At 44.9% G+C, this 70623-nt stretch overlaps 4 protein-coding genes across 11 annotated transcripts; 2 read left to right on the top strand and 2 right to left on the bottom strand.

Annotated features, from left to right (window-relative positions):
• The first annotated feature begins 28470 nt into the window (after window positions 1-28470).
• Window positions 28471-58070, top strand: LOC105700729 (ets DNA-binding protein pokkuri). Of its 2 annotated transcripts, XM_023432006.1 has the most exons (5): window positions 28471-28874; window positions 52570-52831; window positions 54068-54733; window positions 55748-55997; window positions 56423-56687. In XM_023432006.1, the coding sequence occupies exons 2-5, from the start codon at window positions 52612-52614 to the stop codon at window positions 56685-56687; spliced, it is 1401 nt and encodes a 466-aa protein (XP_023287774.1). In that variant the 5' UTR covers window positions 28471-28874; window positions 52570-52611. The 2 variants fall into 2 exon arrangements, with proteins under 2 accessions (XP_023287774.1, XP_023287775.1); XM_023432007.1 differs by lacking the exon at window positions 28471-28874 and having other exon boundaries at window positions 52612-52831; window positions 56423-58070.
• A 1521-nt stretch (window positions 58071-59591) lies between these two features.
• LOC105700730 (single-stranded DNA-binding protein, mitochondrial) lies at window positions 59592-61557 on the bottom strand. 3 transcript variants are annotated; one of them, XM_012426872.2, is made up of 5 exons: window positions 61434-61557; window positions 61231-61363; window positions 60999-61118; window positions 60606-60853; window positions 59592-60521 (listed from the first exon to the last, which is right to left on the bottom strand). In XM_012426872.2, exons 1-4 carry the CDS (start codon window positions 61446-61448, stop codon window positions 60648-60650), a joined length of 474 nt encoding a protein of 157 aa, XP_012282295.1. In that variant the 5' UTR covers window positions 61449-61557; the 3' UTR covers window positions 59592-60521; window positions 60606-60647. The 3 variants fall into 3 exon arrangements, with proteins under 3 accessions (XP_012282295.1, XP_012282297.1, XP_012282296.1); XM_012426874.2 differs by having other exon boundaries at window positions 61231-61342; XM_012426873.1 differs by lacking the exon at window positions 59592-60521 and having other exon boundaries at window positions 60570-60853.
• Window positions 61558-61818: 261 nt separating this feature from the next.
• LOC105700734 (probable protein phosphatase 2C T23F11.1) lies at window positions 61819-64878 on the top strand. 3 transcript variants are annotated; one of them, XM_012426879.2, is made up of 5 exons: window positions 61819-62373; window positions 62453-62715; window positions 62784-62989; window positions 63329-63554; window positions 63623-64878. In XM_012426879.2, exons 2-5 carry the CDS (start codon window positions 62529-62531, stop codon window positions 63970-63972), a joined length of 969 nt encoding a protein of 322 aa, XP_012282302.1. In that variant the 5' UTR covers window positions 61819-62373; window positions 62453-62528; the 3' UTR covers window positions 63973-64878. The 3 variants fall into 3 exon arrangements, with proteins under 3 accessions (XP_012282302.1, XP_023287771.1, XP_012282301.1); XM_023432003.1 differs by having other exon boundaries at window positions 62450-62712; XM_012426878.2 differs by having other exon boundaries at window positions 62450-62715.
• A 519-nt stretch (window positions 64879-65397) lies between these two features.
• LOC105700731 (ADP-ribosylation factor GTPase-activating protein 2) lies at window positions 65398-70523 on the bottom strand. Of its 3 annotated transcripts, none has more exons than XM_012426875.2 (8): window positions 70042-70523; window positions 69576-69767; window positions 69310-69441; window positions 69207-69239; window positions 68558-68869; window positions 68165-68445; window positions 66643-67054; window positions 65398-65744 (listed from the first exon to the last, which is right to left on the bottom strand). In XM_012426875.2, the coding sequence occupies exons 1-8, from the start codon at window positions 70114-70116 to the stop codon at window positions 65502-65504; spliced, it is 1680 nt and encodes a 559-aa protein (XP_012282298.1). In that variant the 5' UTR covers window positions 70117-70523; the 3' UTR covers window positions 65398-65501. The 3 variants fall into 3 exon arrangements, with proteins under 3 accessions (XP_012282298.1, XP_012282299.1, XP_012282300.1); XM_012426876.2 differs by having other exon boundaries at window positions 66655-67054; window positions 70042-70522; XM_012426877.2 differs by lacking the exon at window positions 69207-69239 and having other exon boundaries at window positions 70042-70521.
• Window positions 70524-70623: the final 100 nt, after the last annotated feature.

The following is a 70623-nucleotide window of genomic DNA, read 5'->3' as shown; positions in this document are numbered from 1 at the left end:
AAAAGTTTTATAGGACTTTTCGAGTCCGTTTTCAATGAGGATAACGATGTATAATCCGTGGCCACGAATTACACCCTTACACCCTGTATAGTCAGTATAGAGATCGACGATCGACTTACGGCGCGCTGACCCGATTCATGCTTTGCAAACTCCACGCGCCTTGCTGGGTATTTTTGAATAATTTATTACAGGCAAACTATGCGTCATAGAGAAAAGTTTAATAGGACTTTTCGAGTCCGTTTTCAACGAGAATAATGATGTATAATCCGTGGCCACGAATTACACCCCTACATCCTGCATACTCAGTATGAAGATCGACGATCGACTTACGGCGCGCTGTCTGATTCACGCTTTCCAAACTCGACGCGACTGCTTGTCCATTTTTCAACAATTAATTACAGACAAACTATGCGTTGTAGAGAAAAGTTTTATAGGACTTTTCTGCTCCATTTTCAACGAGGATAACGATGTATAATCCGTGGCCACGAATTACACCCTTACACGCTATATACTCAGCATGGAGATCGACGATCGACTTACGGCGCGCTGTCCGCTTCACGCTTTTCAAACTCGACGCGCCTGGTTGTCCATTTTTCAATAATTTATTACTGGCAAACTACGCATCATAGAGAAAAGTCCTACAGGACTTTTCTGCTCCATTTTCAACGAGGATAACGATGTATAATCCGTGGCCACGAATTACACCCTTATACCCTGTTTAGTCAGCATAGAGATCGACGATCGACTTACGGCGCGCTGTCCGATTCACGCTTTCCAAACTCGAGGCGCCTGCTTGTCCATTTTTCAACAATTAATTACAGGCAAACTATGCGTCGTAGAGAAAAGTTTTATAGGACTTTTCTGCTCCATTTTCAACGAGGATAACGATGTATAATCCGTGGCCACGAATTACACCCTTATACCCTGTTTAGTCAGCATAGAGATCGACGATTGACTTACGGCGCGCTGTCCGCTTCACGCTTTCCAAACTCGAGGCGCCTGCTTGTCCATTTTTCAACAATTAATTACAGGCAAACTATGCGTCGTAGAGAAAAGTTTTATAGGACTTTTCTGCTCCATTTTCAACGAGGATAACGATGTATAATCCGTGGCCACGAATTACGCCGTTACACCTTGTACAGTCAACATGAAGATCGACGATCGAGGCTCGGCCTCGGCGAGCGACAGGAGACGCGCCTACTTCCGACAGGCCGGGCTCCCACCTGCTCGCGATCGAAGGAGGCGCGCGTGGGAGCCCGTTGGAACCCGCGAGAGCCTCTTACGCTCTTTCGTCACCGGCATCGATTAATCTCGCGGCCTTCTTGTTCTCGCGTGAGACTTCTCCCATCCCGGAAACGAGCGGGGCCGCGGCGTGTCACGAGGCAGCCGGCTAGCGTGACGAGAGTATCACGCTCGCTCGAGCATGCTTCGTCTTTCTTCCTCCCTCTTTCTTCCCTCTTCCCTCTTCCCGTTCGCCCGAGAGATGTTTGCTTTTCGCCGGCGACGCCGACGCCCGGCGTCCCGCGCACAGACCTCGGGTATACGGATCCCGCAAGCCCTCGATATTCTTGACAAGGTGTCGGAAAAGAGGAGAGCGAATAGGGGGGCGATGTTTTCCCTCTCTGTTGAGGAGACTATCGATATGTCGCAGCTGTTATTGGAGAATAAGAGGGGAGAGAGGATGAGACCCTGGGCCCTATCCGAATTTCAAATCGGAGGAATTTCAAAAATATTGACAATTTTCGTTTGCCAATTCTGTCGTGGGTGCTACAAAATTTCTGCCCTTGTCGAAAGTGGAACTGAAACATTCTTGGCATTTTTTTGCTGGGGTGCATGGCTTGAATATGATAATTAATTGAAAAACAGCCAACAGTTGCGCGGATTAGCTCATTATTTATGTTCGATTAATTGTTATGGTGCTACAAAATTTCTGCCCTTGTCGAAAATGGAGCTGAAGTGTTCTTGGATTTTTTTTGCTGGGGTGCATGGCTTGAATGTTTTATTATTACGAATATTTTATTATTAAATTAATTGAAAAATAGCTAACAGTAGCGCGGATTAGCTCATAATTTATGTTCGATTAATTGTTATGGTGCTACAAAATTTCTGCCCTTGTCGAAAATGGAGCTGAAATGTTCTTGGATTTTTTTACTGCGGTGCATGGCTTGAATGTGACAAATAATTAAAAAATGGCCAACAGTATCGCAGATTAGCTCATAATTTATGTTCGATCAATCGTTATGGTGCTATAAAATTTCTGCCCTTGTCGAAAAAGGAGCTGAAACATTCTTGGAAATTTTTCTGAAATGAAACATTCTTGGAACGACCGAAAAAGAGATATTATTTTTTTTCGAAAAATGAAAATTCACGGGCAGCGCGTTCTTCCTTGTCGCCTCCATAATCACGTGTTAAAGCTTTAGATAATTTGGTGCACCCAGTTTGGAGAAAAGTTTTATATATTATATAATTTGACTTTTTGGTACGTATATATATATCACACTTTCATATCACCTTAATGTCAAAAGAAAGAGAATGGACAGCCTCTGTACGCTTTCTTCCGTTTTCGCTGTCTTCGTAGGAATATCAAGAGAGAAAGGAGAGCCTTCTGTCCTTTTTATCGTTCTCTGTCCTTTTTACTGCATTCACACGGATATCAAGGATTTGCAGGTCCATATATCCTACGTCCATGGTGCCGATCGATCAAAGCCGCGTCTAATTGGCCGGCGAGAAGGCCAATCGCGAGCCGCTGTTGGCGGATACATAACCTGCCGGATTTTCAGCCACCTTTTACGGCCGACTCCGTTGCGTAAGACAATCTCCGGCGTACACGTAGAGTTTCTTTCTGGGAGGACGGAATCCCCTTCCCGAGAAACGCATCCCCGGATCACCCGAAGCGAGGGATTCATTTAAGAAATCATGGATTTTAACGTTTGTAACCATGTGGAAAACAGCTGGAAATTGTTGGAAAACGTTAAAAATCGTTGGAAATTGTTGGAATACGTTAAAAATCGTTGGAAATCATCTAACATTGTCACAATTTTAAGGCCGAACGTCACTTTTTACCGAATCGCATTGTTGTTTTTCATATGATCCAAAGCGAGGGGGCTATTCATTTACGAAATCATAGATTATAACGTTTGAAACCACGTGGAAATCAGCTGGAAATTGTTGGAAAACGTTAAAAATCGTTGGAAATCATCTAACATTATCACAATTTTAAGGCCGAACGTCACTTTTTACCGAATCGCATTGTTGTTTATCATTTGATCCAAAGCGAGGGATTCATTTAGGAAATCATAGATTTTAACGTTTTAAACCACGTGGAAATCAGCTGGAAATTGTTGGAAAACGTTAAAAATTGTTGGAAATCGTCTATCATTGTCACAATTTTAAGGCCGAACGTCACTTTTTACCGAATCGCATTGTTGTTTATCATATGACCTGGAGCGAGGGGGTATTCACTTAGGAAATCATGAATTTTAACGTTTAAAATCACGTGGAAATCGTTAAAAATCGTTGGAAATCATTGAACACTGTTATAATTTTAAGGCCTAATGTCACTTTTTACCGAATCACATTGTTGTTTATCATATGATCTGAAGCGAGGGGGTATTCACTTAGTAAATTATCATTTTTAACGTTTGAAATCATGTGGAAATCGTTGAAAATCGTCGAAAATCGTTAAAAATCGTTGGAAATCATCTAACATTGTCACAATTTTAAGGCCTAACGCCACTTTTTACCGACTCGCATTGTTGTTTATCATACGACCCAAACCGAGGGGGTATTCACTTAGTAAATTTATCTAATCTTTCATCTCAGTTTGAGATAGAAGTTCAAGATTTCATGGACCTTTCATACCTATACCATAGTATAATTGTCGAAACTTGAAAAACATTGTTGCTAGAAGATGTAACGAAATCGTAATTACTTCAAGAATAATGTCTCCGTATTGGCATAGAAGGATATTATCTGCAGGAGATATGAAAGCGAGGCCAAGTGGCGAAATTTTCTCTCGTCGGGTTTGTTTCTTTACTTTCTGGGATTATTTTTTATTCTTGGAGTACTTCCTGGTGGAGGCTTCTTCGGGGTCCGGGAACCGAGAGGTCTCTCGACGGCGGCGCGCGTGGGCGCGATCGGCCGAGGAGAAAGTGTCCCTCCTTAAAAGAGCGTCTCGCGCCGACATACGCGCGTGCGGTTTATGTAATCGATTACGGTAATGCCGCTCCCCGGAGGCCCGCGATAGCAGGTAACCCAATTCCCACTCGCGGATGGGCCGCGGGATAGAGATCGATAAGCTCCGATAAGGATCGATACGACTTCCTCATCCCTCGTCCTAAATCAATTGCGCTTCTCTTTTAGAAGCTTCAACCCCTAATCGGTGATTTATCTCAAATGCTATCCCTAGTAGCATAGAATAATTTCTAAATAATTCTTTTGTAATCTTTGCTAAATATCTCAAGCGACAGATTTTTTAAGATTTCTTGTAGATTTCATTCGAAGANGTAATTTTCATTCAATTTTGAAATTAACAAATCCTATGATCCATTCAATAGGTTCGAACAGCAAAATTCAAAAATTGTTCTCCTAAGCGACTTAATCAGCGCGTCACGCGTTTTCAATGTTTTCTTTCGATGTCGAAACTCGCAGATCGCGTAATGTTGTAATTTTCATTCAATTTTGAAATTAACAAATCCTATGATCCATTCAATAGGTTCGAACAGCAAAATTCAAAAATTGTTCTCCTAAGCGACTTAATCAGCGCGTCACGCGTCTTAAATGTTTTCTTTCGATGTCGAAACTCGCGGATCGCATAATCGGATCGGAATTTTCTTCCGATTTTCGAAACCCGCGAATCAGCTGGACCGCTCGACAGGTCTGAATGGGAAAAAGCGAGAATTTCATTGACCGCAGGTTTCGCGGTTCCCGGTGGTCGTTCCTCGATCGATGTCGACAGATCGGAGTCGCGCGCTCGATCGGCCGCCGATAAGAGCCGCCGAGTGAAACGTAGGAAGTAGCCGCAACCGTGGCGCAATATCGCCGCTTAATAAATCAGGAATAACTCCTTCCCTGGATCTGGTGGCCCCTTCGATGCGAGGGGACGACCCGGAGATCGCGATCGAGTCCGACAGGTGCCCCGGAGATCGAGATCCCTCCTAATCTCCGCGAGATGTGCATCTAATCTGGACCCGGGGAACGTCGAGGTCTAAAGTTCGGGATCGACTCGATCTTCGTCCTTGGCCGACTGATCGGCTCGATCTGTTCCTGCTCTTTAATCCGCCCCTGATAACGTAATCGGCCTCTCAATCTGATATTCATATCGGGACATCCGATTTCCCAAAAAATCATTTTAATACTTCATTCTTGAAATTGAGAGTTATTGCAGATATTTCATGTTTAGGTCTTAAGGTGATATGAAAGGGGTACTATATATATAGTGAACTTCGAGGTCTAAAGTTCGGAATTGACAATCTTCATTCTTGGCCGACTGATCGGCTCGATCGATTCCTGCTCTTTAAGGGGATGTGGAAGTGGCACCCAAAAGCTCAATCGTTCATAAAAATTTTCTCCGATCTGGGTGTCTCAAATCGTTTCATACTTTAAAACGTGAATATGGAGACTCTAAGGTAGGCCCTGAAACTCGCGAAATTTCATTTTTCATAAACTATTTTTACAATACCTATAAATAAAATTTGAAAAGAATTGAAATTTCATGAGCTTCAGGACCTTCCTTATAGTCTCCCTGTTCACGGTGTAAAGTTTCAAATTATTCGGTAAATCTAGTTGGGAGAAAAGTTTTATAAACAAAACCTCTTCGACGCCACTTTCACATCACCTTAATCCGCTCGGGATAACATAATCGGCCTTTCAATCTGATATTCATTTCGGGACATCCGATTTCCCAAAAAATCATTTTAATACTTAATTTTTTAAATTGAGGCTTATTGCAGATATTTCATGTTTAGGTCTTAAGGTGATATGAAAGGGTCACTATATACACAGTGAACTTCGAGGTTTAAAGTTCGGGATCGACTCGATCTTCATCCTTGGCCGACTGATCGGCTCGATCGGTTCCTGCTCTTTAATCCACCTGTGACAACGTAATCGGCCTTTCAATCTGATATTAATTTCGGGACATCCGATTTCCGATTTACATTGTAAAGTGTGAAATGATTCGGCACACCCAGTTCGGAGAAAAGTTTCACGAACGAATGACTTTTTAGATGCCACTTTCACATCCCCTTAAGGAGGTATGACCCCACTTTCATATGACCTTAACTAGTTGTGAGGGGTGACGCCTTTGTCATGTTTTATAAATACTCCCTAAAATAATGCAGTTGGCTAAGAATTAGATATGGCAACGAGTTCCGAAAAATCGGGAGTCATAGAAGCCCGTCATCGCGGTCGTTACGTCAAATTCGTCATCCGGAATTATCGGAATGTCCGGCAAGGGCCGTTCCTTCGATATTTGCATAACTGCGTGTCCTCCGAGTGCAGCTTCGCAGAAATTTCGACGAATTGAAATTCCTGGCCGGGAAAATAGCTCCTTTATACGTCTTCGTGCATCGACTTTTACCTATTTTATATAAAACAACTAAGCGTTTTACAGAATTCCGGATTTTACAATGAGACTATGACACATGCAATCCATAATCAGTACATATGTTGGGTTGGTGCGTAAGTTGGTTTTTTTGTAACTAGTTTTCCTAGTTCAAAAAAATCCTTTATGCGTCTTTGCGCAGCGGCTTTTACCTATTTGATATATACATCTCCTTTATACGTCTTCGTGCATCGACTTTTACCTCTTTTATGTGAAACGACTAAGCGTTTTACAGAATTCCGGATTTTAGTATGAGACTATTACACGTGCAATTCACAATCAGTACATGTATTGGATTGGTGCATAAGTTCGTGGATTTTTTTGTAACTAGTTTTCCTAGTTCCAAAAAATCCTTTATGCGTCTTCGCGCATCGGCTTTTACCTACTTGATATAAAACGACTAAGCGTTTTACAGAATTTCGGATTTTGCAATGAATCTACGACACATGCAATCCACAATCAGTACATATATTGGGTTCGTAAGTAAGTTGGTTTTTTTGTAACTAGCTTTCCTAGTTCCAAAAAAAATCCTTTATGCGCCTTCGCATCGGCTTTTACCTATTTTATGTAAAACGACCAAGCGTTTTACACCAGTGAGACTACGACACATGCAATCCACAATCAGTACATATATTGAGTTGGTGCGTAAGTAGGTTTTTTTGTAACTAGCTTTCCTAGTTCGAAAAAATCCTTTATACCTCTTCGCGCATCGGCCTTCGCATCGGCTTTTACCTATTTTATGTAAAACGACCAAGCGTTTTACACCAGTGAGACTACGACACATGCAATCCACAATCAGTACATATATTGAGTTGGTGCGTAAGTAGGTTTTTTTGTAACTAGCTTTCCTAGTTCGAAAAAATCCTTTATACCTCTTCGCGCATCGGCTTTTACCTATTTGATATAAAACGACTAAGCGTTTTTCAGAATGTCGGATTTTGCAATAAGATTACGACACGTGCAATCCACAATCAGTACAAATATTGAGTTGGTGCGTAAGTTGTTTTTTTTTTTTGTAACTAATCCTAGTTAAAAAGAAACCCACGAACTTATGCACCAACCCAATGGAAGAGTTCACGCGGTACACAATCGGCACGAGCAGCGCCATTCGAGAAGTTCCCAGTGATAAGAGGTGGCGGGGTCGTCGCGTCGATTAGGGATTATTCCTGGAGAGGTCGACGTCGAGGAGGAGAGAAAGAGAGGAGGCAAGAAACGCGCGATAACGTCGCCGTTAGTCATTCCCGTCGAGAACCGACCAGGAAGGAAACGCAACCGCACAGTGCGGACTTCGCCCGGCGATGACGACGTCCCGACGCCGACGCTAATCGCGGATACTGCCGGATACGCCGAGACCGCGGAATCTGTTCCCGGGAGTCCCCGTTCCGCGATTCCGCGGCGGAAAGTCGGAGCGGAGGTTCCGGGTCTCCAGCGGGAGCGCCGCGCGTCGGGACGACGCAATGGGTGTCGTCGGGCCGGAACGACATGGATACTTGGAGATAAGTGGCCGGGACAAACGATGATTCATAAGCGCAGATTACTCCAACGAGGGGGGAGAGAGAAACGATATAACGAAAACGAGAACGAGATGCATCGAGAGCTGAATAACGTGCTGGAGAGGGATCGACTTGGGATTCAATGGAGTAAAATAGGTTGTAGAGGTGATTGAAATTAATTCCCCAAAATGGCGAGGAATAATTCTTGGATTAGTCGACATGTTTTATTTTATTTATTTTTTTTTTTATAGAAAATTAAGATTTTAGAGCGAGAGCTAAATAACGTGCTGCAGAGGGATCGACTTGGGATTCAATCGAGTAAAATAGGTTGTAGAGGTGATTGAAATTAATTCCCCAAAATGGCGAGAAATATTTCTTAGGTTAGTCGACGTGTTTTATTTTATTTATAGAAAATTAAGATTTTAGAGCGAGAGCTAAATAACGAGCTGGAGAGGGATCGACTTGGTTTTCAATCGAGTAAAATTGGTTGTAGAGGTGATTCAAATTAATTCCCCAAAATGGCGAGGAATATTTCTTAGGTTAGTCGACGTGTTTTATTTTTTTTTTTATAGAAAATTACGATTGTAGAGCGAGAGCTAAATAACGTGCTGGAGAGGGATCGACTTGGTTTTCAACCGAGTGAAATAGGTGATTCAAATTAATTCCCCAAAATGGCGAGGAATATTTCTTAGGTTAGTCTTATTTTTTTTTTTATAGAAAATTACGATTGTAGAGCGAGAGCTAAATAACGTGCTGGAGAGGGATCGACTTGGTTTTCAACCGAGTGAAATAGGTTGTCGAGGTGATTGAAATTAATTCCCCAAAATGGCGAGAAATAATTCTTGGGTTAGTCGACGTGTATTATTTTTTTTTATTTTTTTTTTATAGAAAATTAAGATTTTCAAGGGGCAAGGCTAAGGTTCTGAAAAGGGTATCATGTAAAATTCAGCCTGGAATAACATTCGGAATATCTGTCTTATTCTAAATGCAGGTATTGAAGGTTTCATATCACTCTAATACGGATTTTACACGGTACTCAATTTCTTTCAGCTTAGCTTCATCTGGTTTCTTTTATCCATGTTTATTAGGTTCTCCGTATATAAAGAATATAAAGGATGAAATGTTCAAAAGAATTAATAATTTTCTTCGGCTAAATAAGGATTCGATAGATTTGCGACGTGTATGATATTTTCCCATGAATCCAGATTAATTCCCATGAATTAAACCATGAATCCAAAGTATTTCTGGAGTTCTACTTCGATTTCTTTATAATTATTGTACGAAAACGACAGGTGGAGTATGCCATTTAGCACAATACCCAATATAATTCAATACTGCTGTCAATATAAAAACCAACGTTAACAACGTAGGTATTTAGAAAAATCTTCTTTACCGACGTCGATCAAGTTCCTCGACGCGTTTCACTTCACCTTAATAGAAACAATTTCCCGGAGGAACGAGGAAAGTTTGCGGAGGTCGGGTCGCTCGTTATCTGCGGATCGCGATAACGGAGGACGAATGGAACCGGTACCTGCCGAAGAGAGCTTCCTCGGTTCCTCAAATTTACAAACACGCGGTTTTTAACGTGTGCCGAATGGCAGGTGAACTCAGAAACCACGTCACCCGAAACGCGCGCTATCTACTCGAGTCTCGTTTCCGAGTTTCTCGTGTGTACTCAATTGGCTCGACGAGTTCGTCAACAAATTACCAATCGGCCGCGAACATCATCACGCCACGGGATCTCTTTCTCGCGATTCGCCGCTTTTGCCGATTCTCGGCCGGAATAAAGGGCGGAATATTCCAGTTACGCGGATAAACGCGGATATTAATTATCGCGCGCACTCGCGAACAAGGAGAGCACCAGGGTTAGGGGAGTATAATACGTCATGTAATATACGTGCTTCTCTATGTGTATATTACAACGTATAATCCCTAGTAGCATAGAATAATTTCTAAATATTTCTTTTTGTAATCTTTGCTAAATATCTCAAGCAACAGATTTTCTAAGATTTCATTCGAAGACATCCGAAATATTTGTTGAAAATTTCAATGACATATTTAGATTCAATAATTTATAAACATATATAGAAGTTTTATTTTTTAATTTATGAACACGTAATAAAAATACATTTTTCACTTCACGACTGTTATCGGACACTTCATCTGGTATCAAAAAACACGAGAGATTTTTTTATTGTTTTTTATTTATTTATTTCGGTCTATATAGACATTCGTATACTTTAGACGACGACTATCTCGACGGTGCTACTCCACGATAGTTCTGTAAGGTTTAATTTGTTTTTTAGAGTATTTATGTACACCTCTCGGGACCACTCGTGAGATATGTATACTTCTATATTTTTGTACATCTCATTGCGAGAAATATGCATAACACGTTTCAATATTTGGAATTATTTATTGGCTTATTTGTTTGGTATTTCATGTGACTTTTACTTTTTATCTATCTCTCTAGACGGTTAGGACGACGAACATCCGTAAAGGATTTTTCATTTTTTATTTTACTGGTTGGTTTATTTGTCGGGTTAATTGATTATTAACGTATGTACTGACTTATCGAGACTTCATAATTACCATAGCAGTAATTTTATTAACCTGCTTGTTTGGTACGATATTTAAGAATTTAATTAAGTGCCTTAAAATATGTGATCGGTATTGTGAATAAGTACATGAATACGTAAATTAATACGACATTAACCCGGCAAACGATTTGCATTAATTAAGTGCGAGCGCGATTACACTGTCTTCAGTGAATCCCATATCGCTCATTTTCATATTTCCAAAAAATCGGGAAAATTTTAAATTATTTAGTGGGTTATTTGTTTAGAATTTCATGTGACTTTTACTTTTTATCTATCTCTCTAGATGATTAAGACGACAAACTTCCATAAAGGATTTTTAATTTTTTAATTTACTGGTTGGTTTATTTGTCGGGTTAACTGATTATTAACGTATGTACTGATTTATCGAGACTTCATAATTACCGTAGCAGTAACTTTATTAACCCTTATTTTATGATATTTTTATGTGATCCCTATGGTAAGTACATGAATACGTAAATTAATACGAAATTAACCCGACGACCGGTCTGCATTAAGTGTGAGCGAGATTACACCGACTCCAATGACTTCATTTCACTCATTTTCATAATTCAGGAAAATCGGGAAAATTTTGAATTATTTAGTGTTTAGAATTTCATGTAACTTTTACTTTTTATCTATCTCTCTAGACGGTTAAGACGACGAACATCCATAAAGGATTTTTAATTTTTGAATTTACTGGTTGGTTTATTTGTCGTGTTATTTGATTATTAGCGTATGTACTGATTTATCGAGATTTCATAATTACCGTAGCAGTAACTTTATTAACCCTTATTTTATGATATTTTTATGTAATCCCTATGGTGAGTAAGTACATGAATACGTAAATTAATACGAAATTAACCCGACGAACGGTCTGCATTAAGTGTGAGCGAGATTACGCCGTCTTCAATGAGTCCCATTTCGCTCATTTTCGTAATTCGGAAAAATCGGGCGGAAAAGTTTTGCCCGAAGAGCGTAATTAGAGGGCCCTAAGAAACGCTTACCGCAGGAGTAATGGCGATCGTAACGACGTCACTTTTCGAGGCGACGCACTGCTTCGAGGTACTTCCTGTCGAAAGCATAATTCCTTCGGTGTGACAACAATGGATCGGAATAATGGCTGAAGGCTTTGACCGGCCGACGCGGAGACGGCAGGTAACGCTTACGCCGTCAACCTGCACGTCCATAAAAATCGGGGAAGGTCAGACGTAAGAAGGAAGTCGTCCGAGGGGAAATTAACCGTTTCCGAGAAGCCACTTAAAGAAATCGATTTTCGAATCTAGGCCCCGGGCGCCCGAAATGGGCCCACCATTAATTGAGTCCGCTTCCGAAATTCCACATTCGAATGTGCACTGTTAATGAAGTCTGTAATTAATTCATGAAAGGTATAGCGGAAGTTTCACTTAGATACGGGGTACTATATTTATGACGCAGTCGTTGATGGATATGTTTAAAGAAACTAATTTTTTTCAATTTGGGCTCGCCATTAATTGAGTCTACTTCCGAAATTCCACATTCGAATGTGCACTGTTAATGAAGTCTGTAATTAATTCATGAAAGGTATAGCGGAAGTTTCACTTAGATACGGGGTACTATATTTATGACGCAGTCCTTGGTAGATATGTTTAAAGAAACTAATTTTTTTAAATTTGGGCCCGTGATGCCCGAAATGGGCCCGCCATTAATTGAATCCCCTTCCGAAATTCCACATTCGATTGTACAGTGTTAATGAATTCTGTAATTAATTCATGAAAGAAGGAGCGAAAGCTTTATATAAATGCAGTGTACTACATTCAGTACTTAATATACATGGTTTTAATTTTACAAGCAATTTAAAAAGCTTCGTAATTCGTTCATGAATTTATGAATGTTGCATACTAATTTGTACCCTTGTACCAAATTTTTATTTTTAGCGTAACTATATATATTCAAGTTGTATGATTTTTATAAACAGTTTTAACACATCGACGAGTGTATCGTTAATTTAGGAGCCAGGATCTGAATGAAATTATAATGCGTGTTTCATGAATTTATTACATTTTATTGAAATGGCGTATATTCGTTCCATCACTTTTGTATTTTTCCGAGTGTTTAATAAATCGTAGATTAGTCCGGTAGGGTTAACAATAGTAGGAAAAAAAGCTAGCATAAACAATAGTCGTCGTTTTTCGTCTGAGGAGACATCATCGCAGGCGCCATGCGTCCACTTTGTAACGATTTGCATACGACAATAATTCGTAGACGACTCGCGACGAACGTTTTTACCTATTTATACAGATTGCGGTGATCATCGCTGCGTCAACAATCTGCTTAACAACCGTCCACCAGTTACAATCGAAACCGGTAGAGGTTTGCAAATAAAAGAGGAAATATATCGCCATTTTGAGGAACGTTTCGCGTGGGTCTGATTTTCTTATAATTTGCATGCCGAACGGCGCCATTTCTTAACGACTGATTGGGTATTGACTATTTATACAGATTGGCGTGATCATCGCCTGGTCACGTTATTAAAAGACACCGTAATAAATCCATGAAATATCTATCGGAAGTTTTATTCAGACTTTGAAAATGAACAAGCTTGTGATGATTTTCATGGAGTTTGTTCCCTTGAAGCGTCGCGAAGCGTTTCGACTCATTTTTAAAGTGGAAAATTTGGGCCCGATTTTGAAAGAGACCGGAATAAATCCATGAAATATCTATCGGAAGTTTTATTCAGACTTTGAAAATGAACAAGCTGTGATGATTTTCATGGAGTTTGTCCCCTTGAGGCGTCATGAAGCTTTTCGACACATTTCCAGAGTGAAAAATTCGGGGCCCGAGTTTGAAAGAGACCGGAATAAATCTATGAAATATCTATCGGAAGTTTTATTCAGACAATGAAAATTAACAAGCTTGTGATGATTTTCATAGAGTTTGTCCCCTTGAAGCGTTGTGAAGCGTTTCGACTCATTTCCAGAGTGAAAAATTCAGGGCCCGATTTTGAAAGAGACCGTAATAAATCCATGAAATATCTATCAGAAGTTTGATTCAGACATTGAAAATGAACAAGCTTGTAAATCATTTCGCCTCATTTCCAGAGTGAAAAATTCGGGGCTCGATTTTGAAAGAGACCGTAATAAATCCATGAAATATCTATCGGAAGTTTCATTCAGACATTGAAAATGAACAAGCTTGTAAAGCGTTTCGACTCATTTCCAGAGTGAAAAATTCGGGGCCCGATTTTGAAAGAGACCGTAATAAATCCATGAAATATCTATCAGAAGTTTCATTTAGACATTGAAAATGAACAAGCTTGTAAATCATTTCGACTCATTTGCAGAGTGAAAAATTCGGGGCCCGATTTTGAAATAGACCGTAATAAATCCATGAAATATCTATCGGAAGTTTGATTCAGACATTGAAAATGAACAAGCTTGTAAATCATTTCGACTCATTTCCAGAGTGAAAAATTCGGGGCCCGATTTTGAAAGGGACCGTAACAAATCCATGAAATATCTATCGGAAGTTTCATTCAGACATTGAAAATGAACAAGCTTGTAAATCATTTCGACTCATTTCCAGGGCGAAAAATTTGGGGCCCGATTAACGGGAATCCGTTCAGTGGCCGAAACGGACTTTCCCGGGATCGGTTTTCCCCCGATCGGCATATTCGAGGGGATCCCGATTGGATCGAATCGATCGGATGGCCGAGTGAGCACGCTTTCTACGCGGGATTTTTCTGTGCCGAACCATTGTCCGCCGGGGACGATTTTAAATAAAAGACATCCGCTTTTCTTCCGCCAGTCGGCCGTTAATTGACCGGAGGTTCCTAAGCCGTTCCGTCTTGAGCCCCGAGGGACCGGAAACGGAAGTCCCGAGCCCTTTGTGAGTCGAAATTGCTTATTAATATCACTCGGCGCCGGAATTACAGGGAAAGGGATACCAAGGGCCGACGACGAGCGCTCCGATACCTTTATGATCGAAAAATGGGTCTGTCGTTTGCCGACCCGAATTAACGAGCTAATTACGAGTGGATAGGTGCCTCGTAAATGAAAACGACCGCAAGGCGATCGGTTCGCTTAATAATCCTTATATATTTGTCTCTTTGTGGGTGGTAATCACTTCCGACAGGCCATTCTTGTCTTGTAGCAAATAACAGGGTATATGTCAGTAATTGGCGCGAACCTCTGCCGAACTTCCTGATGTATTTACGTGGAGCCATATCCGGTTTCAGGGCCTTAACGAGGAACTTAATCCTATAGTGTAAGGAAAATATTTTCAATTAACAATTCTTGTCCATTGATGCGATACGTTAATTACTACTAGATGCGAAACTGAACCAAATTTCCCGGTACGATTATGTCTTTTCACGTCCGGGTATTAGAGCCTTTATACAGGGCTTAACCCTAGGTTGAATGGAAAATGTGAAAATCTCTTGATGTTTATAGGCGTAATGTATTCTATATATTAGTACTTGGCACGAAACTCTGTCGAGTTTCCCGACATTGTCTTTCCACATCCACGTTCCAGGGCTTTATCGCGATACAACCCACGTAGCATGGAAATACTTAACTTACGATCATGTCGTGTCGTGCCACATGTGTAATGCAAACATTAGTACTTGGCGAGAACTTCTACCAAGTTTCCCGATACACTCACGCCTTTCCACATCCATGTTTCAGAGCCTTAACACGAAACAATCTCATGTAGCATGGAAAATACTTAACTTCCGATCATGCCGTGCCATGCCACATGTGTAATGCATACATTAGTACTTGGAGAAAACCTCTACCAAGTTTCCCTACACACCTACATCTTTCCACATCCACGTTTCAGAGCCTTAACACGAGACAATCCCACGTAGCATGGAAAACACTTGATTTTCTATCATGTCGTGTCATGCCCCATGTGCCACATGTGCGATGCATACATGAGTACTTGGCGAGAACCTCTACCAAGTTTCCCGACACAACTGCGTCTTTCCACATCCATGTTTCAGGGCTTTCATGCGAGATAACCCACGTAGCATGGAAAACACTTAACTTCCGATCATGTCATGTCATGCCACAGGTGCAATGCATACATTAGTACTTGGCGAGAACTTCTACCAAAATTCCCGACACACCAACGTCTTTCCACATCCATGTTTCAGAGCCTTAACACGAGACAATCCCACGTAGCATGGAAAACACTTGATTTTCCATCATGTCGTGTCATGCCACATGTGCCACATGTGTAATGCAAACATTAGTACTTGGCGAGAACTTCTACCAAAATTCCCGATACACCCACGCCTTCCCACATCCATGTTTCACGGCCTTAACGTGAGAATACCCCACGTTGCGTGGAAAACACTTAACTTCTAATCATGTCGTGTCATGCCACAGGTGCAATGCATACATTAGTACTTGGCGAGAACCTCTACCAAGTTTCCCTACACACCAACGTCTTTCCACATCCACGTCTCAGAGCCTTAACACCAGACAATCCCACGTAGCATGGAAAACACTTAACTTCCGATCATGTCGTATCATGCCACAGGTGCAATGCATACATTAGTACTTGGCGAGAACCTCTACCAAGTTTCCCTACACACCTACATCTTTCCACATCCACGTTTCAGAGCCTTAACACGCGACAATCCCACGTAGCATGGAAAACACTTGATTTTCTATCGTGTCGTGTCATGCCACATGTGCCACACGTGTAATGCATACATTAGTACTTGGTGAGAACCTCTACCAAGTTTCCCTACACACCTACATCTTTCCACATCCACGTTTCAGAGTCTTAACGCGAGGCAACTCACGTTGCATGGAAAACACTTGACTTCCGGTCATGCCGTGTCACTCCACAAGTGCGATGCATACACCGGTACTTGTCTCAAAGTTTCGTCGAGTTTCCGACACCCATACTTTCCGCATCCGCGTTTCAGGGCCCCAGCCTCGAGGCGAGACATCCGGACTCGCGTAGTTTCTCAGTTTCCTTGAGTCAGAAGTGAAAATGAGTCAAAATGTCGCAAGCCGCGCACTTCGGGGCAGGAATCCCAGTCACGGCGATTACGCACCCGGACCTGCCCCACGTCATGAAAGGTTGCCCGAGGGCTCCGAGGGAAATTGCGGCTAATCGCCCGGAGAATTTTCCTCGGCGTGCCGTGAGACATTCGCGAAGGCCGACGCCGAAGCGGGTGTTATTTGTGCCCATAATTATGAAAGTGGTCTAAGTCAAAATTAAAAAAAAGTGAGTTTATCAGTTATTTCACGCCATATTATTTCAAACGAAATTAATTCAATGTAATTTCGAAATAAAAAATACTATGACTTAGACCACTTTCATAATTATGGGCACATTTATCCGAGGGATATTTATCCAGGAGGATTTCCCGAGCTAACGAGCGTCCCCGGGGAACCCCTTACAACAAGAGACAAGGGAATCCCGGCAGTCGATGAGATGCGCCCCTTGGGCAGGATTTTCGAGCCGGACAAAAATCTACACCTTTTGCATCTAAAAATTCCTTTCTCTCCAGAAGTCCGACCGGGACTCCCCGGCGGGCTTTTCCACAAAGGACGGCCGAAAGTCACCACGGGGGAGGGGGAAATTTATTGGGGGAAAGATCCGGCCCGAAAGGGACCGTCTGGGAAACTCGATCCGCCCCGGGGGGAATTCCTGGAGGAATCCCGGGACTACCGGACCCGCTCCTCGTTCCGGGGTTCGGACCTGCTGGTTCCCGGTCGAGGGTCCCCTGACCTGGTGGCACGGTAACGGGGATTATTTTATATATAAATATATATATACGGGCAAATGGCAAAATCGGATATGCACAGATAGCCTCATTTCCTAGTACGTCATATTTCTCGTTGAACCTTCGTCTTTTCTTCGGGTACACCTTTTTTTGTCATTTACTACCCTACTTTCTTTCATACTATTTTAATATCTTTTATTACCTATATATCAAGTACATTAAGTAAATTTCGGCTGCACTGTCATCCTCATATTGAAGGTATTATGAAAGGATTGTTGTATATATTAGGGGTATCCATAAGTATTCAATTATTCTGAAAGAGATGTTTCAGACGTCAAGAAAATTGATTACTTATGGGTACCCCTAATATATCAAGATATCAAAATATTTATAAAAATTTTCTCCAAACCCGGGGCACCGAATCATTTGAAACATCAGCATGTGATTATGAAGGCCCCAAGAAAAAACGTGATGCTCGTAAATTTTTATTTTTCTAAAGAAAATGTTTTTTTTTGTAGTTCTTCTTCAAGATAAATGCAACATTTCTTTCGAGAAATGAAATTTCATGAACATCGCGTTCTTCCTTAAGGCCTCCATAATCTCGTGATGAAGTTTCAAATGATTCGGGGCCCCCATTTTGAGAAAAGTTTTATAAATATTTGAACGTCCTGATATCTTGAATGACCCTTTCATATCACCTTAATACTTGGAAGTCCGTAATGTTCTACGATCAAACTTAAAATTTTGTTCATACGCCCACTTATCTGTATAGCCTTTCATTTCACCTTAATATTTGGAAGTCCGTAATGTTCTATGATCAAACTTAAAATTTAGTTCATACGACCATTTATCTGTATAGCCTTTCATATCACCTTAATATTTGGAAATCCGTAATATTTTATGAACAAACTTAACCCTTTGCACTCCGCGCCATCCCATTTAGACTTAAAATGTCCCCTCAGAGGGGACAGCGGAGTGCAAAGGGTTAATATTTCGTTCATACGACCATTTATCTGTATAGCCTTTCATATCACCTTGATATTTGGAAGTCCGTAGTATTCTATGACCATACTTAATATTTCGTTCATACGACCATTTATCCGTATAGCCTTTCGTATCACCTTAATATTTGGAAGTCTGTAATATTTTACGATCAAACTTAATATTTCGTTCATACGACCATTTATCTGTGGGTAGAACGTATATGCGCGGTTTTGCCTTTCTTCGGTTTTTCATCGCCCCGATTGGCCTCTCTTCGGGATCTCCCGCGAGTCGGCCGGCCGCACATCCGGGACGGTTTCTCGCTCTCGCTCGATTCGGCCGCCGCAAGTGCGAGAGAGACGGAGAGAGGGAACGCGTGCGGAAGGAGGAAAGCGAGCGAGCGAGCGTTCGCTCGCTCCGGCCGTCTCGTCTCCGCGCCTCCTCTCCGGACGGGTCGAGGCGGTCTCCGAACAGGAAAGTCTTCCGAGTCCTCTCTCCGCGCCGGCACCCGCGGTCCTCCGCGCGCGGAATCCGGTGGCCGCGCCCTTCCCCGACTCCTGGGAACGCTCCTCGGCCTTTTGATTTTTCCGAAAAAGGCCACTTCCCGAAGAAGGTCCTCGCCTCCGGGGGCCCCGCTCTTCCCCGACAACCCATCAAGTGGAATATACGTATATTAATCGTCTAAATTAGGTCTATAGGTATAGCAAATGTATATCGTCTATCGTCCACCTAAAAAATATCTAAAGGGTATATATAAATCTCTGTCTATTAAGGATGAAAATTATATATCTACTATTGATCTACAAATATCCATTTATTTGTTGACGCATACTAAAGATATAATAGCTCTAGTAGACATCTACCAGAGGTTAATCAACATCGTTGAAAATACAATTAGATAAATGAAAAGACACCTCATGTAACCTAACATTTTTCATACATACTTAATGTTTATATCTAAATTCCAACTTGATGAAACTGTTAATTTCGTCCTTACTCTGATTTTTTATTTACTTCCTCTTTGACTGGGGACCATATATCATGATTTTTTACCACTATGTAAATTATGATGTAGTGTCAGGCACTATATGAAGTATAATATAGTTGTAGTGGATGTATAAATTAGGACATAAGTATAGAGGACTTACATTATCTATGGTATGCATAATAAAATGTCCCGTGAATATATATGTAAATCTTCTTCACACCTGTATTTTCAGTATATATATCATAGAAATCTAGATAACCTCCATAGAAATCTGAACTATTTGAAAACGTTAAATTGATAGGTGGTATTCAGATCAATAGTTTATATTCAGCTTTCACAGACTTATAAAAATATAGAGTACTGGTCTCGTAAAGTCGAATATTGGACTTGTCAAGTCAAATATTGGTGTTGCCCAGTCAAGTATTGGTCTTGTTAAGTCGAGTATCTTGCCTTGTAAAGTTCATCTTACCGATTTTAGTATTGCTCTTACTAAGTCAAGTATTGGTCTTGCTATATCAAGTACTTGTCTTACTAAGTCAAATATTAGTCTTGTCAAGTCGAATACTGGTCTTACAAAGTCGAATATTGGTCTTGTAAAGTCGAATATTAGTCTTCCCAAGTCGAATACTGTTCTTGCCGTACGAAGTACTTGTCTTACCAAGTTGAATATTAGTCTTGTCAAGTCAAATACTGGTCCTACAAAGTCGAATATTGGTCTTACAAAGTCGAATATTGGTCTTGCAAAGTCGAATATTGGTCTTGTCACGTCGAATACTGCTCTTGTCGTATGAAGTACTTGTCTGACCAAGTCGAATATTAGTCTTGCAAAGTCGAATATTGGTCTTGTCTAGTCGAGTATTGGTCTTGTCAAGTCGAATACTGCTCTTGCCGTATGAAGTACTAGTCTGGCCAAGTCGAATACTGTTCTTGCCATATGAAGTACTAGTCTGACCAAGTCGAATACTAGTCTTGTAAAGTTGAATACTGGTCTTACCAAGTCGAATACTGGTCTTATCAAATCGAATATTGGTCTTGCAAAGTCGAGTATTAGTCTTGTCGAGTCGAATACTGCTCTTGCCGTATGAATTACTAGTCCGTCCAAGTCGAATACTGGTCTTGTCAAGTCGAATACTGGTCCTACAAAGTCGAATATTGGTCTTGTAAAATCGAATATTGGTCTTTCAAAGTCGAATATTGGTCTTGTCAAGTCGAATACTGCTCTTGTCGTATGAAGTACTTGTCTGACCAAGTCGAATATTAGTCTTGCCGAGTCGAATATTGCTCTTATTAAGTCAAGTGCTGGTCTTGCCATATCAAGTACTTGTCTTCTCAAGTCAAGTGTTGATCTTACTAAGTCCATCATAGATCATGCCAAATTAAATATTGGTCCTGCCAAGCCAACAACTGGTCTTGTCCTGTCCAGTCTCGGACTTGGACTTGCCGAAATATCGATTTTGCTCATCGCTAATTCTCATTCTTTGTGCAAGGTGCGATGCGTCGCCCCTCGCCCGATATCCGCGCGGGCGTCGCTCTCTCCCTCTCTCTCTCCCTCCAGAGAGATTTCTAATTGGGCAATGCAATTTCCTTCGTTCGGTTTACCGCGGCGCGGCCACCGCTCGCGGCTCTCCGCGTGAAATTCCAGGAGTTGCGCAGTCGGTGGCAACGCGTTGCTAAACCACCGCCGTGGCCAAAGGCGGGAAAGGAAACGTCCCTTGAGGCTAGTCGCGCTCGATCCCGATCGATCCGATCGATCCGATCGATGCGATCGCCCTCTATCAGCGCGCCGACGCTACAGCAAGAAGCGCACGTCCGCCATTTTGGACAAAATAAATAAGGATGTTTTTTAAAATAACATAAAAATGGCATCCGAGGGGTAAATCCTTCATGAAATTTCTCTCCGAACTAAACCAAACTGTATGAAACGTAATCCCAACAATAAAGGTCCCGATTTCCATTTAAAAAAAAATTGAATAATTATTATAAACCAATAAATAAAGATGTCTTTTAAAATAACATAAAGATGGCATCCGAGTCAATCCTTCATGAAACTTCTCTCCAAACTAAACCAAACTGCATGAAATGTTATCCCAAGAATATAAGTCACGATTTCCATTAAAAAAAAATTGAATAATTATTATAAACCAATAAATAAAGATGTCTTTAATAATAACATAAAGATGGCATCTGAGGGGTAAATCCTACATGAAACTTCTCTCCAAATTAAACCAAACTGCATGAAACGTTACCACCTGAATAAAAATCTCGTTTTCCAGGAAATAATTGAAAAATTATTATTAACCAATTTAAACAAAATGAAACTTCATAAGAATCGGAACCCTCCATAGGGCCTCCATATTTACATGGTAAAATTTCAAACGATTCGGTACACTCAATTCGGTAATAAGTACTGTAAACAATTACCTCCTCGGATGGTACTTTCATCTCGCCTTAAGGTTAACCATTTATGTAACTTTTCTCCAGACTGAGTGTGCCGAATTGTTTGAAATTTCACCACGTGGATATGGGGGCGTTAACGAAGGTCCTGACGCTCGTGAAACTTCAATTTTTATAAATTAATTAAGAGACGTTAAAAAACAGATTTACGAAAATCTTCCGATAGATCTATATATATAATATAATATATATATATATTGTATATATATCGATACGGGATCGATATTTATAGCCGGTAAAAGCGAAAAGCTCTGCGAGAAATGGCCACATCCGTATCAGACTGCGATAACGGAGCGACCGCGTTATGCTCGATCGAACCTCCGCATACTTTTCGCGCGTTTCCCTTTATTTCCCGAGAGCGACTTGCACGTGGCTCGACGCGTTTTCTTTCCACTTTGGCCAAGGTTGAGCGACCCGTGGCGACGCTTATTAATTATCATACGCCGAGGCAGTTGAGATATGGCGCCGAGGAAATGGAAGCCGAAGCGCTCTCGATCGGCCTTCCCGGATGCGGGGAAAAAGTAAGGATAATTAAAAAAACCGCCATTTAGAGGAAGGATTCGCTTCCTCGTACTTGTACAGGCCACCACGTAATACATCTTAGTCATAATATTAACTGGCCAAAAATTTTCAGAAAATCTAACATGGCAATTTAATTTTCCAGTACTTACAATCCCTTCGCTGTTAAATTTATTTTAAANTTTATAAGGGTTATTACATATATATAGAATAACCCTTTCATATCACCTTAACACGTGCAGGACGTGAATCGGCGATTTTCTAAGCGGGATCGTCAAAGACGATGGCCGCTATTCGGCATTTTCCATTTCTCAAAATATCCGAAAAAAGCGCGGGAACCAAGCCCTCGATCCTTTTCGCAGCGAACCGTCAACAATGTGTTAAGAGAATCCCGTTCGAAGGCGTCCCTGGAGGATTTTCGCCTCCCTGAATCGTCTTCCCGGAGCGCGAAGGCTCCCACAAAGAGGGAAGGAGAGCGCGGAAGACGAAGGAGGAGGGAAAAAAATTCCAGCGACATAATGGGCCAGATAAACGCGACATTAATCACGGCGACGCAGGTAGCGGCGTCCGAAGAGGTCAGGGCGACGCCCACAGGGGCCCGACGCCGGGCGTCGGTCTTGGGCCCCGAAAAAAGGCGCCCGCTGGCGAGTATCGGCAAGACCTTCACGGCGGTACTCCCGTAAGCACAAATTTATTTATTTATTAAAAGTAGGCATTTTATTTATTAAAGGTAGGCATTATATTTATTAAAGGTAGGCATTATATTTATTAAAAGTAGGCATTTTATTTATTAAAAGTAGGCATTATATTTATTAAAAGTAGGCATAACGGTAAGAACTATGCGATGAAATTGAGGAAAACTTATTAATTTGAAATCTGATCGGTCAATTATCATTATACTTTCGGTCCCTGATATACAAGACATCGGTGAACGCCTTAAGGTGATATGAAAGTGTGATATATACGTACTAAAAAGTCAAAATATTTATAAACTTTTTCTCCAAACCGGGTGCAACAAATTATCTAAAGCTTTATCATGGGATTATGGAAGCTCTAAGGAAGAACGCAGCCCGTGAAATTTCATAAAAAAAAATATATATCTTTTTTGCTTCTTGTCCGAGATAACCAACATTTTTGTCGAAAAAACGTGTTAAAGTTTCAAATAATTCGGTGCACCCAATTTAGAGGAAAGTTTCATAAATATTTTCACTTCTTGTTATGTATATATCACACCTTCATATCACCTTAAGGCGATATGAAAATGGCATTCGAAGGGTCAGTCGTTTGAGAAACATTACTCCGAATTGCGTGCACCGAGTCGTCTTAAATTTTACCACGTGGAGTCCACAAAGAAAGTCTCTGCACCTATAAAATTAGAATTTCTATAGAAAATTTAAAAAATGAAATTTCATCGGGGTCAGGACCTCTCTTAAGGTCTCTATATTCACATGGTAACATTTTAAATAATTATGTATCCCCATTTCGAAGAAAATTTCACATAAAATGAGGGGGAAAGAATCTCTGCCCTCTCTCTATCAATTCTGTCTTTATTAAAAAAAATCTCATACGATTATTCACAGATGTACGAAAAGAGGAAAATTGGAAATTTCCCAAGTCAAGATCTTTCTCAAGGCATCCACATTCACGTGGGAAAATTTCATACGATTCGGTATACCCAGGTCGCAGGAGTTTCATGAAAGACACCCTTTAGATGGGACTTTCGTATCACCTTAAGGCCGCTGCGGCCGGCTCGATGCGGAGATTCGGGCCCGGAAGATCCCGGCCGGTTCTCGGGCCCGCCTCCTCTTTTTGGAGCTCTTCCGAGCCGAGGAGGAACCGAGGGCCCCAGGGTCCGGTCGGGCGCAGGGGAGCGGACAGGTAGCTCCGGACGCCCACAAACCTGTTTTACCTGTTGTGTACCGGCTGGCTTATGAGTCCCACCTCGGCGGAACGGCCGAACCGATCGCGTCGACCGGTCCCCGGGGACCCCCCGCCCCGGGAAAATCGCCGGCCCCTCGCGTTTTCACGCTCCTTAATCGGCGCTCCTTCGGGATACCTGCAGGTCATCCCTCTCTCCTACCACCTTAAAGGTATTCATACAATTCGTACACGTTCGTTGCGAAGGTTGCGGTAAAAATCTGGATCCATTCTCATGCTTCACTTTCGGCACGTTAAAGGAATTCATATAATTTGTACACGTTTGATGCAGAGATTGCGGTAAAAATCTGGATCCATTCTCATGCTTCACTTTCGGCACGTTAAAGGAATTCATATAATTTGTACACGTTTGATGCACAGATTGCGGTAAAAATCTGGATCCATCCTCATGCTTCACTTTCGGCACGTTAAAGGAATTCATATAATTTGTACACGTTTGATGCACAGATTGCGGTAAAAATCTGGATCCATCCTCATGCTTCACTTTCGGCACGTTAAAGGAATTCATGCAATTCGTACACGTTTGATGCACAGGTTGCGGTAAAGATCTGGATTCATCCTCACGATTGACTTTCGGCACGTTAAAGGCATTCATACAATTCGTACACGTTTGATGCACTGATTACGGTAAAAACCTGGATCCATCCTCATGCTTCACTTTCGGCACGTTAAAGGGGTTCATATAATTTGTACACGTTTGATGCACAGGTTGTAGTAAAAATCTGGATCCATCCTCACGATTGACTTTCGGCATGTTAAAGGTATTCATAGAATTCGTACACGTTTGATGCACAGATTGCAGTAAAAATTTGGATCCATTCTCACGATTGATTTTCGACATGTTAAAGGGATTCATACAATTCGTACATGTTTGATACACAGATTGCAGTAATAATCTGAATCCATTCTCATGCTTCACTTTCGGCACGTTAAAGGAATTCATATAATTTGTACACGTTTGATGCACAGGTTGTAGTAAAAATCTGGATTCATCCTCACGATTGACTTTCGGCACGTTAAAGGTATAAGCAAACTTTACTACATAAATATTTAGGGTATAAAGAAGGTTCTGAAGCTCATGAAATTTCAATTTTTTAAGAATTTCTTCATAGATATTTTTAAAAAATGTTATAAAAAATGAAATTTCATGAGGGTCAGGACCTTCCTTATAGCATCCACATTGACAGTTTGAAACGATTCGACGCGTCCATTTTGGAGAAAAGTTTCATGAACTATTGACTCTTCAGATGCCACATTCACATCCCCCTAAAGGTATTCATACAATTCGTACATATTCGACACGCAAGTTGCTGGATAAATCTGGATCCATCCTCACGCCTGATTTTCGGCATTAAGGCGATATGAATGTGGCGTCTTTTAGTGCCGACCGAACCTTTAGCACTTGAAAAACGACGACATATCGTTGTTCGGCACTAAAAGGGTTAAAAAAGGGACAGTTTCCATCGATTTTCAGGGATTTCTGCTCGCGTTTAGAGTTGACTTATCATTAATTTCCCGGGTTAAAACTGATAATTTCCAGAGTGAGTGTCGGTGGAGGTGATTGTCAGTCGGAGACTGGCTGGATCCCTGTCATCCCTCAGGATGAGGGGTCCAGCCCGATCAGTCCGACAGGACGACCTGGACCCGGGCGCTCTTCGGGCACGCCGCGGGGCATCTCCCGGTTTTCGTTTTCGTTCTCTCCCTCCGGGACGCCCTCTCCCCTCCGATCGGACGACGCACCGAGCGTCGGGGCGCCGAAGACCCTCCTAGCCGGTGCTCCCCTTTCACCGGCCCTCGACTATCGATCGCAAACTTTCGGAGCGCGAGGGTCGAAAGCTCGCCCGCGAAAGCCAGCTCGGGGCTCTCGACCCTGTCGCTGTTTGGAGAGAGAGAAAGAGAGGGACGAGGCAAGGGGCGACGCCCCCTCCCCCGTGCCGCCTCCTGGGGGAGAACGGAATGACGAAAGCGAGTGGAAACGCCGGCGAAGATGTTTACCGCGAAATTTCAAGGCCACCTCTCTACGTGTCTACCGATGAGAATGGATCTTGCCGATGTCTTCTCTCTTCTATCCTCTTCCTACTGAAGGAGGCGAAACTACTATTAAGGGGATGTGAAAGAGGCGTCGAAGAGGTTTCCTTTATAAAACTTTTCCCCCAACTCGGTTTACCGAATGGCTCGAAACTTTACACCGTGAATAGGAAGACTATAAGGAAGGTCCAGAAACTCATGGAATTTCAATTCCTTTCTAATTTGTTTATAGGTATTTTAAAAATAGTTTATAAAATATGAAGTCTCGCACGTTTCAGGACCTACTTTAGGGTCTCCATATTCGTGTTTTAAAGTATGAAACGATCTGACACACCCAGTTCGTAGAAATGTTTTGTAAACGATTGATCTTTCGGGTGACACTTTCACATCCCCTTAAAGGGATGGTTCGAAACTTTATACCGTGAATAGGAAGACTATAAGGAAGGTCCTGAAACTCATGGAATTTCAATTGTTTTCTAATTTGTTTATAGGTATTTTAAAAATAGTTTATAAAAAATGAAGTCTCGCGAGTTTCAGGACCTACCTTAGGGTCTCCATATTCACGTTTTAAAGTGTGAAACGATCTGAGACACCCACTTCGTAGAAAAGTTTTGTGAACGATTGAGCTTTCGGATGCCACTTTCACATCCCCTTAACGAGTCTATTGTTTTTTTAGTTTTCGTTAATTTTCGTTTTCGTAGATTTACAGAATATTAATTGGCTTATTGTTAAAAGCTATATGTGTAAGCCTCAAGGAGACGTATAGAAAATGGATCCAATTATTCCCTTCTATGATCCTCGCCCAAGTGCCGTTCCTGTCCACTGTTCGTAAGGACAGTCTTGGTCTAGTCGTATCAGCTGTTTAGGGGTCTTCTAAACAATCATCTTCTCGCCCGTGATTCTTGGAATAAGCCCGATCATTTTGCCTTTGTCCCTTTGACTTACCTCCTTCACTTCTCCATGTAAGATCTCTTTCGCTCTACACCCCGAAAAATTCAGAAGGCAAAACGGGTGCGAGAAAAATAGGGTTAGGTTGTTCTGGAAGAGGACAAGTGAGAGGGACAAGTAAGGTTAGGTCACCCTCTTGGAGAGAAGGAAGGTTAGGCCAATGTGAGCGGAGAGGGGAGGTCGTCCTGAGGGCGGAAAGGCGGGAAAGGGAGGTTAGGTTAAATCGAGCGAGAAAAGTGAGGTTAGGACCGACGTTACGCAGCGGGGATAGCGCGGAAGTGCTTTGTCTTCCGAGTCGGAAAAAAAGAAACGCGCGGTCGGACGAGGAATTTGCTTAAGCGACGACCCGGCGTCCTTCTTCCGGGACCTTGGACTCGTCGCGACGCCGGCGTCGCCGCGCGGACCTCGTCCGGCATTGTCTCGGAGGTCAATAACGGCCAGGCGGTCGTCGCCGGAAGTTCTTTGTTTCCGGGGTCCATAGGAAGCTGCCGGCGCCGTCCCCTCGCCCTGTCCCGAGGGACTCGGGAGCGTCGCGGCGCCCATGGAGCCGACGTCCAGAAAATATTTACGTCTGGCGCGTCGGGCGTCCCTACTTCTTTTTAGTCCCATAATCCTGCAATAGACCGAGGCGCGTTATCGGCCGGAAGTAACGGCCCGCTATTTTGACTTATTATTTTATATTCGGCGTCCTAGCTGCGGCGAAGACGCGGGGGAAGGTTACGTCCCATTAGCTCAAGATCTCATCTCCCGGAGATCGAGATAACGGTGGGAGCGATCGATCACTCTAGGAGCCCTTTGTCCCTCGCGGGAGGAGGTTGGAAACTCGAGGCTGGAAAAGCGAAGGTGGAAGTAGAGAGTCGGCCGGGGTCAAGGTCGGCGAAAAAAGGGCTCGCCTCCTCGACGGCGCGTCCGGCGGGGCGACCCGCGGTAATCGCACTTGGCCGCGCTTACGAGGAAGCTACGAGGAAGCTACGAGGAAGTGGGCTACCCCCACTCCGCGGCCGCGCGCGCCCCCCACTCCGCGGCGACTTGGACTATTTCCGCTCGGCGGCTGAGCGGCCGACCAATGGGAGCGCGGGGTGGTCGGCCGCCGGCCAATCGGCGCTGCGCGCGCCGAGATTCCCCTCGCGCGGCCGGGAGTGGGGGGGAGCCTTCCACTCGGCGCTTCCTAGAGCCACACGGCAACGGCACCTCGTAGCCGGAGTGACGGCCGGCCGCTCAGTCGCTTGCCAGCCTCGAGACGTGACGGTACCGACGCGCGCGCGCCCCGTGCCCGTTGGTCTCTGTGCAACCGTGCGAGGTTAGCGCACCCCGTCGTCGCATTACCCGTTGCCGCTCCTCGCCGAGAGTAACACGCCCCGGCCGACGGCTAACGGAGACTTGCAAACTGCGGAATTCCGCCGCCCGCACGTGCGCGACGCCAGCGATCCGCGCGGCGAGTGCGCCAGTGACCGCGCCGCGAGTGTGAGGGACGTCTCGCGAGTTCGTGACCTGTGGAATACCCGACCAATGAACAGTGGGGAGCGCCGAGCACACTCCTGGAGCGAGGCGCGCCGCTCGACACTCTAGTTATCAGGGATATCAGAATCCGACGGGATCCAAGGTAATTCGCCCCCATCCGCGAGGAATCTTCCTCGATACTTCTTAGCGATATATTAGGGGTACCGGCGGTCGATAACGTTGCGCTCTGCCGCCACGTTGTTCCCTGACACGGCCCGTTTTTTATCTACGCGACGTCGAACCTTCACTCCTTTCTTAACATCGTTTGCTATGTCCTCTTCCACCCTCTTCCTCGGCCGGGTTTCGCGCCAAGTCGCTAATACGCGCGCGCGAACGCCACCTGGGATCTTGGTGTACCGTAATTACCATAAATACCTCAACCTGTGTACCTAACCTCGAAATGATTTACGGAGAGTGCGCGGTCGGACTTCGAATCTCGAGCCTGCCTCCTGGACGCGTTCTAACGATCACTCCAGGGCGCTGCGAATATTCGTATGTTCCCCTGAAATCCCCGAAAATTTATCCACTCCGTCTTCGCCGCGGAACTTCGCGAGATGGAGACCAACCTTGTCGGGCGGCGCTATTTTTAGCCGCATATTTGACCAGCGATTAGTCTCTCCCCGTCGACTCGATCTCCCGGTCGGTCGAGCCGTTTTGCGCCCAAAGTTTAGAGCTCGCCATCGCCACTAGGCGAGCGAGTAATTACTCAATTTACTTCCTTCTTCTCGTCCCACTCGAGTCATCCTCAAGTTTCTCAGGAATGCTCCACTAGGTATAGAACTCGATGCGAACAATCCCGTCCGCCATGTATTAGGTTGTCTGGTAATTTCCTGCGGTTTTTTCTTAGATTCAAAATTGCGCCAATGTCATTGATTATGTTTATTTTTGCTTTAAATGAAAAATAAGAAAGGAAACCACACGATATTTTGAGACAACCCAATTTCCCTGTTTGTTTACGCCGCCTGAAACAGCGAAATTTTTACCGCCAGATAAAACGGAAAAACCTGGAAAGTCGGGGAAAATTGCCGAAACTCGTGAAACTCGAAGTTCCCTTTTTTATTTGCCGTTGCAAAACAAGGTTATTTCGGTATTTTCGATTTTTCACCGTCGAGTGGGGACGTTAATTCTCGCGGAATGAAATTTGAAATTGAAATGAAACGTGACTCTCGAATTTCGAGTTTGCGAGTCTCCGAGTCGAGAAAACTTATGTCGGAAGTCGATATCGGAGTCGTTGTTTAATATAAAACATAGTGTCCGTTAGAGTGGAGATCTGTTTTGTTGTTTAATATAAAAAATATTGTCCGTTAGAGTCGGTCGCATTCGTTTGATATAAAAAAAATAGTGTCCGTTAAAGCCGAAATCGGATTCGTTGTTTAATATAAAAAATATTGTCCGTTAGGGCGATAGCGTTAAATTAAGGGCCGTTAATTTGCCCGTAATGTTGCGAGTTCGATTCGAGAAGAATCGACATCGTCATTCTTCGCAGCTTTTGGAATACGTTTCTGGTAAAATTGGTTTTAAGGGGATATCGTGGATTGTCGAGGAAAGGTTTTGATTTAATTTGAACGGTCGATGCGCGATCGACTCGGGACGGAAGGAAGGCGATCGATATGTACGCACGGCTCGTGGAAGCGGGCACAACGGAATCGTTGTTTATAAACTCGGGAAGTAGCGACGGGAAGACACGGGTGCAAGAGTACGCGCGATATAAATACCCCTCGCGCGATCGCGTACGCGCCACTCGCCTAGGTGCGCGCGCCTATGAGCGCGTACTCCGAGACGGCCGATAACGAGCGGTGGGAAGCGGGAGACGGAAGTCCTCCGAAGGGCGAAGATCCAAGATGGCGGCGGGTCGTTTACCGAAATTGACTCCGGAAAGGAAGTTCATTACAGATACGAGCCGTTTACAGATCAGAATAATTGAATTAACTGTTAGAATCGTTTCGAATTTTAGTTTTCTAGGGAAGATCTAAAATGGCGGCGAGTCTTTTATTGAAGTTAACTCCCAAAATGAAGTTTATTACAGATACGAGCCGTTTACAGATCGACTCTACCGTTAGAATCGTTTCGAATTTTAGTTCTCTAGCGATGATACAAAATGGCGGCGAGTCTTTCATCGAAGTGGACTTCCGAAAGGAAGTTTATCGCATATATGTGCCGTCTACAGGTCAGAATAATTGACTCCGCTGTTAGAATCGTTTTGAATATTAGTTCTCTAGGGAAGATCCAAAATGGCGACGAGTCTTTTATCGAAATTGACTTCCGACAGGAAGTTTATTACAGATACGAGCCGTTTACAGATCAGAATAATTGAATTAACTGTTAGAATCGTTTCGAATTTTAGTTTTCTAGGGAAGATCTAAAATGGCGGCGAGTCTTTTATTGAAGTTAACTCCCAAAATGAAGTTTATTACAGATACGAGCCGTTTACAGATCGACTCTACAGTTAGAATCGTTTCGAATTTAAGTGCTCTAGCGATGATCCAAGATGGCGGCGGGTCTTTTATCCAGGTTAACATCCTAAAATGAACTTTATTACATATATAACCCGTTCACAGAACGAAGTGTTCTAGAATTCTCTAATATTTACGGCCAACCAGTTGATCGATGCGTAATGTTTTATGCTCCAACTCGGCCCATCTCTTTCGACATATCCTCATACATTTACTTTACCTACGTACAAATAGGTTTAACTCTAGGTTTTACTAATGTACAGTTACTCTCTTTTTTAATATCACTTTCATCTCGTGACGGCTTTTTTTTTTCTCGAATTTTTATATATGGACTTAGTACACTTCTACGTGATATGTACAGTGGCGGACATGAATGCCTTCCTTCCGGATATTCTGCTGCCAATGTACGGTAGGAGGGCATTCATGTCCGCTAGTGTACGTGTATATAAAATCGTGTTTTCCGTATAATGCGAGTGGAGGAAACCGAGACAGCGGAGTGGGGGAAATAAGGGAAGCGAGAGAGAAGCGAGTAAACGGCGTGTGACTTCAACCCTCGGCGATCCCAGGGCCGCCGTCGTCGCGCCTTAGAACGGTAAAGCCGCGCTCCCTCTCTCTCCCGCTCGCAGCGTCGCGCCTCCCTCCCTCTCGCTCCCCCTCACCCCGTGGCCCCGGCGGCCCGCTGACCTTGGACTTTTCGCTCCGCGAGGCCCGCGAGCCGCTTATCGCTGACTCGTCGCAAGGCCTGATCGATTCGCCGATCGGACGCGAGTCGATCTACTCGTCCCCCCTACTTAAGGTGAAGTGAAACCCCCCTTCAAATCAGTCGATTCGAATACAACACTTTTTTTTAAGGGTATTAGACCAAACTGTCCGAAACTTTGACACATCACTCCTGATCATCTAAGAGTTGTCCTGGCACATTCAAAATTTGGATTTTTCCAAACAATTTTTTGACTCAGTCCAGACCAGAACCAAAATGGCGTCGAGCTCTTATATTTCGACGAATATACAATTATCGAAGGCTCTGATATGAGAAACGAAAGGGTCAGGACAATTTTATGACAATTTAGAACACTCCGGTAATCGATAAACTCGCATTTGAACGGGATAAAGGCAAAAAAAAGTGTCGTGTGCGCTTCTATGGTAAAACGATGGGAAGACGAGGTCTCGGAGTGAAAATTTAATTGACCTGGAAATCACAGATGGCGCAGGGGGTCCCTCTGTAATCAAAATATTATTTTCTTGTGGGTGGAACTGTCAAATCGCTCCTGGACATGCCTTACCTTGGATGGTGGTTTCACCTCCTTAAAGTGTTTAATAGCAACTTCATGGGAAAGAAAACATGCAAAATGTTTTTCCAGACAATTTGCCGGTTTTCCTTATTAATGTGGAATTCTCGTATACGAGTAATCACGGGCCGAGTTGGGAATTCTAAACCGCAGGCGAATACAATTTAAAAAGGCAACATCATGGGAAAGAAAACATGCAAAATGTTTTTCCAGACAATTTGCCGGTTTTCCTTATTAATGTGGAATTCTCGTATAAGCGTAATCACGAGTAATCCAAAGAGGACCGAGTTGGGAATTCTAAACCGCAAGCGAATACAATTTAAAAAGGCAACTTCATGGGAAAGAAAACATGCAAAATGTTTTTCCAGACAATTTGTCGGTTTTCCATATTAATAGGGAATTCTCGTATACGAGTAATCACGAGTAATCCAAAGAGGACCGAGTTGGGAATTCTAAACCGCAGGCGAATACAATTTAAAAAGGCAACTTCATGGGAAAGAAAACCTGCAAAATGCTTTCCCGTACAATTTGTCGGTTTTCCTTATTAACGAGGAATTCTCGTATACGTGTAATAACGCGGAGCGATCATTACGGGGACGTATATACAGATCGGATATGGAACACGTGCGTATATAAAACGGGAAGGGAGGTCGTAGCCAGAATTGAAAATCCCCGGTCCCTAGGGACGCGAAGTAGGGAAGAGGGGAGACCCGAGGGAGCGGAAGGAACGAGCCCGAAGGAAGGGACGCAATTCCGTGGAACTAACCGGAAGAGCGGCCGGCAACCCGGAAGCGAGGGGAGCGAGGCGAGATTTTCTCGGCACCCGGGGGGAGGTAAGGAAGGGGGAGGAGGCCGCCACGGGTGGAGGGATCGATCGTTAAGATCGAGATAAAAGCGACTCCGTGAATCCCCCCCGCCATCCCTCTGTATCGTCCCCCCCCCCTTTGATCCCCTCCCGGCGTCCTCCGTATTTGCTTTGCTCGCCGTATTACGCGAGGAGTGTCGTTGTCGCTCCTCGTCACCTGTTATATATATATATTATATACTATATATATATTTCTCTTCCTCTTTATATAAGAGATGTAACAATATTCCTGCGTACGCGTTCGTACGCGGGACTTGTAACAATATTTCAATGTAAACTTTGTATATCTCTCGCTCGATAGGGATACTACAGAATTCCTGGCCATGGTTTACGGATCGCCATCTTTGTTGAAAATGAAGGCGAAAAGACGTACATATAAATATATTTTTTTTTTCTTCTTTCCTTTGGTCCGCGTGGCTCGTATGTAATAATTAAGCGTGAAATAAGAGCGAGACAACTTGCGACGAATAATTTGATTCGTCGATTGCCATTACAGGGATAATACACGTCCGTGGAATGAACGCTTCTTTTTTTTTTTTCTCTGGGCTTTCCTACTCCATTTTCAGCGACGAGTGAACCATGCCCACGGAACTTTGTATAACCTGTATCTAGGTGAAATTTAACGATATAGGTATACTTTAAGGGGATGTGAAAATGGCATCCGAAAGCTCAATCGTTGATAAGACTTTTCTACGAACCGGGTGTCTCAAATCGTTTCATACTTTAAAACGTGAATATGGAGACCCTAAGGTAGGTCCTGAAACTCGGTAAATTTCATTTTTTACAAACTATTTTTAAAATGCCTATAAACAAATTGGAAAAGAATTGAAATTTCATCAGTTTCAGGACCTTCTTTATAGTCGCCCTATTCACGTTGTAAAGTTTCGCACTATTATGTAAACTGACTTGAGAGAAAAGCTTTATAAACAAAAACCTCTTCGACGCCACTTTCATATCACCTTAACGAAATCGCTGTTTAACCCTTTCGTTACGGCGGCCCGCTCCGCCGGCAGTCAGTACTGGACGCGACACCGCGGCGAAAGGATGCACCCTGCGCGTCGGCAGTTTTCGGCGTTCGTACTTACGTCTTCAACCCGAACAACGTCTTCTTGACCATGACTTCCCTTTCTACGTACACTTTTCTAAGGGTTAAGGTGAAGTGAAACACGTCGAGGAACTTGATCGACGTCGATATAGAAGATTTTTCTAAATGCCTACGTTGCCGACGTTGGTTTTTATATTGACAGCTGGGTTGAATTATATCAGGTATTGTACCCCGGCGGACATGAATGCCTTCCCATGTTGCACCGGCGGCACCGTACTCCCAAGGAAGGCATTTATGTCCACCACTGTACCAAATGGCATATTCTACCTGTTCTTTTCGTACAATAGTTATGAAGACCTCGTATTACCATCATTATGGCATAGAAGCGCATACGACACTTTTTTCCCTTTATCCCGTTCAAATGCGAGTTTATCGATTACCAGAGTGTTCTACATTGTCGTAAAATTGTCCTGGTCCTTTCGATTCTCATATCAGAGCCCTCGATAATTGTATATCGATCGAAATATGAGAGCTCGACGCCATTTTGATTCTGGTCTGAGCTGAGTTAAACATTTTTTCTTCGAAAAATCCAAATTTTCAATGTGTCAGGACAATTCTTAGATGATCAGGAGTGACGTGTCAAAGTTTCGGATAGTTTGGTCTAATACCCTTAAAAAAAAAAAGGTGTATTTTAATCGACTGATTTGAAGGGCGCCACGCTTCACCTTAACCCTTTGCGGTCCGAAATTCTGAAATCCCCTTGCAAATGTCGAATCAGCCTCGACATAGGACCGCAAAGGGTTAAAGAAAACGACGTGCCCGATATAGGCCATGTCTCGAGTAAAGAGACTCGGCGGTACGTCGAGGTCCCGCGTGTGTACTTGTCCGAGACGCTGCCGGGTGTTTCTCGACAAACAGGACCATAAAAGAGGGCGGAAGAACGACAGGGAAGTATATCGATAGAAACCCGGTAGAATCGATATACGGGTGCCGGCTTACCGGAAGTCGCTCGATTTTCCGGCCCGAAAATTTGGGTTAGGGGACTTTTACATGACCGGAGGAGAACCATTTCCTCTCGCCTCGTCGGCCCGGGAGCTATAGAGAGTGGCAGGATTCCTTTCTTCCCTCGGAAGTGCCTTTTACGGTCCCGTGGAACGCCACCTTTGGGGTCCCCCCCTCCCGAACCCCACCCTTCCCCCCCGTGCAACGACGGATCAAAGAGCGAACCGCTCTGGAAACTTTGGGTAACCCTCCCTCCCCCCGCTCGGCTCCCCTCGCCCCCTTATCGCGGTAACGCCGGAGCCCATTAGCCCCCTCTAAATCCGGGGGGGAGGAGGAGGAGGGAGGAAGGGGGCGAAGTTCGGGGCGTCGCTCACCCCCGCGATCGAGGGCGCTCTTAATTTCTCCCCTTTGAGTCCCTCTCTCCCCTGTTTATCTTGTTTTTCTTTCTTCTCTTTTTCCCCTCAGAGGTACACCGGTCTCCCTCTTTATTCGCGCACCCGTTGTCTCTGAATTCACTTTCTTTCGATTCTCTTCCCTTTCATTTTCTTTTCTTATTATATATATATATATATATTTTTTTTACGTTCTCTCAGAGGTTCTCCGTCGATCTCGCGTGATATGTGCCCATAATTATGAAAGTGGTCTAAGTCAAAATTAAAAAAAAAAAAAAAAATGAGTTTATCAGTTATTTCACGCCATATTATTTCAAACGAAATTAATTCAATGTAATTTCGAAACAAAAAATCTATGACTTAGACCACTTTCATAATTATGGGCACATATATTCTCTCCCTTTCCCTCGAAGGCGCTCCCTCTTCTTCGCTCGATTTTATACCCTCCTCCACCCTTTCCCGGAGATCCTTTCCACTTTTTGCGCGCGTATTGTTCTCTCTCTCTCTCTCCCGGTTTCCCTCGATTCCTCCCCTCTCCCGGGTTTCGTTTCCTCTTATTTCCGGCGGCATCCCTCTCTCCATCCTCGTCTCCCTCTTCCACTCTCTCCTCTCTTTCCTCTCGACGTGCCTTCCTCCCTGCATCAGTGGTTCTCTTCCTGTCCCTCGATCTTTCCTCCTCCCTTCCGTGCCCCCCCCCCTTTTTTTTTCTCCCCATATCGCAGCGGTCCTCTCGCGCGGACGGGGTCGCCGGGCGTTTCCGTCGGCCGGGTCGCCTCCGTCGACGGGGGCCCCCTCTGGGGGTGGTGGGGGGGGACCGCCTGCGGAATGTGGGCCCAATTAACGGGACCCCGTCTCCCGGCCGCGGCTCGGTTTCTTGCCCGCCCTCGGGCGGGCAAGGATGCTCTTTCCCGGGAAAGGAGCGAGAGAGAGGTCGAGGGGGGAAGAGAGAGGGGGGGGGCAGAGGAGCCGACAGAGAGGGAGACGGAGAACCGGTCGGTACCGGAAGTGCGGGCCTTGGGACGATGCGCGGGCCTCTCGAGCGGAGGCTGGGTCCGCGCCTCTCTCCGTCTGCCCCCCCCTCCATCGGGAGAGAGGAAGAGGCGAGCAAAAGGAAGCGCGACCGACGCGATGGATGGCATCCGGTCCGTCCGAGTGCTCCGGGAGAACGCGCGCGTCTTTCTTGCCGGCCGGCCTTCCGTCTCTCTTCAGCGCCGCGGGAGCGACGCCGGGAAAGAGCGAGAGAGAGAGAAGGAGAGAACGATAGCCGTGGGGAGCCCGCGGGTGCGAGAGGGATGGCATTAGCCGGGCCGGGCTCACGCATTCCTTTCCGTCGGATAACTATTATTACGAATCGGATCCGGGACAGGCGACGAGGACGCCCTCTTCCCCGTCGCCGGGGCGACGAGGGAGCCCTCCTTCCCGACCCCACGCAGAAAGCCCAAGGCAGTATTATTCTTATTCCGCCCCTCCCTCCTCCAGCCTCTCTTCGCGCCCCGGTTACCCCCCCACTTGCCGATCTATTATTGTACACACTTCCTCCTGGCATATTTATATGTACCCAACGGACCGCGCCGGGATTCGCGCGGTACCCGCGCCCTTAGTCGCGTTTACCTACCGTTTACTTGCATTTCTTTCAATTTAACGCCCATTTACTTGGGCTTACTCGCGTTCGCTTGCATTTGCTTGGACTTCCTCGCATTTACTTGAGGTCACTCGCTTTTATTTGCATTCATTTGAATTTACTCGCATTTACTTGAGTTAACTTGGGTTTACTCGCATTTTTGTTTGAACTTACTCGCATTTACTTGAACTTACTCGCGTTTATTCGTGTTCGCTTGCATTCATTTGAATTTACTCGCATTTACTTGCGTTTACTTGGGTTTACTTGCATTCATTTGAATTTACTCGCATTTAATTGAGCTTACGCGCGTTTACTTGGGTTTACTCGGGTTACTTGCCTTTATTTGAATTTACGCGCATTTACTTGCCTTTATTTGAATTTACTCGCATTACTTGCCTTTATCTGAATTTACTCGCATTACTTGCCTTTATTTGAATTTTCTCGAGTTTACTCGCGTTCACTTGCATTTATTTGAATTTACTCGCATTTACTTGAGTTTACGCGCGTTCACTTACATCTACTCGCACTCACTTACATCTACTCGCACTCACTTACATCTACTCGCACTCACTTACATCTACTCGCGTTCCCTTACATCTACTCGCGTTCACTTACACTTATTCGCGATTATTTACATTTATTCGCCTTTATTCCCGTTTACTCGCCCTTACTCGCCTTTACCTCGCGGCTTCCGCGGACGCGTCGCCCTGGCAGGGCTTGACTCGATTTAGACGCGCTCTTTCTCTCTCTCTCTTCTCTTCTCATCTCTTGTCTTCGGCAGACTCTTCTTCTCGGTACATCCCCGGGCCACGGGAAACTCGGCCAGCCCGGAAGTCCCGGCCGTTTTCCTCTCCTCGCTTGGCAGTACTCGACGTCGTCGCGGTGTGACGCGGAGATTAGGTGCGGCCACGTCGCGTGCGTCTCGCTTCGATGTCACTCTTGGTAACGAGAAAGAATTCTGCGGACGTGTCTTTTTGCGTTCGGTAGAGACATTTTTTTTTCCCCCTTTTCTTTCCCTTACGGACGTATATTAATTGTAGGAATGTCACGTGGGAAGGGCGAAGCGATATCCGGGTTTTCCAGGGGATATTGGACCGAGGGGAACAACTCCGCGGATGTATCATTGCAAATGGTAACGAGATTTTATACAAAGTATATATTTGTAATAAGCAAGTATATATGTAATATGTAATAAGGGCAAAACGATATTCGCGTTTTTCCGGCGATATTGGAGCGAGGGGAACAACTCCGCATATGTATCATTGCAAATGGTAACGAGATTTTATACAAAGTATATATTTGTAATAAGCAAGTATATATGTAATATGTAATAAGAGCAAAACGATATCCGGGTTTTCCCGGGGATGTTGGAGCGAGGGGAACAACTCCGCGGATGTATCATTGCAAATGGTAACGAGATTTAATACAAAGTATATATGTAATATGTAATAAGGGCAAAACGGTATTCGCGAGCGAGGGGAATAACTTCGCGGATGTATCATTGCAAATGGTAACGAGATTTAATACAAAGTACATATTTGTAATAAGCAAGTATATATATAATATGTAATAAGGGCGAAGCGATATTCGCGTTTCAAATGATAACGAGATTTAATACAAAGTATATACGTCATAATCGTCGTTATGTAGAGGCCTAAAAGTGGCGCGGTCCTCGCGCGACGATGTCGATGATTCTAAAAAACAATGAAAGTCTCTCAAAGGTATCCTCGCGTTTAATGGCGGAACGTAACGTATGATGCGACCTCGGCCTTCCAGTTTTCATTATACCTAGATTTTAAAAAGAAGGAAAATAATGATACCTGTTGGTTTGGTAACGATTCTTTATACGGGGGTATAATGATAATAATCAATATTAGTATTACAATGTAACGTGAAAGAGACGTCATCCTGGTATTTTCGTTGTAAAGAAATTTGAGGGTACTGCAAAGACACCTACGAGTTTAACATTTTTTTTTGTTTAGAGGGTACACATTACACTATACCAGTATATCGCTATATATTACATATTATTACATATTACTACATATTACTACACGTTGTAAAGACATCGTAGACCTCGCAATTCGGTAACGGCGACGGCGTAGTTCCCACCGCGTCGTTACACCCTTTAACGGCGACCGTTAGCGACCGAGCCGCGGCCACGGGGCCCGGGCGTCTTATCGTTGTGGGAATGATTCGCCGAGACTCCGTAATCGCGGCTCGGCGTCGGCCCCGGCGATTTAATCGCGTCCACGAGTCGAGCATCCTCTTCCTGTCTGGCGGACGAGCGGCGGACAATTTACGGGTGGCATCCTGCTTAATCGCCGATCGGCCGCGATATCGCCGTTTTATCGCCCTTGGCACCCGGGGTCCCACGGAGCGATTTGCCCCCGGCCCCTGAAAAGCGTGAAGAGCCCTTGGACGATCAGCGAAGAGAGAGAGGGGCTTATNACGAGCAAAAGGAGGAAAGTGGAAAAGCACACAAACCGCGCGCTGGAGGCCCATTGACACCGGGAGGATTTCCCGGCAGTATCAGGAGCCCCGGGGCGGGGATTAATCCTCGGCGAGTGACTCGACAATGGCGGCAGGTCGGCGTCACGGGGAACTACTACCTGCGGGTTTCCCGGGTGCGCCGCCTCTTCCTCGGGATAATCCCCGCGCGGTCAGGTGTGCGCAGACGCGGCGCCCATCTGGCGGGGCGCAATTAACTCGGGCCCTCTCCTCGTTATTAAATCCCCACCTAAGGGGGAGAGACGGGGCTCGGACGACGGATTTCGGGCGTAGAGGGAGAGAGAGAGAAAGAAAGACGGGGAAAGAGGATCCAAGAACACCGGGTCGCGCTCCCCGTTTCCGGCCGGGCGAAGTAGCGGAGAGTAGAGGCGGCCGAGCAGAAACGCGCTCGCGTCTCCCTCTCCCTCCCCCGATGAAAACGGGGATTAGGAAGTTCCGGGAAGGGAGGAAGGCCGCCCTTCAAAGTGGCCGCGGGTCCCGAGGGACCCCGGGGTGAGCGAGGCGGCCGGGACTTTTCAATCTCCCGGCCGCCCCGCCCTAGAAAGAGACAGAGAGAGAGAGAGAAAGAAAGTATAATCTGTGCAATCCACAAGGGTTGAGCGTCGCCTAGAGGTCCCCGGCGAAAATCCGTCCGTCCACTCTGACTGCCGCGGAACGACTCAATTAGCGCGCTCCCTCGGTGGAGGCGGGGAGCGAGGAGGAAAAACGGAGGGGAGGATCGGCGGGCACTCGAGGGAGCCGGAGCCTCTTCGGGCAGGTTTTGAAGGCGGCCTGGACCGGCACGCAAGGGCCCGTTCCCATGACGAGGAGCCGGTGCCGAGTGACGAGGGTGAACCCCCGGGCTTTTTATCGACTTCCGGTCGGCTCGTGTGCACGTGCAGGCCGCGGGGCGCAGCCTCGGCGTGCTCCCTTTGTGGCCACGGCCAGTGGCGCTCACTCGAGGACGACGGCGACGCGGCGTAACAGGTTGTCGCGCTCCTTCCGCTCTCTCTCCCGCGTCGCGTGCGTCACCCGAGAGCACCGCCCGACCACTGGCCGGCCGGCTCCCCCCACCCCGCGGCCGCGCGCAGCCCCCCCCCACCACTCCCCGCCGAGCCGCTTGAATCTCCGCGCCACGCCGCGAGAGGGGACGGAAGGGGGGCGCTCCGAGATGCGGGCGCGCGCGCGCGCATGCGCAGTACTCGGTTTACTCCGCGATCACGAGGGACCCTCCTTTAACGCCCCGAGATAGCGGCACGTCGCCGTGGGATTATCGGGGACGGCAGAGGGGGGGGCAGGAGGGTTTCGCGTCTCAACGCACGCATCTCTCGGGCCTTTATCTCGCGCGATTTCTTTCTTTCTTTCTCTTTCTTTCTGTTTTTTTCCCTCTCGTTTCTTTTTTCTCTTCTTTTCGCCGCTGGACCGTATCTCTCTCACCCATGGGTCGCTCGTTATCGGGGATATCGGCAGAGCGACACCTCTGCCTCGGGGTGTTTTCCTCGCGTAACGGTATCGGGAAGGTGGCGCGAGGGTCGGGGGTCCAGGTCGGAAGATGGACCACAGGTGCCCTCCGGGCTCAGAGATAGTGGTTTATATTTGCCTGGGCCCGCGGTTTGTATGTATGGGTGGTTAACGGGAGAAATGTGTGGTAATGACCAGCTGGACTTAGATTTGATTCTAAGCTTGTGGGAAGGTTGTTGCTCGGAATTGATGGTAATTATGAGGAAATACGAGATGCGGTAATAATGAGATGTGATGACAAGCGTAGATGCAATGGGAAGACGAGGGGGCAGTTATGGACGATTACTTGAGATTTGTGGGGAGTTCTTAGAGAGGGATATAGGGACATGTCGTCGGCCGTTTATCGGCGCGCTTTATTACGAGACTTACAAGTTGGTCTACGCGTGGCCGAGAACATATATANATATAAGTTTGAAATTCAGCAAATTAATTGCTTGGGTCTTATGACTCGAGGACATTGTCCGAACAGAATAAAGTATGAACAATCAGCGGCTAAGATTTCGAGTAGATGATAAGGTTTATCCGAGACAATAGTTCTCGCGGAGAGATTATTCCTCGTTTCCCTCTGTCATTGACTTGATCTCAATCGTCAGAAAATGATAGTGACCAGTAAAATTGAGCATATATGTATACGCATCGGTGATAGTGACCAGGAAAACTAAGCGTGGCGTATATGGCGTAAGCATATATATATATATGCTTACATATATATATATATACGCTAATGATGCAAATGGGTTAAATTATTCTTCCGATATTCTTGCGAAAGCACCGTAAGAAGAAAGCAGGCGAGGTTATCCTTTCCCTCTGCTTTCGTTAGATAAGCCGCCGCCATGTTGTCCGAGCGACCGCCTTCACGGGAAGTGAGAAAGAGCTGGAAAGAGGGAGAAAACAGTTTCCTTCTTACTTTTATTCCAGTTGTTTTCATAGTCGGACTTAAGAACAGGTCCGTGGATTCCACGTTACCTTGATAAGCGCGGAATTTTTAGCACCGCGGACCAGTCCTCGTGGGAATCTCGTCCCTCCCCCAGGACCTTAGATTTTATTTTCCCGGATTTGGCCGAAGATGAGATCCCTATTTCGAGAGACGCGAGAGATCCCCCTCGCTCGTCGCCCCACTCCCACGGGGGAACGGGTTATCGCGCGAGGCGCGGGTCACCGTCGCGGCGCCAGGCATCTTGGCGAAAAAAATAAAATAAAATAAAATAAAAAATAAAACGAAAGGGAAAAAACGAAAAAAAGGAATATACGCATCCGCGGCGGCCTTCCGAATATCTGGCCGGCCGCCATCTTGGCCCCGACGGAGGTCGGCCGGTCGTCGGTAGGGAAAGAAACCGCGGCGGAAAGTTCCCTTTCCTTAGCCCCGGTCGAACGGTCTCTCGAGGTCACCCGAGGTCGAGTTTTCCTCGAGTCGGGGATTTTCTCTTCCGGGCCGGGACGGCGCACGCACTGTGGGGCACGCACCGGCCGACGGTGCGTTTACGCGATCCCCACGTAACGCATCTTAGCGGGTCGCGATAGCGCACGCGCGCCCGTAAACACGGAAGCGCGGGGAGTTTTGATTCCCGCGGGCGATTCGCGCCCCCGCGACCTTCCTCGTGCGTTTCTTTTTTAAACCCCCGAGCGCAATTAAATGGCCGGGAGAGTGCGGCGCGATGCGTCGGCCCGGCGCTCCGGGCGACCTTGGTCTGGTCGGCGAACCCGAGGCGCTGCGATCGGCGGCCCGGCCGCGCCATCTACCGGCCAGACGCGCAGACGGCTGGCCCGCGACTGCCGGGCAGTGGGGGTAGCCGCGCGGCTCGACTTTCTCCGGCCGAGTTCGGACGTCCTCGGGTACCCTCGGCTTGGCTCGGCCGGGCCGCGCTTATGCCCGCGCACGCATAACCGGGAGCTATTATGCCGCCTCGCGTAACGCGAGTTACGCGGCTCGATTTTCCTCTCCGTTTCTACGCGGTGGGGGGTGACTCCCTCGGAAAAATATCGAGGAAACCGGGCAACTGCTAAATCCTGCGTCAGAGCTCGTAATCGGCGCGGGTGATTCGCGGAATCGCAATCTGGTTAACGCGAGGGTTGAGGATAGAAACGGAGGGCCGAGTCCTACGTTGACGATGATCAAGAACTCGGCAGAACTTAACTGTCCATTTGTAACAACGGCATAGAAAATTATATTTAAACTTCTCGCCCGGAAATCCGAATGAATGAAAAATACTACCGAAATTTGCATGCCCCCAAAGGGGCATGCAAATAAATCGCAACTTTCAAGTTTACACCGGTAGAAACTCCGAGCATTAACGAGACTCCTGGCAATGAGATACCCTTTAAAAGAACCGCGTCGTAAAAATGAACCACATTACATTTTAACTTGAGCCGAGGTGACGTACAAGAACGCCAGAACGATGCGGTCACTTCGATGACTGTTATATCGTTCTACGCAACGAGTGAGGCCACTCTACGACCACGAAATTTGTCAAAATTTGTCAAAACACGTTCACTAAAAAAAAAATAAATAAAACAATCGCTACTACAAACTCTATAACGTCTTAAGACGAGTCGAAGCGCCAGGGACCGGCACAATTAATCGGAGGCGCCGCGCGCTCTGTCGGCGGCGCCGCGAACTCTCTGCCAAAAAAGAAATGCCGTTTTCGCCGGGTCGGTAAAAAAGGGCTCCCGCGGGGCGAGCCGGCAAGAAGGTGCGAAGCGAGCCTTGATATAATGGCGAGCGCGGAAAAACCCCGAGATAATGGGGAAATGGAACGGCGGAAAGGAGAAAGGTTTCTTTTTTTCTTTTTTCCGGGGAGAATTGACAGAGCGCGCGGAAGGTGGAAGGCAACAGGCGCGGCCGCGCGACGAGGACGGAGCGAGGGGCCGCGGGGAGGGTGGGAGGGAGAGGGAGAGAGGTCGACCCGGAAGCGAAGCCCGAGGCGGGGAACTACGTAAGAGGTTATTACGTACGTAGAGGCGCGCGTATCGTGGGCGCCCCCCGCTTGGCCGTGTGTATGTTGTATGGATATATTATAATGATTCTTAAATCCTGGTCCGCCCAAGGTCCTTCCTCGGTCCCGACTTCCTGGTTCCCCTCTCTATCCGCGTTTTCAGAAGGCGGCTTCCTCGACGGCCCCTCAAGGATCGCCTTTTCCTCCGCGATCGCGATAGAACCGGTTGCCGGCCGCGTGGAAAATCATTTTATGGATTGCGCGTAAACAGGATAATTTCATGGATTTCCGCGGCAACCTGTGGAGCGCGCGCTACTTTAACGGGGGTGTTGCGTTTTTCTTCTTTTTTCTCTTTTTCCTTGTTTTTTCTCTCTCTCCCCCGCCGGTTCGCCGGTCTTCGACAGTGACTCTCAAGCCTGGGATCCGTGGATCTTGCGAAGCTTAAGGTGATATGAAAGTGATATATATATATATATCACATATATAATATTATATATATAAATAAAATTTGATATATACATATAAAACAAAGTCAACATATTTATAAAACTTTTCTCCAAACTGGGTCCATGTAATTATCTGAAACTTTGACACGTAATTATGGAGGCGCTAAGGAAGAACGTGCTGCTCGTGAAATTTCATTTTTCGAAAAAAAATTTCCATTTATCTCGCCTAACCACTAGAAGATAATTTTTTATTCGAAAAATGAAATATCAGGGCAGCGCGTTCTTCCTTAGAGCCTTCGTAATCACGTGTTAACGTTTCAGATAATTCGGTGGATCTAGTTTGGAGGAAAATTGAATAAATATTTTGACTTTTTGGTACGTGCATATCACACTTTTGTATCACCTATCAGCTGTCAGCTGTCTATCAGCTGTTTATGGATTACAGATAAAAGACGTCTTTTAATGTCGATTATTTCTAGGCGCGAGATGATTAATTGTCTGAGCGAAGCAAGTCGGATCAGCTGATCGCCAAGAGTACCGCGACAGAAAATTCGCGGATTAAGCAACTTAATACGGGATAAAGTAGACATAATACACGTAACAGAGTCAAATTGCCCGCCAATGAGTCATATTAAATTCGTGCATTCGTCAGTTTAATTAATCCGTATCGTAATCATAGCTAATATCCAAAGAAGAGTGTATAGGATCAGTTGATCAGCGATTCTTCGTTAAATTAAATTCCCGGATCAGAATCCTTCATGCAGGATAAAAAAAAATAATTAACCATGATACTTAACTCCGAATTCAAGACGTCGATCCTGAAATTCCACTCATTAAAAAAATTCCGGAATTCATCTGCCCCTATACATCATGCAATAAGCAGAAAAGCGAGCGCTAACTCCCCATAAAAGTGTGATAAAAAATTCCCAGAAAAAAAGGAAGAAGAATTCAAAGAAACCGAATTAGCGGAGATCGATATATCGGTGCAAGTTCACCTGTTTGACATGACGATATATCAAGGATCTATTTACCGTAAAGCTCGCTCTGGGAGATCGAGGAAGACACCCGAGGGGACATCGTCGCTCATCCCAAAGTCCAGCGATATCGAATCATGGGCGACGTATTACAAGACCGATAAAAAAATAATAATAAAAAAAAACAATAGAATTGATAACGAAAATTCGCCGCGATAAGGCGACCAGAGAGGGCGAGTCGGCTACCGGCGATCACGGGGATACGCGAAGATGGCATCGATCGATACGGACGAACAACCGGATGTTATCGGTATCCGTCTCGGTCTCTCAGCGCGAAAAGCAGATTCGTGGCGCGTATCAGGGACTGATAACCGCAGGAGGGGAGGTGGGGGCACGGAGAGGTGACGGAACCGATCGCTCCGAGGAGAGCGCGAGAGAGGTTGCGCATAAGCCGGGTCGTTCCACGCTTGCCGATACATGCATTATGTAACGCCCCGGTCGATGAATAAGGCATAACGAACCTCTGACATTAAAAGAGAGGCGAGCTCTCGCGCCTTCCGCGCCCTCCTCGGCGAGGTCGTCCGGTTCCGGGCGGATTCCAGGAGTTCGCCGACTTCCGGCTCCCGGGGACCCCGGAAGCGATCGGGATTCGCGAGGTCTAGCTGAGGTGGTTTGCTTATTCTGACGGATTAAGGGAATTCGGAGAGAACGGAATAAGGAGATCGCGAGTGTTTTGAGAGGTTTCGCGAAATAGCTGAGACTTCCGGTTTTAAAGAATACCGGAAGCGGCCCGGATTCGCGAGGTCTAGATGAGGTGGTTTGCTTATTCTGACGGATTAAGGGAACTCCAAGGAGATCGCGAGTATTTTGAGAGGTTTCGCGAAATAGCTGAGACTTCCGGTTTTAAAGAATACCGGAAGCGATCGGGATTCGCGAGGTCTAGATGAACTGGTTCGCTTATTCTGACGGATTAAGGGAATTCGGAGAGAACGGAATAAGGAGATCGCGAGTGTTTTGAGAGGTTTCGCGAAATAGCTGAGACTTCCGGTTTTCAAGAATACCGGAAGCGGCCCGGATTCGCGAGGTCTAGCTGAGGTGGTTTGCTTACTATGGCGGATCTTGAGAATTGGAAGGAAATTATGAGTATTTTGAGAGATTTCGTGAAATAGCGGAGGCTTCCGGTTTCAAAGAATACCGGAAGTGATTGGGATTCGCGAGGTCTAGATGAGGTGGTTTGCTTACTATGGCGGATTCTGAGAATTGGAAGGAAATTATGAGTATTTTGAGAGATTTCGTGAAATAGCGGAGACTTCCGGTTTCAAAAAATTCCGGAAGCGGTTGGGATTCGCGAGATCCGGCTGAGGTGATTTGCTTATTCTGGCGGATAAAGGGGATTTCAAGATTACGGGTATCTTGAGAGGTATCGTGGAACAGCTGCGACTTCCGATTTCAAGAAATCCCGGAAGCAGTTGGGATTCGCGAGATCCAGCTGATTTAATTTGCTTACTATGACGGATCCTGAGAATTTGAAGGAAATCATGAGTATTTCGAGAGGTTTCGTGGAATAGCTGAGACTTCCGGTTTCAAGAAATCCCGGAAGTGGTTAGGATTTGTAAGACCCAACTGAGGTTATTTACTTATTCGAGCGGATCCTGGGAATTAAAATACGACGAGGGCCCAGACATCGAATTCGATGATTTAATTGGATAATTGGCTTGATTGGTTTGTGACGGATGAGGAATTTTTTGGTTGCGGAAATAATGCACGGAGTGAATTTGATATGAGTATTTTGAGAGGTGTCGTTAAGCAGCTGAGACTTCCGGTTTCAGAAAATCCAGGAAGCGATAGGACTTTACAAGGCCTAGATGAAGTGATTTGCTCATTGTCACGGATTCTGAGAATTCAAAGGAGATAACGAGGGCCACGAGTTCGACTTCATTGATTTAATCTTATCATTTGGCTTGGTCGATTTGATCCGGGAAGGGAATCCTTCGGTTGGAAAAATAATCTAAAGAGGAACGATTTTTAGATGGAAGGCTTGAGAGGGGTAGCGTCGAATGGCTAAGACTTCCGGTTCAAGAAAATCCCGGAAGCGATCGTGATTCGCATTACCCAGCTGACGTGCTTCGCTGATTTCAACGGATCTCGGAATCTCGGTATAGGAGATAACGAGGGCCGTGAGATCGAATTCGTCGATTTAATCAGATTAATTGTCTTGATTGGTTTGATCCGGGAGGGAAATCCTTCGCTTAGAAAAATAGAATTTTTAATTAAAGAGAGAATCTTTTTTATGGGGGAAAATTCCTTGGTGTTAAAGTATAGTACGGTATAAGAGATAACGAGGACCGTGAGATCGAATTCGTCGATTTAATCAAATTAATTGTCTTGATTGGTTTGATCCGGGAGGGAAATCCTTCGCTTAGGAAAATAGAATTTTTAATTAAAGAGAGAATTTTTTTATGGGGAGAAATTCCTTGGTGTTAAAGTAAAGACATTTTTGGCGTTAATACACGTCTTTTTGGCGCAAAAGAAGTCTTGGAAGTCAGGAAAATGCGAGATGTTCCTTTATCGTTAGGGTGGATCCTGGAAACTGATAGAGTCGACGACTAACGAGATTCGCGATAATCGATTTAATTAATTTAATCATGGAGATAAATCTTTTACGCACGGAGGTACCTCCATGAAAGAGAAATAAATATCGCGTACAAAAAAAAGTATCTTAGAGTAAGGGAATTTTAAGGAATACTTCCGAACAGCTGAGCCTTTCGAATTTAACGTGGAAAGGACTTCCCTGCTTTTAACCCTTTGAACACGGAGTCATTTCGACATATGGGCGAAATTCGTCTGACCGTGCAGGCAATATTGGACCAAACGTCGGGCGCCTTTAGGCGCTCTTAGTAACTAAAGGGTTATGGGTAACTAAAGGGATATGAAAGTGTGATATATACGTACGAAAAAATGAAAATACTTATAAAACTTTTCTCCAAACTGGGTACATCGAATGGTCTGAAACTTTAACACGTGATTATGGGAGCTCTAAGAAAGAATGCACTCATGAAGTTTCATTTTTCGAATGAAATTTTGCATTTATCTCGGACAAGAACCAAAAGAGATATTTTTCTTTCGAAAAATAAAATTTCACGGGCAGCGCGTTCTTCCTTGTCGCCTCCATAATCACGTGTTAAAGGTTTCAGATAATTCGGTGCACCCAGTTTGACGAAAAGTTTTATAAATATTTTGACTTTTTGGTACGTATATATTAGTTTCATATCACCTTAACACGTTCCATGCCACGTGTACCACTGATAATACGCGTTAACCTCGGGTGGTACACGGCGTGGCACGGAACGTGTCGAACGTGTGATCGAGCATTGATCCTCCATCTCCTAGGTGTATATGGCGCGATCGATGAAGAAAAAAAAAAAAAATAAAAAAAAAAGATGGACTAGAAGTCAATAAGCCATTACAAATGGCGAGATCAAGGATCAATTGAATTAATAGTCGCTCTTCGATTCGCAGTTGCGTCTCGTGTTTTCCGGGTGTTTTCCGCCGTGTGGAAAGTGAGATTTCACGAGCAGCGCGTTCTTTCTTAGATCCTCCATAATCACCTGTTAAAGGTTTCAGATAATTCGGTGCACCCAGTTTGGAGAAAAGTGTTATAAATATTTTGACTTTTGCGTACGTATATATTAGTTTCATATCACCTTAACACGTACCATGCCACGTGTACCGCCGATAATACGTGTTAACCTCGGGTGGTACACGGTGTGGCACGGAACGTGTCGAACGTGTGATCGAGCATTGATCCTCCACCTCCTAGGTGTATACGGCGCGATCGAGAAAAAAAATAAAAAATAAAAATAATAAAAAATGAAGACTAGAAGCCAATAAGTCACTACAAACGGCGAGATCGAGGATCGGTTGAATTAATAGCCGCGCTCGGAGTCGCAGTTGCGTCTCGTGTTTTCCGGGTGTTTTCCGCCGTGCGGAAGATTGGAAATTTCCTACAAAGTCAACGTCCCGGGGTCGGGTCGAGTTCCTGGAAGTCGGACACGGAAAGCCGAGGACATTTGAGCGGTCCAGCGAGCTCGCTCGATGACGCCGATCCGCGAGATGGAAAATGACGAAAGGGTCGGAAATGAGGGGCACCTCGGCACGAGAGGGCCCCTTCGGAGTCGCTTAGAAATGTCACCTTTTTGCACTTAAGCCCATTTAAGGCCCGTGCACGCGAGATAGAAGGAGAGGGAGGACGCGTAAAAAGTTAAGTGTCGGACGTGACGCGTAAGAATCGCCGGCTAATCGAGCTTGCACGACTCGGTTGCGTAACGCGCGGAACGCCGATCATGCGATTCCTTCCGCACGACGCTCGATCGTCCTGGATCCGAAGGATCCTTGGGCTCTCTTTTCAGACTGAACAGATTACGGCTTAAGGTGAAGTGAAACCCCCCTCAAATCTGTCGATTCGAATACATCACTTTTTTTTAAGGGTATTGAACCAAACTGTCTGAAACTTTGACACGTGACTCGTGATCGTCTAAGAATTGTCCTGATACATTTAAAATTTGGGTCCTCTTTTCAAACTGCACAGTTAATGGCTTAAGGTGAAGTGAAACCCCCCTCAAATCAGTCGATTCGAATGAAACACTTTTTTTAAAGGGTATTGGACCAAACTGTCTGAAACTTTGACACGTGACTCGCGATCATCTAAGAATTGTTCTGATACATTTAAAATTTGTGTTTTCTTTTCAAATTTCACAGGTAACGGCTTAAGGTCAAGTGAAACACCTCTTAAATCAGTCGATTCGAATAAAACACTTTTATTTAAAGGTATTGGACCAAATTGTCCGAAAGTTTGACACGTGACTCGCGATCGTCTAAGAATTGTCCTGACATATTCAAAATTTGGGTTCTCTTTTCAAATTGCACAGATAATGACTTAAGATGAAGTGAAACCCCCCTCAAATCAGTCGATTCGAATAAAACACTTTTTTTTAAAGGTATTGGACCAAACTATCCGAAACTTTGTCACGTGACTCGCAATCGTCTACGAATTGTCCTGACACATTCAAAATAAGGATTCTCTTTTCAAACTGCACAGATAATGGCTTAAGGTTAAGTCTTAAATCCGGTTAATTTTATTATTTAATTAAAGTTAAGTCGTAAGCCCTCTTAAATCAGTCGATTCGAATAAAACACTTTTTTTTTTAAGGGTATTGAACCAAACTGTCCGAAACTTTGTCACGTGATTCGTGATCTTCTAAGAATTGTCCCGACACATTTAAAATTTGGGTTCTCTTTTCGAACTGCACAGATAATGGCTTAAGGTGAAGTGAAACCCCTCTTAAATAAGTCGATTCGAATAAAACACTTTTATTTAAAGGTATTGGACCAAACTGTCCGAAACTTTGACACGTGACTCGTGATCTAAGAATTGTCCTAATACATTGAAAATTTGGGTTCTCTTTTCCAATTGCACAGATAATGGCTTAAGATGAAGTGAAACCCCCCTCAAATCAGTCGATTCGAATAAAACACTTTTTTTAAGGATATTGTACCAAACTATCCAAAACTTTAACACGTGATTCGCGATCATTTTAGAATTGTCCTGACACATTGAAAATTTGTGTTCTCATTTCAAACTTAAGGTGAAGTGAAACCCCCCTCAAATCAGTCGATTCTTCCAGGCTCTTGTTTTTCCCTCTTCCAAGCTCTTCGTTTCCAAAACCGGGAACGTCCCCAGAGATCTCTCTTGGACGCGAGCGGAAGTGCCCATCGCCAAGGCGGAATGGAAATGCCTTATGCAAATGTCGGCTCCCCGAGCGGATATTCTCTTCCTGCGGGCTCTCTCGTTCCTTATGCCTCCACATTCTATGCTAATTCGCGAGTCCGAGGCTCCTTCCTTCCACTTACCTTCCTGCGTGCGCGCCCCTCGGCACTTCGCGTTTTTCACCTCGACTGCGAGGATTTAGACCTTGAAGAAGGTGTTGTTAGGAGTTACCTCTTCTGAAATGAATTGAACTAGTTATTTGCCTAGCGATCCTCTCAAAGATTGATTACCTGAGGAAGAATAAGAGCAATGCGAAAATATTTATACAACTTTTCAGTGAATTATTTCGCGGTCCTATTTAGAACGTATTAACTAACGAGAAGTTCAAATGATTCGATGCACTCAGATTGTAGAAGTTTTATAAACATTTTGACGTTTTACATATATAGAATGATTCTTTCATATCGCTTTAGTCCTTTGGCTACTAAGAGCGCCTAAAGGCGCCCGACGTTTGGTCCAATATTGCCTGCACGGCCAGACGAATTTCGCCCATATGTCGAAATGGCTCCGTGTTTGAAGGATTAAGCATTACGCCCTCTAAAGTCTATTGATTTCGGTGAATTATTTGGAAGTCCTATTTAGAATGTACTACCTACTGATACGTAAGTCCACATGATTCGGTTAATTCAGTTTGGAGAAAAGTTTTATAAACATTTTGACGTTTTACGTATATAGAATGACTCTTTCATATCGCCTTAGCAGTTTGGATACTAAGAGCGCCTAAAGGCACCCGACGTTTGGTCCAATATCGCCTGCACGGTCAGCCGAATTTCGCCCTTATGTCGAAATAGCTCCGTGTTTAAAGGATTAAGCATCACGTTCTCTAAAGTCTATTGATTTCGGTGAATTATTTGGCGGTCCTATTTAGAGTACATTACCCAACGAAACCTAAGATCGAGAGGGACCCGGGGCTAATCGACTTCTCGTTTGATTTTTGCAGGTGCAGTCGCCACCCAGAGAGGGTCGGTCCCGAGGACGTGTTATGAAATTACTGCCGACGATCCAGCTGCCGCAGCTTCCGCCGGTGTCCGCCGCGGGCGGGATGACGGGGATGGACTCCCGGTTGCCCCCGGGGATCTCGCTGCCGTTCAGCCCGACGGACCTGCTCTGGAGATATGGTCCCACGATGAGCTTCTCACCGTCGGCGCATCCGCCGCCCAGTCCTCTCCTGGACTTCAAGACGCACCTGCCGACGAGTCTCGGTAATTATATCTCACCTGTTTGGATAAACCGACACAAACACGTTTCGTGCCCTTTCTGTATTTAAATGACTTTCTTTTAAAAAATATGTTACCATTTGAGTATTCAAAACGGCACTCCCCCCAAAAAGGGTATAGATGAATTTTACTTACATCGATCTTTTCATCATTACTTTACCGAAATGACATATAGAACCCTTCGGTTCGTATAATTCTCACGTAGACGTTTGTTTTTATATTGACAGCTGTGTCGAATTATATTAAATATTGTACCAAATGGCATATTCTACCTGTCGTTTTCGTACAATAATTATAAAGAAATCGAAGTAAAACTCCAGAAATCCTCGGAATTCATGTTTTATGGGGCCGTAATTGATTGCAGAGGGACCCCCTGCGCCATCTGTGATTTCCAGGTTAATTAAATTTTCACTCCGAGACCTCGTATTCCCATCATTTTGGTATAGAAGCGCATACAACACTTTTTTCCCCTTTATCCCGTTCAAATGCGAGTTTATCGATTACCAGAGTGTTCTAAATTGTTGTAAAATTGTTCTGACCCTTTCGATTCTCATATCAGAGCCTTCGATAATTGTATATTAATCGAAATATGAGAGCTCGACGCCATTTTGGTTTCTGGTCTGGACTGAGTTAAAAAATTTGGTTGAAAAATTCAAATTTTCAATGTGTCAGGACAATTCTTAGATGATGAGGAGTGACGTGTCAAAGTTTCGGACAGTTTGGTCTAATACCCTTAAAAAAAAGTATTGTATTCGAATCGACTGATTTGCAGGGTGTTTCACTTCACCTTAAAGCGCATACAACACTTTTTTTGCCTTTATCCCGTTCAAATGCGAGTTTATCGATTACCAGATTATTCTAAATTGTCGTAAAATTGTCCTGACCCTTTCGTATCTCATATCAGAGCCTTCGATAATTGTATATTGATTGAAATATGAGAGCTCGACGCCATTTTGGTTTCTGGTCTGGACTGAGTTAACCAATTTTTTGGAAAATTCAAATGTTGAATGTGTCAGGACAATTTTTAGATGGAGGGACGTGTCAAAGTTTCGGACAGTTTGGTCTAATACCCTTAAAAAAAAGTGTTGTACTCGAATCTACTGATTTGCAGGGTGTTTCACGTCACCTTAACGTGCCCCCTCATTTTTGAAAGTCTTCCCATGTACCCGAGTCCGTGCCCAAACCGGAAGCCCTTACATGTCTCTTGGTCCATGTTCGCAGCATCCGACCCGCGACTGTGGTCTCGCGAGGACGTGGCGGCGTTCCTGCGGTGGGCGGAGCGGGAGTTCGACCTGCCGCAGTTCGACATGGACGTCTTCCAGATGAACGGCAAGGCGCTGTGCCTTCTGACGAAGGCGGACCTGGGTGAGCGGTGTCCGGGCGCGGGCGACGTGCTGCACAACGTCCTGAGCATGCTGGCCCGGGACTTCAGTCAACTCCAGAGGTGCCTGCCGAGCAGCCCGGTGACGCCGACGCGGCCCTCGGCGTACCCCCTGAGCCCCCACTCGCACCCTCCGACGCCGACGTGGGTGGAGAGCCCCTACACGGCGAACCTGGCCTCCCTGATGTCGGCGAACTCGGTGACCCTCTCGCCGGCGCCCTCGGTGGACAGCCAGGCGGGCTCGCCCGGCCACGCGGACGCCGCCCAGACTCAGGTCTACCGGAGCGACTCCGACGAGGACAACCAGCAGTCGGCAGGGGGCAGTCCCCCGGCGACGCCGACCGCCCTGACGGCGCAGCGGCTCAGCGAGGTCTGCGTCAAGGACCAGCCGAGCCCCACGCTGCCCCCGCAGATGATCCCCCTAACCCCTGGGGCCTTCAGGCCCACCCAGGGCTCGCCCGCCGCCCGCGAGTTCTTCCCCAACGACGCCCACGAGCCCAACACGAGTGAGTATCCCTGGAGAGTTTCGAGAACACCCCCGAGGTCGATTCCGTATACCGAGAAATAAAGATTCGTTCAACCTAAGGAATGTTTCTTTGAATGGTATTGAAGAAATATTTCTTTTAATGGCACTGAAGATATATTTCTTTGAGTGGTACTGATGAAATATTTCATTAAATGGTACTGAAGAAATATTTCTTTGAATGGCACTGAAGATATTTTTCTTTGAATGGTACCGAAGAAATATTTCTTTGAATGGTACCGAAGAAATGTTTCTTTGAATGGTACTGAAGAAATATTTCTTTGAATGGCACTGAAGATATATTTCTTTAAATGGTACTGAAGAAATATTTCTTTGAGTGGTACTGAAGACATATTTCTTTGAATGGTACTGAAGAAATATTTCTTTGAATGGCACTGAAGAAATGTTTCTTTGAGTGGTACTGAAGTAATATTTCTTTGAATGGTACCGAAGAAATATTTCTTTGAATGGTACTGAAGAAATGTTTCTTTAAATGGTACTGAATAAATATTTCTTTCAATGGTACTGAAGAAATATTTCTTTGAATGGTACTGACGAAATATTTCTTTGAATGGTACTGAAGAGATATTTTTATTAATTTGGCCTAGAGAGTGACTTTTTATTCTTGGAGTGATAAGGGTTAACTCGCTATCAGTTGACCTGCCGATGATTCTAACAAAATCGATTTCACCGGTGCTGATTAATAACTTTAAGAAGAGACATTTTTATTAATTTCGCCTAGAGAGTAAATTTCTATTCTTGGAGTGATAAGGGTTAGTTAACCTTATCATCGGCAAGGCGATGGCGAGTTCGCCATCAGCTGATATGCCTTTGTTTCTAACAAAATCGATTTCATCGGTGCCGAGTAATAACTTAAGGAAGAGACATTATTATTAATTTCACCCAGAAAGTAAATGATTCGCTCGCAATCCTTATCGCTTACCAGCGATAAGGACTCAGGGACGTGTCCTCGTTAACAAGGGATCTCTCTCCGCAGACGGCAGACTCCTCTGGGACTTCCTACAGCAACTGCTCAACGACCCCTCCCAGCGATACACGCACTACATCGCCTGGAAGAGCCGGGAAACCGGAGTCTTCAAGATCGTCGACCCACCGGGTCTGGCCAGGCTCTGGGGCATCCAGAAGAACCACCTTTCCATGAACTACGACAAGATGAGCAGGGCGCTTCGCTACTATTACCGCGTCAACATCCTCAGGAAGGTCCAGGGGGAACGCCACTGTTACCAGTGAGTACTCTTCAGGGTCATCTCGAGTTCCCTCCACATCCTGACAATTTAAACACCAGAGATTAAGGTGATACGAAAGTAACGAAATATACACACCAATAAGTCAATATTTATACAACTTTGATCGATATATGATATCGAAAAATTGCAATAAATTTACAATTCTTTCCCACCAGCCCTTAATCTCATTATAACGCCATAAAGTTTGGTCATCAAATTTGTTATCAATATTTTGACATTTTGTTACGTATATATCACACTTTCATATCACCTTAAGGGGTGTAGTACAATTATTATATATATAATATAAAACGCAGTATATTATACCTCATATATATATGGTATCGGAAAACTGCAATAAATTTAGAATTCTTTCCCGCCAGTCTTTAATCTCATTATAACGCCGTTTATCCCGCTTGCCGCAGATTTCTCCGGAACCCGACGGAGCTGAAGAACATCAAGAACATCTCGCTGTTGCGCCAGCAGATGCGGATAAAATCGGAGCCCGAGGAGGAGGGCTCGGTGTCGGGTACGTTGGAGCCGGAGGCGGAGTTGCCGACGGACCTGTCGATGGCGAGCCTGAACCTGCCGGCGAGCGAGCCGTTGGCGTTGCACGACCCGCCGGCGAAGTACAGGAGCCACGCGTACAACCTCGTCAAGACTAATCAGGAAGCGGAGGAGCGGAAGTGACGCGGGTCCTAGCTGTGACGCGGATGCCCGAGCGCGCAGGCGATTAGCCGCCGCGGGTGAGAGAACCGGCCAGAGGTCGAGGGGCGACCTCGTGGACTCGTTCCGAGGGCCGACGTAACGCGGATCCGATCCTCGCGGGCCGATCGACGGTGAGCGGCGGCCTCCTCGAGTTAACTCCATGGATCTCCGGACTTCCGGGGCACCCGGAAGCGGCCGAGGACGCGGGATCGCGCGAGGCCACGGCCGGAGATTGCGGAGGGCACGGTCGAGATGCGGAAGACTCGGAGAGATCTTGAAGGGATCTTGAAGAGACTCCCGGGACTCCCCGAAGAGGGGGGACGATGTGCAATGAAGGCGGAGGATGACCTCGTCCGGTGGGGTCGGGCTCGAAGAGGATGACCCTCTGCGGAAGCTCGAAGAGGAGACGTCGCGGGACCTCGAAGAGACCTGCGTCGAGGTGGTGGAGACGGAAGGAGGACCCTGGATGGACCATCGGAACACTCGTCGACCCCGAGGAGCGCCGGGGACTCTCTGAAATCGGGAAGAACGATGTGCAATGAAGGTGGAGGACGACCTAGCCAGGGCCCGAAGAAGAGGATGACCCTCTGCGGACCCAGGTGGGATTTACCTTGAGGAGAACTTAGAGATCTTCGGTGGACCATTGGAAAACTCGTCGACCCTGGAGATATCCTGGGACCCTGGAACTTGGAAGAACGATGTGCAATGAGAACGTGGAGGACGACTTCATCGAGTGGATCTAGAAGACCTGGACCCGAAGAAGAGGTTTAAAGATGCGACGGTTCGCCATGAAGAGGAGTGCCGGATCTTGAAGTAACCTGGATCGATGCGATGATGGTCCATCCTTGGATAGACTGTCGGCGAATGACTGGAACTACTTGAAGACCCTCTAGGATCCATCTGCGCCAGGAACTCTGGGGACTTTCTGGACGTGCAATTTTTTAAACCACCCTCGACCAGTCCTAGAGCGGTTAAGTGGAAGATTAGGGTCTAGGGAAGTTAGAAAGACTACCGAGTGCGAGGAATCTCCGACCTCGTCTTCGGGGTACTCCTCGCGCTCCTCTCTTCGTCTCCGTAAAGAAACCACGGCGTGACAAATAACTACGTTAGCCTGCGTTCCGTGGATTAATCCTTTCCTTCCCGGCGGAAATATCTCACTGGGACGTAAATTCGATGATTAGAGACGCTTTCGTCTGTAAACATTTTGAAGGGGAAAAGTTAATTTAGAGTTATTCGTCTTCCGTGATACGGCGGGATAGAAAGGGTTAAGACCAACCGACAATTCAGTCGATCGCGGAGTCGTTCGAGGGAATATGTTTCTCGAGGGGATTCCGTTGCGGATATCTCGCAGCATTTTATTTACCTTCGAGCCGACTCTCTGCTGTCGACAGAGCCTGGAAGCTCTTTTAGGTAGATAATATTACAATGGTGATGGTAGTCAGCGAAGAAAACTCCATTTCATCGGTCGAAACCAGTAAAGGCTAATTTCTATTCTGTCGAGAGGTACAGCTGTGTCGACAGCTTGCTCAACTCTTCATATTGGACGTAACATTAGTTCGATCACTGACGTGGTGTCAAGATATGTTGCGAACAAATGTTACTCCATCTGGAACGTTATTTGTATCATGCAGGGTTGACTTTGGAAATTGTGTTTATTTCTTCAAAGCGGTCATAGTCTTTGCCCAGTGTTATCGAGAGCTAAAGATTACCTGGGTTTTGATAACCGGAGTTCCAACGACAGATGAAAGTGTAAGACTGCTCGAGTGATTTCTAGGTTATGTAGGTTCAAGAAGACGCTTCGTCGGGGAGTTTTGTGTTCGTATTTCGATTCATCGAGGAGTAAAGTATACCGAAGGAGTACGTCACGGTTAGAGTGATCGGTGTTACTTTCCTTGCATCTGTCATTTTTCATTAAACGTACAACTGGCTTTAAGCGAAGCAGTCTATACTTTGGAACGTCGTTGTTACACTTCACTAACTTCGACAACTGTACTACAATACAAATGCGTGGTTAAAAAGCGGTGCAGGTCGAGCTGCCCGTACTTCGCTCTGACAAAGTTTGTGCCAAGAACGATAAATGTTATTAACTCTTAAGGAAAGAAAAGCGCGTACAGATCTGCCAGTACCGAAGGTCTCGGAATGTGGGTGAGAGGTTACGGTATCGTATGTCGACGATCAGTTTCATACGGCTTGTTCGGCTTAGCTGGACATTTACACTTAGCGTATCCTTTCGCCAGGTTTGGCCTTCAATTCACGTGTGCAATTACACTTTTACATCTTTCAGTGCAAAGTGTAGCATTTTCTGCACTCGCTTGCGAGTAGGTGCAGGTAATGCTAGAAGATATCATTCGGTATCACAAAGCCTAAAGTTAATATATTAAGATAACCTAAAAAGAAGAATTATTTCAGTTTTTCCATTTCCATTGAACCAGTTTGAATGGAACTTGAAATGTATCGACACGTATGCACTTCTCAAGGAAAGCTTAGTGCAGTCAGTTAGACTAGTTGCATACAAATTGCATAAAGTACAGCTAATTCGAACAGTCCTAATAAATAACGCGTGTGCCGGGAATGTATAAATTTTAAAGAAACGCTTCGGCCTACCGTACCGTAGCCTGAAAAAATATAGAAACGTCGACTCCGGGAGGAGCGCCGGTGTGTCCAAACGTTTTGCAGGTTAGGACGCGAGTTCATAAACTGTAATCGACTATACTATAGCGCGTAGGATCTCTAATTGTACATAAGTTGATACTCTATTGAACAAGAGCGCGAGTGATAAGAGAGAATGCTTGTACGAATACGAGACAGAGATGATCTATCGATGAAGGAGGGGAAAAAAAGAGTCGTAAGAAGTTTACGAAAAATCCGGGGCCAGAGTTNATATATTTTACTACCAAAATTTATATTCGAAATTTCTATGCGGTTGCACGAGGACTCTGTGGCTTACATTCCACGACCAGGACGCTAGGGCCTTGCCCGGTTACCTCTATCGAAAAGATAAGTCGGGGGATATACAGGACGGAAGGTCGAAAAATATTGTCGATAGACAGAGGGAAATATATGAATATTTTTTCACACGATAGAGAGAATCGGAAATCAGACGAAACAAGCAACAGGGATTCGGTACGAGGTGCGTGTGCGTCGGACTGCGAGCGAATGGGGGAATGAATGCGTAAGTCTTTGATAGAATCGAAACCTTTATCTGGCTTCTTTGTATACTGTGATCTCTGTAAGGTAAAGTGGCGTAAGAGTTAATAAGTAATTAATTAAATAAGCAAGCGCGCGAAAGAGAGAGAAAGAGACAAATAGAGAGTGCAAGTTTTAAGAGAGCATTATATAAATGAGATAATAAGAGAAATATGTATACACACACACCTCACACAGCACACAAATTTATATATATAAATACGTATATATATATATATAAATATATATCTTTAATTTTCGTTCATAAAGTGTACATAATTTATACGTGGATGGATCTGCAGAGGAAGCTGATACAGAATTATTTGAACAGGTAGATTTTTGACTGAATCGTCGAAGAAATATTCAATGTTGCGTGAATGAGAGTATCGTGTATAAAAACATATAACACTTGTAAAATTCTAGGCATAGCACCATTTTATTATGTAACTTGTTACGGAGAGATGACAGATGAGTATTGTAAATATAGACTTATTTACTTATTAAGATATTCTTGCCTTTTCTTAAACATCCCATTAATTAATTCCCTTGGTCATTCTTGGTTTTCCATATTCATTCGCGAGCCATTGTGCCAGATCATATATGAATTAAAAAGATTAATAATTACTCCGACTATTTGAGAAGGAAGAATCATTATTTTCATCGTCAAAAACACAGGAATATTCTGCTGTTATATTTATTTTAATGTAAACTTACAAAATATATGCACTTTAAATCTAATTTGAAGACGAGGGCGTATTAAGAAGGTGAAAAAAATATCACGTCATCCGCTATAATAGCGGTAGTGGGTCTGACTTGCCCATCTTCATCTTTTACTTCCCCATAGCTTAATCTACCATTAACTAAAACTCGTTGGCCCTTCCTCAAGTAATTGTACACAGTATCTCTTAATTTGGGCCTGAATACACAGATTCTGTGCCAATTAGTTCGCTGAACATAGTCACCTGTTGAACGATACTAAACCTTAAATACATGCACTTTTGAAATAGACTGGATAATATCGATACGTTTCATTTAAATCTAGAATTATGACAAAGCATGCAATGCTTAACGTAACACGTTATCGTACATGATTGCATTTACTCTTACCAGTCTCGTACTTGTACAATTCATGCGTGGCTATTGAGAACGTTATAACAGGATGTTCTTCCGTTCCTCGTTTTTGTGGCTCGTTACCTACCCTTCCGAGTAGAGTAACTTGATTAATCGCTGTAATGACGCAAGATTTCCTTCACCTTACCGATTACTGTACTTTAAGAGTACACTTAAGAAACATTTATCTCCAAACCAATCGGTCTAACTAGTAATCGGGTGAACTTACATTTCTCCAGTCGTGGCATTTCCGTGGCATTATTAGTTTCGACGGTCGTCATACACCGGCTTCCGACGTGCAGAAGACGATTTACTTCCTTGCTCGTCCCGTGCAATCGTATCTGAAAACGTGCGAACATAACCTAAGAATGATAACAATAAGAGTAATTATGAATAATCTAGACAATGAACGGAGTTGACAATATCACTTACCAGGTTCTTAAGCATTTTAAAGCTTTATAAGTTGAAAAACGATTCCAATGAAATCGAGTATAAAGAACACTAATTCAATTTAACAATGTATTTATCAACGTCAGATGCGGCCGCTAGTTTTAACCGGTAAGTAATGGCAGAGATGAGTTGGGAGAATGCTCACGGGCAGGGTCGCGCGGTCGCCGTCTGTGCTGCCCTCGGTGGAGAATGCAGGCAGCTAATGCACTTGCCCTGAACGGCAGCAACTCAGGGATCCAACTCATCTCTGATCCCAACCAGAGATTCTCTGTTTAAACAGACGCCCAGTGCCTCTTGTGATGAATACAGAAACTAACAAATTAGAGAAGGAAGGAAAACTCGTTTCGATCGCCCAAAATCTCAAGGTCGAACCGAATCTCTACTGTGAGTTTCTATGTAGCAACTTTTTTACGCCTGACACTAGTTGGCAATAGCTGTCATTCAAAAGATACTGAAAGATACCGTGTAAATACAATGGGACAATTATCTGCATTAATGCTGGTATTCCATACATGATTTTAGAAAGTACAGATCGGAACGTAATGTGCAGGTTATGGAACAGCCAGGAACAGCTGAGAGCAGAATTGGTCGGAAGGGTTGATTTGCGAGGGAATTTACCTAATGAGCACATACTCGTATCTCTATAGACAATTCAAATCGTTGTCACGAGATCCAGCTTGATTAAATTGGTCGTTAACATTTATATACTATTCTAAATCTAACCTTCATTGATTGTGATTTAAGTGACATCTCAAAGTTGTACGAAGTTCCCAGTGATTGAAATGACTTTGACGACTTAACATCTGACATTTAATTTTGGTGGATATCTCTGGAGTACTTGTGGTATCGATTGAGTATCAGTGTGAAGAACTCGGTGCAATGACACTTTATCTAGTGTTCGGAAGTTTAACGCTTAACTTTGGTAAGATTCATCGTTTAATTTATAGTTTAGACGCGATGCGAATAGAACCCTATTAATGAATATTATCAATTTCCAGTAGCATCATTAAAATGAGAGCAATCAATCTCTTTAGAAGTATACAGTAAATCACCGACGGTTTCCATACAATTTTGACAATGGGACAGACACTAGGTGAACCGGTAACCACGAAAAAATCAGCATGTTGTCGCAATTCCTCCTACCGCGTGGGTAGCTCATGTATGCAGGGTTGGCGCATCAAAATGGAAGATTCTCACGTTCACATTCTATCTTTGCCTGACGATCCAGGCACTGCGTTTTTCGCAGTGTACGATGGCCACGGTGGTGAGATCTCAGTCCCTAACGACGCTCTTTTAGTTATCGGAGCCATCAATAAGACACATTCTCCCCAGGTGTTGCTATGGCACAATACGCGGGGATGCATTTGCACGAATACATCATCAAACGACCCGAGTACAAACAGGGCAATATCGCCGAAGCGATTCGACAAGGCTTCCTTGACTTAGACAAAGCTGTGCGGTACGATCCATCCATGAAGGACGAACAGTCTGGCACGACGGTCATCGCGCTGCTAATTAAGGACAATATTTTATACAGCGTAAGGAACTGCAATACACATTTCTCTTTTTTTATACATTAACACTTTCCGGTCTACCAATTTATCTCAGCCTACGAGCTTCAATTTTACAGTGAAAAATAAAAAATTAAGATTAATAAGAGCTATCATATCGTCATTAATTCATGTCCATGCAGAAGTGTGGCTACAAATGCCGAATAATTAATACTAACGGTAGCTTTTACACTACATTAATTCCTGGCCAGAAGAGTGCGGTTTAAGTAAGACAGCAGTATTGAGTATTTCGTTCCATGGACCGCAGAGTGTTAATCACAAGGTAACGTCAAACTAAAGGAAAGTAACATTAGGTCTCTTTTGAAGGCTAACGCCGGGGACAGTAGAGCAGTGGCGAGTGTCCTGGGAAGAACGGTGATGCTCAGCGAGGACCACAAGCCGACGTTGGCGAGGGAACGCGAGCGCATAGAGGCAGCAGGTGGCTGGGTAGAATTCAACAGAGTCAACGGCCACTTGGCCCTATCTCGTGCCCTAGGTGATTTTGTGTTCAAGATGAACGCAAACAAGCCAGCGGAGGAGCAGATCGTCACGGGTAATGCTCGAGTAGCCCTCGCGATTAAACCGCGTCCCAGATGATCATGCCAGGATTTTGTCGCGCAGCATACCCGGACGTGCGACAGTTTGACATAACCGAAGACTGGGAATTCGCCCTCCTGGCGTGCGATGGCATTTGGGACGTGATGAACAACGAGGACGTGGTGCAATTCGTGCGCGACCGACTCGCAGGGTCCCTCGAGGCCAGCCCTCTGGTCGACCCCGAGGAGATCTGCGAGGAGCTGATGACTCGGTGCCTGGCGCCGGACGCTCTCATGGGCACGGGATGCGACAACATGACGGTCGTCCTGGTCTGCTTCCTCCACGGCAAGTCGTACGTCGAGCTCCTGAAGAGGTGTCGGCAGCCTGCGCCCGACCTCCCTCTGCCTGACTCGCCCGAGACGTCGCGAGGGTGACGGCCCTCGTTCCGGTTTTATCTTATTAAATTACACGTAACTGCGGACGAAACGCCCATCTCGTCTCTTCCCGTCTTCCCTGTTGGCAAAGAGTCCAGAAGTTCCAAGGAAGCCCAGACCCTATGTCAGCGCTCGATGCTCTAAACGTTGGCTAAAAAGCAGGATTAGGGGTAAAAAAGAGATCGCATGTGTTAGCCAACGTTATCTTACATACGGGAGGAAGAGAGACGCACATAGAAAGGCGAATACTCTGTGTAAGATAAAGAAATAATGCAATTCGTTATACATCGCCGTAAGACTAAGAGAGACGGAGAGATGATTACAGCGCCGCCATCCGTTGGCTAACATACTATTTATCGAGCATCGAACGTCCGTATCCTTCTGGGCTTCTATGGAGACTTCTGAATTCTTTGCTGTTGAGCACACTGTTAAAAATCCTTCGATACTTCGAACGCCTTCGAATACAATAGTATCCTACAAGAAGGAACAGTCATTCGGAACGGAAATAGGACAGATGTGAACAGAGTTTTTAACAATTGCGGTCTTGTGGAAGTATTCGATATTTGGAACACTTTCGAATACGAACGTGTCTCGAAACTGAACAAATGTACACGACACTTGGAGATATGTTGAAAAGAACATCAACTACGCGTGTACTCTACTATATTTCCAAAAAATGTTTTTAACAGTGCACTTTGAGATGATATGAATTCATCTATACCCTTTTTGGTGGTAACGTCATTTTGAATACTCAAGTGGTAACATAAGCTGGCGCGTCACGGTACCGACATTTATATTTATGTCGAAGTCTTTTACAGTCTACGTTGAGAATTATACGAAGTGAAGTATTCCATTATGTCGTTTTGATAAAGTAATGATAAAGAAATCGATGTACAACTGTCGAAATCCCGTGAATTCGTTATTCTAACGACTGTTTAGGATCAATGTCGCCATCTGTGAAGTTTAACTGCAACTAAATTTTTGCTCTAAAGACAAGCGTTAGCCCCGGGGCGGGCCAGCATTCTCTTGCAATCGTTCTTCAAACTATTTTCCATATTTTCCCACTTGACTCCATAACATTCCATTTCTATGGTTTTCTAAATTGTTCGAGCTAGGTCCTGATACTCTTCAGTCTCGATTCTAAGCTTCCAAGAAGCGTAAAACATCGAAAGCGTACACGGCCCACGGCATGTTGGTTCTAGTCCATGATAAGTAAATAAATTTCTCATGAAAATTGAAATTTCCTGAGTTTCAGGACCTACTTCAGGACCTCCGTATTCCCGTGGTAAAATTTCAAACTAATCGGTACACCCCATTCGGGGAATATTTTTTCATCAACGATTTGACTTCTCAGTTATATATACAGGCTGACTCATATCACCTTAAGGTGCTCCTCCGATTAGGGACGAGCCACGCGAGCCAGCGTTTCGAGTAAACGCTCTTTATTTACAATCCCGTTTAACAGTATGGAAAGTCTCCTGAGAATACATATGCAACCTTAATTACTCGAACGAGGAAGGGTTCCCCTTTCAGTAGCCGTACCGGTCTTGTATAGAGGAAACCGCAGCGCTGGCGAGGGAGCTGAGCCTTCCGGCCACCTTGTTGACGCCCTGTCGCACACTTTCGCGCACGTCCTCCAAGTCGACCCCTCCGCCTCGTGGGGCCAAGGACGCCGACCCGGAGGACCGGCCCGAGTTGCCGGTGCCGAAATAGTCGGACGAGGAGATACTGGAGGACCCTTCGAAGCGACGCAGGTTGCTCTTGCGCTCGATCTGGAAGGTTGAAGAGTAACATGAGTTCGGCCTCCTGAAGAAGTCCCCGAGGTCTTATTTAGATCGGTAGAATTAGTAGAAACGAGTTTCTTCATCTCAGCATACTAAATAGAGCTTCGCGCCAGATACATTTTAACACTAAATCTACCGACGACTTATACGCCCATTACAAGTACCATTTAAACTGGTCAATTTGACTCGCCGTTTGTAGGTTTAGTGTTAAAGCATGAACGGCACCGAATACTTAACGTCAATGTTCGGCACTTCAGTTCGATATTTATTTCTCAAATAAGAGAACTTATCATGGACCCATGCTTGGCATAATGAAAGTACGTTACGTTTTGTAGAACCTGCCAATTTGCCACAATGCACAAACTAATAATCATCAGGCGGTGGTTTGCATGATCTCGAATAGCGGAAACAAATTACGATAATTGTGAAGTATTACCCATTTAATGGGATGTGAAAATGACATCTGAAAGTTCAATCGTTCATGAAACTTTTCTACGAACTGTGTGTACCGAATCGCGTCACACTTTACAACGTGAACACGGAGGCTGTAAGGAAGGTCCTGACACTCACGAAATTACCTTCTCTATGACAAATATGAGAAACATCTATGAACAAATTCAAAAAGAAAGAACAACTGAAATTTTATGAGTGTCAGGACCTTCCTTATACCCTCCATTTTCAAATTTTCAAGTTTAAAACGATTCGGTGCACCCAGTTCGGAGAAGTTTCATAAACGAGATCTCTTTGACGCCACTATCACACCACCTTGATCTATTCATTTAGATGAATTTATTTGAATAATTAAGATACTTATAAAATCGTGATTCTTATCAACCCTGACCTTCGCACTCTAACTCTACTAATCTAACCGAGGGTTCAGTATTACCAAGCAATTTACCGAATCGTCGCCCATGGTGTCCCGGAAGAACTGATCGGAGCTGATGGCCTTGGCACCGCCGAATTTCTTCCTAGCCTCGTCGCGCTCGAAAGCAGCATCGTTGTCGGGCTTGGGAGTAGTTTCGCGCTTCGCGGCGGCGACTTCGGGCTCGGTGATCACGACCATGTCCTCGTCGTCATCGTCGTCGTCGTCGGCGCCGCGGGATTTGTTGCTGGGCTTGTTGTTCCACGTCTCGTTCCAACGCAAGTGGGTTCGCATGTCATCCAGGGTGAAGATGAAGCGGACCGCGTCGATGTCGGCGTCCCTGGGCCTCGATTCCGGGGACGATGCGACTTTCAGATTGGACCCCCCTTCCTGGGTGATCGTGCTCATGTCCCCCAGAGCGGAATGACTTGCGCCGCTGCAAGCAAACAGGAATTACTAATCGTACAGTTACAAGTAGCATAAGGAACTTAAAAGAATTCAGAAGTCTCCATAGAAGCCCAGAAGGGTACGGACGTTCGATGCTTGATAAATAGTATGTTAGCCAACGGATGGCAGCGCTGTAATCATCTCTTCGTCTCTCTTAATCTTATGGCGATATATAGCGAATTGCATTATTTCTTTATCTTGCACAGAGTACTCGCCTTTCTATATGCGTCTCTCTTCCTCCCGTATATGAGATATCGTTGGCTAACACATGTTTGTTAGCCAACTTTTACATCATTAAGCGCTAACATAAGATTTGGGCTTCTATGGGACTTCTGAATTCTTTGGAAACTTCCACTTCCATATAAAAGTAACCCTATGCAGCTCTGCCAAGTTAGCCAATGGGAACACTAGCGACTCTTGCGGCAAAAATATAACACTTTTGAATTTTTACAAATGATCGCCACGCGTCGTCTAAAAAGTATTTACATGGTATCATAGAACATTTATTAACCACCGAGATGTTTACTATTTAAGGTGACGTGAAAGTGGCGCCTAAGCGTCATTTATGAAACTTCTCTCCGAACTGGGTGTACAGAATCGTCTTAAGCTTTACGACGTGAACATGAAGGCTGTAAGGAAGGTTCTGGTACCCATGATATTTCAATTTTTTTTTTTATATTTGTTTATAGATATTTTAACAATTTTTCATACAAAATTAAATTTCATGGGTATCAGGACCTTCCTCATAGCCTCCATATTCACATCGTAAAGTTTGAAACGAGTCAGTATACCCTGTTTGGAGAAATGTTTTATGAACAATTGACCCCTCAGATGGCAGTTTCACACCTTAACATCTTGCAAATATTAATAAATAAAAATGACAAGACACAAGCCATATCGCATAGTCATGTTACAACCTTTTCCCGTAAGGGTCGCTAATGTTACGGTTGGCTAATTTGGTAAGAAAACATGGGATCAGAATTTTCCGGAAAGACCCATGGAGTGGGAAATCCTGATACTACTTCAGGGTCTACAGAAATTTCTCGAGAACTTGGTCGGAAACCAAGAACAGCGGGCACTTGTGTCGCGCGTTGCGTACCTACGAGTATTGAGCCCCATACCGAGTCGCTCCGCCTGACCCGCTTTCGCTGGACCCAGACGACGCGCTGTCTCCTCCACTTTTTTAGCCTGCATCGACAGATTCTGCTCGTAACGATACGCGAGACGCGTCTCGATTTCTTCCTGTTCTTCCTTCGCCTTCTCTGTCGATTCTGGAAGCGCCGGCTCCTTCGCGCTGTCCAATGTGATGCTTTTCTCTAGCTCGTCGAAGTTTGTCTTCACCCTCTGTGCTCCCAGACCTCCTGCTTTCTTCGCACCTAGCTGAGAAATTGTATAAAATGTTTATTTAGATGCATGGAATTATTGGGGAGGATGAGATAAGAAAGAAGGAGGGAAGGAAGGAAGATTTTCAACTTTTAAGAGGGCTACGTACTCCTGTTCTCCTGGACTGGATCTTGCCGATCCCAATCGTAGACTTCCGTTCTGAAGCAAGCGAAGCTGTAGAATTGGACAGGCCAGTCGATGCTAATGGTTTAAGACACTGAGTGGAAACGTTAGAAAGGTCTGACGCGTTGCTCTTGCCAAACTTTCCCACATTTAAGGACGAGTTTAATGTCAGAGCATTTGTTCCCTCCGAAAGATCGGACATTTTAGGAGTCTGGTAGATTGCATTTTCGTGCTCTGTGAAAAAGTCCACCTCCTTCGTTTCTTCTGTTTCGTGCTCTACTTCTTGATCTAAATGTAGCTGTAAAAATAAAGAAATGGACCATCTTTAACGAGTGAAAGTAGGTTGGGACTTTAGCGTGAAACTTTGCAGCAAATGGTACATTGGAATACGTAGAGTATCCAAAATAGGTTATGTGTTGTTAGATGGAATTATTACTTTTTCATTACTTCTGGTGAAGAAGCGATTTTAAGGACTATCCTTTTTTTTTGTTCTCATTGTGCAAGACTACAGTTTTATACAGTGCTCTCTATAATAATAATCACAATTGGGCAAACGGAAAGTTAAAGAAAAAGTTAGCAACAAAATCGTTAGAAGCATTGAAATACCCAAAACATAATAAAGAATCGTGGCTCACCGAACCCTTGATTGGTTGCACGGGGAGAAAACCCTATGATTGTAACATCTCTGTAAAACGTTTCCAAGTGGATCCTAACAAAAGCAATAAGTCTGAGTATTACCTTTGTTCCATATCTTCTCATCGCTTCGGCAGACAGTCGCGCGAGTTTCTCTTTGTATTGCAAGGCAGCACGCGAAGTGTACTTCTGCTGTGCATCTGTTGTCGTACAATTATGTTGCGCGAAGAATTTCCTCTATGAATATGAAACATCAAACATATTCTACAATAACGGATTTACCCAGTGATCAAACGACAAAGCATTGCGACACGTTTAAACCAATCATGTGCTAAGTGTCTCAATCGTTAGAGCTTTGAAAACAAACTTACGGCACTGGAATTTCCTCCAACTTGCATGTTTCTTAGCTGTAGCCATGTCCAGTTAGTATCAAGTTGCGTGGAGCGCACAAACGTAAGATGAACCCCTAGACTTCGATGTACCGCCGAACAATCGATGCATAGGAAAACTCCGTAAGTCACGCTCGACCATGCTGGGTTTTTGGCGCCGCAGTCGAAGCATGTCTGAAAATGCAAAAAGGTGCTTCGGCATGACACAGCAGATGTTGAAACATTAAATGTAACCCGAAGGAGAAATATCCAACGAGCAGTGAACCGGTAGCTTACCCATCAGAGAAGCGACCGAAGGTTGAGTCACGGTGAAGGTTAATCACCGTTAAATTAATAATCCGGGGGGACGAGAATTAGAGGAGAAAGTAACATTAGGAAGGGTTAGGATGTTGGGTTCAATATTACCAATAAATGATGCGACAATTACGAGAAGAGTGATGGGACTAACCTTGTTCGAGGGGATTGCTCGCAAGCGCTTGAATATGTCTTCGATGTCGGTCTTGCTGGGTGCGGAATCGGCCATATTCGAGAAGACGCGACGTGACGTGTGAGACGACGTGTAGCAAAACGCGTGTCAGGTACTGTCAATCCAACCGATCGTCAGTGCCACCAACACGACGCCTTAACAACGTCTTCGCTGCGTCTTCACGACGGAACCGCGCGCGACCCAATCGAATGGCCGGGTGGCTTTTTCTTTTTTTCCTCGCCTCTCTACGTGAAAGGAATTTGAGAAGCCGAGGAGGGCAAAACTAAAAGGCACTGACAGAACCATGAGTGAGTCACGCGCGACCCGTTAATTCGTTTAAACTACTTCTTTAAATCCCACTGAATACGTAATTGAGCATAGAACTACCGCTACAAGCAGAGATGAGTTGGGAGATTGCTCACGGGCAGGGTCGCGCGATCACACCGTGTGCTGCCCTCTGATTTCGTACGTTAGCTTTCACCGTTTTTTGCCCCCAAGGGCGGCGCAACGAATTTCTGGTAGGGGCTCGCGCAATCGCAACGGCTGTGCCATCTACCAGTTGCC

This window comes from Orussus abietinus, unplaced genomic scaffold, assembly GCF_000612105.2.
Source record: "Orussus abietinus isolate OABI.00-Male unplaced genomic scaffold, Oabi_2.0 scaffold207, whole genome shotgun sequence".
In the NCBI taxonomy this organism is placed as follows: Eukaryota; Metazoa; Arthropoda; class Insecta; order Hymenoptera; family Orussidae; genus Orussus; species Orussus abietinus.
This window is presented reverse-complemented; position numbering and strand designations above follow the sequence as displayed.

Excerpts from the sequence above, each read along its gene's own strand:
- LOC105700730 (XM_012426872.2), bottom strand. Across the intron at positions 61,119-61,230 it reads AATGCCACGACTGGAGAAAT|CGATTAATCAAGTTACTCTA; the intron begins GTAAGTTCACCC and ends GCGTCATTACAG. Across the intron at positions 60,854-60,998 it reads ATTGTACAAGTACGAGACTG|GTGACTATGTTCAGCGAACT; the intron begins GTAAGAGTAAAT and ends ATCGTTCAACAG.
- LOC105700729 (XM_023432007.1), top strand. The coding sequence starts at position 52,612 with ATGAAATTACTGCCGACGATCCAGCTGCCGCAGCTTCCGCCGGTGTCC. Across the intron at positions 54,734-55,747 it reads CGCCCACGAGCCCAACACGA|ACGGCAGACTCCTCTGGGAC; the intron begins GTGAGTATCCCT and ends CTCTCTCCGCAG. Across the intron at positions 55,998-56,422 it reads GGGGAACGCCACTGTTACCA|ATTTCTCCGGAACCCGACGG; the intron begins GTGAGTACTCTT and ends CGCTTGCCGCAG.
- LOC105700734 (XM_012426879.2), top strand. The coding sequence starts at position 62,529 with ATGGGACAGACACTAGGTGAACCGGTAACCACGAAAAAATCAGCATGT. Across the intron at positions 62,990-63,328 it reads AGGACAATATTTTATACAGC|GCTAACGCCGGGGACAGTAG; the intron begins GTAAGGAACTGC and ends TCTCTTTTGAAG. Across the intron at positions 63,555-63,622 it reads GGAGGAGCAGATCGTCACGG|CATACCCGGACGTGCGACAG; the intron begins GTAATGCTCGAG and ends TTTGTCGCGCAG.
- LOC105700731 (XM_012426875.2), bottom strand. The coding sequence starts at position 70,116 with ATGGCCGATTCCGCACCCAGCAAGACCGACATCGAAGACATATTCAAG. Across the intron at positions 69,442-69,575 it reads TTGGAGGAAATTCCAGTGCC|AGGAAATTCTTCGCGCAACA; the intron begins GTAAGTTTGTTT and ends TCATATTCATAG. Across the intron at positions 68,446-68,557 it reads TCCAGTCCAGGAGAACAGGA|CTAGGTGCGAAGAAAGCAGG; the intron begins GTACGTAGCCCT and ends ACAATTTCTCAG.